This window comes from Ursus maritimus, unplaced genomic scaffold, assembly GCF_017311325.1.
Source record: "Ursus maritimus isolate PB19 unplaced genomic scaffold, ASM1731132v1 scaffold_5, whole genome shotgun sequence".
In the NCBI taxonomy this organism is placed as follows: domain Eukaryota; kingdom Metazoa; phylum Chordata; class Mammalia; order Carnivora; family Ursidae; genus Ursus; species Ursus maritimus.
The window spans coordinates 73,273,191-73,345,279 of NW_024426663.1; positions in this window are offsets into that span (position 1 = coordinate 73,273,191).

Genomic DNA, 72,089 nt, shown 5'->3' on the forward strand with positions numbered 1-72,089 from the left:
CATCAAAGCAATGCCTGGTTACCAGTGACCTACACATTCTCGCAGTGAGACCGCACACGCACGCACGCACACACACGCTGTCTGCATGCATGGAGGGCATGACGCTATTTTAAACAAAGGGTAACACACGACACACCCTTTTCTTCAACTTGCTTTCCGCCCCCCCCCACCAACCTCGATATTTTTAAGTACATATCCAGCTTCACTCTCCTAAGCTCTGCAAGATTTCCGTCCTAGGGCTACAGCTGGCTTTATTGCACCTGTGCCTGGCCAAAAAACACCGGGGTACTTCTCTCAAATAACTACTACAAATAACGCATCACTAAATAACTTACCGTAGACCTTGTGTGAGCATATAGGTATCTGGGACTTATTAGCCTGCTGAATTAGAAGTTAAAAAAAAATCAGTGTTCGTAAAGATGTAAATCCAAGGAACTCTGACCTTGAAATAGGTCATCCATTGACACTTCCTAGAATTGACAGGAAATACAGTGTTTAAAAAAAAAAAAAAAAAGGCGCCGTCATAGAAACAAGAGAGTAGAATAGTGTTGCCAGTAGAACGGGGTTGGGGGTAAATGTTAGAAGATGCTGGTCCAAGGGCACGAGCTTTTAGCTCTAAGAGGACAACACTTCAGGAAGCTCAACAGCATGGTGACTCTAGGAAACAGTCCTGTATTATCCACCTGAAATTCGCCAAGAAAGCAGAGCTTATGTGTTATCACCACATACACCAAACACTGGTAACCATGCGAGGTGGTGGGTGTGTTAACTAACGTGACCATGGTCATCCCTTCACCATGTTTACGTGCGTATTAGCCTGGCATACACTCAAAACATGTACACAATTCCGTCCACGTCACCCCAATAAAGCTGGGAAAGACACAAACAAGCAAATATTCAGGAAGAAAAGAGATTCAGGATCTGGAGAGTTGAATCCATCTAAAGGCAACTTCGGCGTTTCTAATTTCACCTCTTTCCATTTCCCTTTCGTGTTTGAAAAATAATGTTGCAAAAAAGTTTTTGATTGGTGGTTTCCTATGCATACACAGGAAATTAACCGTTTGTTAAATATGAAGAAATGAAAAAAGAAAGCAGTAATAATTACCACACACTTCAGTGTGACATAAAAAATTAGTTCAGGTATAGAGTCAGTAAAATCACTTTCAAAGGAGGGAAATCTTTATTGTCCTCAGAAACATCGCCTATGACTTTCACCACCGTTACGGTTCTTTTAATTCTAAGTAAAAGGGCAGGAAAATATGCAGAGATGAGATGTAAATTCATCTATAGATGTAAATAAAGTCACACATATTCAATCAAAGTAATATTCCTAATTTTCTGAACCTCGGGTTTCCGTATACTAATGTCGTTTTAAGGTAATTACATAGCAGCACAAGATGAACTTTGTCTTTTAAAGAACTATCTGGTACAGCTATACATGAACAGTAAAGCATAGTTCATTCATCCAGTTCCCTCTGAGGGACACTTTGTCACCCTTGTTGAGACCATGGACGATTCTTCAGGGACCACTGCTCACTGGGACATTTTTTACAAATATGTCCACAGGGTAAATTATTAACAGTTCTATCAATACATGCATTTTTATTTCTTATAAAAATAAACATGTATTTAACCAATGTGTATGCCTGACTTTGAGAGATCAATGTGCACATTTCTCCAAATACTCCCTAGTACTCGGTATCAAATTTTTTTTTTTTTTTAAGAAAAGGGCATTTTATTCTTGTTTCGATTTGCAATTCATTATGGATGAGTTTGAGGTTGGACCTTTTAGCTTTTTGTTTCCCAAGTTGCCAGTTGAAACGTCTCCCCATTTTCTCTTAGGTAGTTCCCGTTTTTCTTCATGAATTTGGCGTCCTGCCTACTAAGTACTTGGTCCTCCCAAGATGAGGATCTGTCCCTTCTTCCTTCTAGAAATGCCTTTCCATTGTTTTTCCCCATTAGCAATTTTCGATGCTTAGGAGGAAGGAAGGTTGCTCGCTTGAGCTCTAGCACTTACTGTTTTCCAACCAAAACCACTGAGCAATATCCTTTGGCCCCGTACACCTGAGTGGTCCCTGCATTGCAAGCCATAGTCCCACATGCATTTGCAAGTATGTGCGGCCGCTCTAGCGTACCCTTTCCTAGTATCTCCCGGGTGCACAGAAGCCTGGCTTCTCAGCCTCCTTGCAGTGAGGCAAGGCCATGCCTGACCTAAGTACTCCATTTCCAGGAAGGGGGTGGGGGAGTAACTATGACATCATTCCCCAGGCTCTTTCACCCTGCAGCTAGGACCTAGGGGAGCCAACCTAGGATTGGGTCCTTGACAGACCACCTAGCACCCCACTGACCGAAAATCAACACTGACCTTGAGCCACAAAGAAACGTCTTTGTGTTAATTCCCTCAGATTTCAGGGTTCCTTTATTATCACCGACCCTAACCCAGTTATTAACACTCTCTTTTTATTTTTTCATCTGTTTCTTCCATAGTGTCAAATGTAGCTGTCATCATTACTCTTTAGTCTATGTTTCAGGGTTTTTCTCCTCTATTTTTTTTCTCAGATTTTTCTCTAGTTGGTGGTGCCCATTTCACTTTTCAAGATGAATGTTAGCTTTTTTTCAGGTTCGGGGGGGGGGATGTACCTGTTTTTATAGGGACTGGATGAATGTAAAGATTCATTTAGACCAAACTGACACTCTTCGAGCTTTAAAGCAGATTTTTCATAGCTCATCACAACTTCTGTCAAGTTTACATTTAAGTATTTCACCTTTTTGTTTAGTTTTAGAAATAAGACCTTCCTTTCAGTTCCATTTTCTAACTAATCATTGTTTATATAGAGGGCATCTATTGATTTTTATATACTGACTTTTAGAACCTGCCAATTTACTAAATTCTCCTGATCTTTTAAATATTTCCTAGTCAATTATTTGAGGTGTTCTATGAATATTAACTCTGCAAATAGTCTTTTTTTGTTCCTCATTTCAACTCTTTTTATATTCACTTTCTTTCTCTTATCAAACAATAATGGCTCCTCTTTTCCATAACAGTGGGGGGGAAATGGTGGTAATGGAAACAAGCTCAAAGGGAAGACCTAGGAAATTGGCAAACAGGAAAAGAGGCAAATGAAATCCACATATGAAACAAAAAATGTTAGCACGGAAATCTGTAGAGAAGAGGAGGACTTGATTTAAAGGCTGAAGTAAACAGCCTTCAAGATCATGAATTCTTCAGTAATACACTTAATATTTAATTGACACATGGCAAAAGAGGTAAAGAGGTGGAAGAGGTCGAGGCCATGCAAAACAGAAAATCAGCGCCATTACTGTTGAAGCATCTCTAAGAAAACCCATTTAAAAAAAAAAATCTGTTCCACTCATGTGATCCCAATTATTTAATCATGGCTGTAACTTCTTTCCTTCCTATCTCCTGAATCTCCCGCTGTGTCTGTCTCCTGTCCTCTCTGTCCATCTCCTGCTCTCTCTGCTTTCTCTAGGAATTTTGGCGCCATTTTCTACTTGCCTGCAATTAGTTGCCTTTTCTTTAACCTTATGCCTTTGGGCAAGAAGTGTCCTTGCTTTTATTATTTCTAACACTTCCATTTTGAAACTTCCAGTAATGTGGGTTAAGGCAGACTCTACTCCCAGATACGCAGCTGCATCCTGATAGAGAGCATTTCAGCCCTAGCCGGTGGGGTGCCCATGGTAACTGGGAGTCATTGTATCCTCGGCAACTATGGCAACCAACAGAGACAAACTAAAAACAGGCCCATTGTCATCATCTACAACAAGTAAAACATGTGAGTATACTCTACAATGAATCCAACTGCCATTTGCCAAGGAGAAGATGCAATTCAAGTCGGCTTCAATAATTAGAACAAGGAAGCATTTGAAAGCATACATATAGGATCCATTTTACCACTATGCCTTTTTAACAATGAACTCTTACTAAGTTGATTCCTAAAATAACCAAGAAAATTAGCAGACATCATCAGCTGTGAGGAGAAACTCCTTACACAGTATTATTATGTATGTTGCACCCTGTAATGTTCTAGAAAGTTCTCCGTGTACACAGATAACTGGTTGTTACCACAGCACAAAGCAGCCCAGAGATCATTCTGATTTCTTCTGTAGCTCTATACGTCCGAAATGATGTGAATACATTTAGATTCTTAGCACTAGCTTTTGATCTCTCCGCACGCATCCAACATTTAGTGCCCAGTTTCATTTACCATCTTCCTCACAGTCTGCAGAGGAGTGTAGCTGTCTAATCAAACCAAGTTAATGACAGACCATATAGGTCATCGGTGGAGACATACCATCTATTATGCTGACAAATGAGTTTACAGCTTGAAAACAGAACTCCCATCGCATCGCACTTTGAGTTCATTCATTTTCCCTGTTACAGAAAGTTTGCCTCCCCAACTTTTCTCCTCAAGAAAACCCGGGTTGTACCTCTCATTTTTCCATACAAAGTGATTGCCGGCGGGATTGATGCTTAGAAGTCTCCTTATTTGTGTCTATGAGCAATTGTACGTGTGTGTTCATCTTCACCTACGCTGTTTGCTTTACAATATGTCACATGACTTTTATCAAGATCTCCCAACCCCCAGAAAGTGCAAGGCAGAGAACACAGTGGCTTACCAGTGGTACGGCTTTGCAATCCTGAGGTTAAACCCCACAAACAAAATGCAATACAAGGGATAAGAAAAAGTGATGCTTAGTCAAAGCCAATGACAGTAAACAGCTATTATGTGCAGAAGCTCATGCATTTGGTAAAATCTGGTCTATTCTTTGGTTTAAAGCAGAAAACCAGAAAAGTGAAACCTTTATTAAAGCATTTTAACTTAAATATAACGAAGTATTTCATAAATATTTTGATAGAGTACGCCAAGGCCTTTCCTTTGACAATGAACCCACTGATTAGAGTTCCCACTCTTCTTAGAATAATTACATTAACTATAACCTCAAGTTTTAGTTCCTTACGTTTAAAACTCTACGTTCTCATGAAAACAATGTAAGAATACAATCTTGACAGATTTTTACCTGTTACCATCTTCCACAGTTCTCTTACTGAGATCTATTTGATGGCATTATTCATTAGCAATTTACCTTTCCCAACATATATCTCACAGGAAATATTCTTTATTTCCAAACATATTTATCACTTTATAGGATATTCAATTAGATTACATAATTTTAATCAAATAACTGGAATTAAGAGGTTTTGGAGTAAGCACCACTGATTAATACTAAGTATAATCAGCAGGTGTGAGAAGAATTATGTAGGTCGGCTCGGGAGGAGCCTAACATCCATGAACATTTGGAGCAGTATGAGCAATTGCGTGTTTTACAGAGGAAATCAAAAGTCTGAGGTGGCTATTTTGACACTGCTTCAAAAAATTTTCTCCTGTATACACTGAGTGTTTAGGTGGAAGGGAGCAGGCTGTATATGGTGTACCTCAGGGGTACACAGGCTCCCCTGTGAAGTAGGCACCAGACTAGAAGTCGTGCCCATCAACCCGTCCTCTAGCGGTGTGCTCTGCAAGTTTAAGAGAACTTTACAGACAAGAATGGCGTTAGCCTCGCATGCTGTATGTTGACAGACGCCAAAACCTGCATTTTCCTCAAGTATAGATAAAGGACAAAACAGAGCATCAGGCCCCCTCAAATATAGTACAAGCCAAAAAAGAAGAAATAATGGCAAGATTGAGAGAAGAAAAGTGCTTTGACAAATAGTCTGCAGCGTAGAGATGAAAATTTCGACAAACTGACATGCTCCCAATAATTCTAAGAAAAACTTATAAAGCTGAGGAGAAAAAAATTAAGAAATGTAACAAATTAATGGGAAAACAACAACAAAGCTTTCCTAAGGAAATCATGTCTTAAAAGGAAAATATTAAGATTCACTTTGGAATCAACAAATGGAGAAATGTTATATGAAAAATCAAATCCAAAACATATAAGAGTCCAAGCTGATTTCCCAAAATGCTTAAGAATAATGACAGAAGTTCACAGATATAAAAGACAGAAAAATAAAACTGAACATATGGATAGTACATATGTTCCTGAAGAACATAATGGAACAGGTGCAACAAAAACAATATTCAGATACAGTAGAAGAAAATTTCCTAAGGTGACTGAAAGTCCTGTTAAGTAAAAAGCTCACCACACCTTTTGAAAACAAATATTTTAATATTGTTTTTACCTTCTCGAAATTATCCTAGCCCATTTATAAATCTAGGCTTTCTTTGCCCTCAAATCTTTTCCGTGGATTTTTTTTTTTTTTTTATTAATAGTCCATACCCTTACTGCAGCCAGACCTAATTAGTCTTTCAGCTACCAGAATTTGAAATCTTTTCCTTAGCTTTAGAGAATGGAGAAATTAATCATTAATTTTATAATTAATGGCTTTCGTCAGTGTATCTTACACTTGGTACCATTCAAACAGAGAATAAAGATTTTTTTTCCATTATTTTAAGAAATAAGAAAAATAAAACCTCACAAAATAAAACCTTAATAAATCCCTTGTAAAAACAGCATAGTCCATATCCCTTCATTAAAAAATGCAGTATAATTAGAAATAACCCCAAAATCATACTAAATGAATTGAAAATTAAAACACCAATCTCTCTCAAGAATTATTTTAAGTAATTATTAAGCCAAAAAGGAAATTCAAGCTCTGATTACAGACTGTTGAGAAACCTTAAAGTTAACCCCCAAAAATGAACTTGTAGGGTATGGGTGAGTGCACACGCAGAGAAAACGCAAATGGCCTTAAATTAGCATGAACCTTAACAGTTTTCTTTTTTTTTTTTTTTTTTTTAAAGATTTATTTTATTTATTCGACAGAGATAGAGACAGCCAGCGAGAGAGGGAACACAAGCAGGGGGAGTGGGAGAGGAAGAAGCAGGCTCATAGCGGAGGAGCCTGATGTGGGGCTCGATCCCATAACGCCGGGATCACGCCCTGAGCCGAAGGCAGACGCTTAACCGCTGTGCCACCCAGGCGCCCCATCCTTAAAAGTTTTCTTAAAAAGAGCTATAATATTAACCTAAAGAGGAACAGGGCAAATAATACGTTTAAAATAAGACCCAGTAATCATCACTCATCAAAGCCTCATGACAGTACTGTGGGCTCAATACTGTTACCTTCAGCTTATGTGTGAGAAGGTCTCAAGTGACAAGTAGAACACATTAAATAAAGCTCAGAGTTGTTGGTTTGAAAATATGTGTTTAAAAAAGACAAACTGTAGCAAGATTTACCGAGGTAAAATAAGAGAGATGAAATTTAACTAGAGAAGTACAGATTTCATACTCTCTAGAGAATATATAAAATGGAAAACTGTACATCAATGTATTTTAAAACCTTATTAACGGGGTATTCTAGGAATTACAAATTATCATACGTAGCCCACGAAGAATTACAACATCTGAGTATACCAATAACCTTTCAAGCATTTCAGAATGCTGATCAAGAGATATTCCTCAAATGGACTCCTGGTCTTCTTGGCTTGTGTTTTTTTTTTGGTTTTGTTTTGGTTTTTTTTTTTTTTTAAGATTTTATTTATTTATTCGACAGAGATAGAGACAGCCAGTGAGAGAGGGAACACAAGCAGGGGGAGTGGGAGAGGAAGAAGCAGGCTCATTGCGGAGGAGCCTGATGTGGGGCTCGATCCCACAACGCCGGGATCACGCCCTGAGCCGAAGGCAGACGCTTAACCGCTGTGCCACCCAGGCGCCCCTGTTTTGGTTTTTTTGACAGGTAATTCCTACATGAATTAAATGGTTCCCAAATGTAACCAAGAGTGTACATCATCTCTGTGTATTAAAAAAATACAGAAAAAAATCTGGTAGTAAACCTGTCAAATTAGCACCCAAAGATGCAACTATGAAATTCACTTATGAAACTAAACAGAACACAAAACTCAAAAGAATTACCAAATCCAGCCATTTTTTAAAAAATTAGTGATAATCGAATGGAGTCACTGTAGAAATTCTGCAATTTCTCCATCACAGAAAATCTAGTATAACATCATAAAAATAGTAACTCCCAGCAGAGAAAATATGATTATCTGATAGACACAGGATATACATTTAATTGAATTTAAGACCCATTCTTATTTTAAAAGTCACGATGAATAAACAAATTATTATTTTAATATCTACTTAGGGGCACCTGGGTGGCTCGGATGGTTAGGTGTCTGATTCTGAAGGTTAGTTCAGGTCATGATTCCGGGGTTGTGGGAATGAGCTCCACGTCAGGCTCTGGCCTCAGCAGGGAGTCTGCTTGAGATTCTCTCTCTCCCTCCCCTCCTCCCCCCCCCATTTTTTATTTTAAAAAATAAAAATAAAGTCTACCTAAAGTCTATAGCTCATATCGTGCTTGACGGTGAACATCTAAGGGTACTGACAATGAATAACAGCAGAGTGGGAATGCCATTACCACTACGATTTCATATAATGCTTCAAGTGTAACAAATGAAAATAGAGACAGAGATAGAGAAATGTAACATTTATAGTAAGGATATAAAATTAGTATTTTCAGAGATGACTGCCTTTCAAAAACTCAGAAAAGCAACCATCATAAAATATTAGAACAAGAGATTGAAAGTATTACACTAAATTCAGACTGCTTTTTCAACTCCAAAGTCTGCCACATACTTGTAACAGGAGACAATTTTTTTGTGCCTCAGTTTCTTTATATGTAAAATAGACCCAAATTCATACTGAATTCAGAGGAGTATTGCCAGAACCAAATGATAGCATGCAAAATTCTTTGCCATAGAACTTGGCGTGTGAGTAGAATTAAGTTAGCCCTTATTCATATTAGAAGTTTCTTACATACTAGCAATAGTCGGAAATTATGAGAGGACTCTCATTCAATAAGCAAAAACAATTATATAAAATATTAACTAAATTTTGCTGGAAGACCTACACATTGAATGAAAGCACCAAATTCCCGGAAAAAAAACTTCTTATAAATGTCATTTTATCAATCAACTGCTGTAAACTTTAATGCAATCACTATCAAAATTCCAATAGGAATGTCTGAAAAACTTTAAGGACAATGACGGGGGTAGGGGGTGGGAAAAAAAGCCAAAAGTAAACCTGATCTTTCTTTCTTTAAAGATGAGTAATGAGGGTAGAATTATCCCATTGGTTGAAGCATAGTATAAAGCTGCAATCATTAAAACTTAGTGGCACTGTGAAAAAACAGAAGACAGGTCAATCTATCAGAGCAGAAAATCCATAAATAGTAAGAAAAAAAATATTAAGTATATGATAAAGGTACTATTTCAAGTAAAAAGGAAAAGGATGGATTATTTAATAAGCTGTGTTTAAAACCTTCATTCAAGGGGCAAAGATGGTTATCTACTCTAAATCTTACCCTAGGGTAAATTCCACGTAGATTAAAGATCTAAATACAAAAAGCGATGAAATAAATTTAAAACATAGAGATGAATATTCATAGAGTATTTGGGGAGGACATTTTTTTCATTCCTAAAAATGTAACCCTAAGCAGAACCCATAAAAGGGAAAAAAAACGGATTCATTTGCCTATGCGCAAACTAAAAATATAGAGACTGTTCCCTCTCTACTTGGAATACAGAAATCTGTAAGTGAACAACCTAACAGTAAGAAAAAGACAGATAATCTACAAAATCCTAATTTTATTGCAGCTGAGCACGCTAGGCAACCGTGTGAACAAGATTCCCAAGACCGGCAAGGCCTTCCAAGAAGGGACCAGAAGTGTCAACTGTTCCGTTCGCACAGAGCTTGGCAGGAAGACGTTGCCACCCATGAAGCACTGAAGACGACATCAGCTGACATTTTCAGAAACTTACGAAGGCCAACTATGGGCTACAGTGTTAGTATGGAAGAGCCAGAAACTCCACGCTCATGGGAAGGACACAGTCCCTGGCAAGACCCTTTCCCACAAGCAAGCCTGGAGGAAGCGGGGGAGACCAAAGCACCCCCACCACCACCGTGGGGAGGCTGGCCTGCAGAAGGCCATCAGCAGCTGCTGGTGAAGACACACAGCACAGCCCACTTGCCCAGACCCCTCTCGCACGGCAAGCAAACGGCAGCGGAGGGTACAAATCCACCTGCCCTACCTGGGGACCAGGTATTCATCTCTGGCTGCCTGGGAGGAGGAGAAGCAAAGCATGGCTACAGTGGGGAAGGGGAGGAACCCCTCCCGGCCACAGCATACAGGCAAGGATCCACGCTACTGGACAAGGGACAGAAACAAAAATACTCTGCCCTGAGGAGAGGCCCAAGAAACTCAATTCTCTCCCTACCCTTCTCAAATATAGCCATCCTTGCCCTCCTATGACAGCCAGCAAACTGACACTCACCTCAGCCTATTTGTATTGACCTTGTGTTCCTAGAACATATCATCAACCATTTTCATGTCCCCAAGTCAGTGACTGAGTACATTTGCAAAGTTCTGGGTCACCCTTATCCAGCCCCACAGTATTTCCATCTCCCCCAGATACAGCGCGGGACCCACAAAGCAGTCACTCCCACCCCTTGGCCCCTGACAACCACTCCTGTGCTTCCTGTCCCTATGGATTGATCTGCTCTCGGTATTTCCTATAGATGGATCATATGAGAGGTCACCTTTGCCGTCTCGCTGCTTTTACTTAGCCGGATATCTTCAAGATTCATCCATAGTATACAGCATGTATCAGCACCCCTTTCTCCCTTAAAGACTGAGTAGTACTTCACAGCATGGGGTACCCCCCACCTGTTTATCTATTCCCCCATTGGTAGACACTTGGGTTGTCTCCACCTTCTGGCTATTGTACTGAGTGCTACCCTGAACCTTGACCTTACCATGTTTTCACCAGGAGTGCACGCCAGGATGCCTAGAAGGCTGCCTCCCGGCCATTCAGGTCTTGACATAGATGTCTCTCTTTCACCTGGTATTTCCCGACCACCTTTCCAGTGCACCTTCCCAGACATTTCCTTCTCCAGTCTCAGCATAAAGTTTCTGTCTAGAATTACTTTGCCTGTCGGTCCGCTCCCTCTAACCTCGAACTCATCAGATAAGGACACTTCGGTCTTGTTTTCCTCTGTGCAACCCCCCCCCCATTTCCTTGAACAGTTCCTGGCACATAGTAGGTATAAGTAGCTCTTTAATGAATGAGCCCATTTAAATCAATAAAAAGACAAGACTCAACGTGTTTTGCTTATCACCTTAACAAAGATTTAGGGGGAAAAAAAGAAAAAAAATTCCATTAATCACAGTAACTCCCAACAGGATACAAAGTGAAGAACAGCTCCACATGGCACGGGATGGAAGATAAAATGACACCAACCTTCTTCAGGGCACTTTGGCAGTTAAGAATCTCAAAACTGAAAATGGCCTGTTCTTTGTCCAGGCATCTAGTTCTATATATTTATACCAAGGAACAACTCAAAGATGTAGGCCGAAGGATATTTTTGCAGCTTTGTAAAAATAGCAAAAAGCAAAAAGACGTGTCCCTACAGTGTGTAATCCCAGGAGACGCGTCCTACAATAGGAGATCAATGTGAAGAACTCTGTCCATTAGAAGGAAGGATACAGATCCCTATTTCTTGGTACGACAATATGTTCATAGACTTTTGTCAGTAAAAAAAAAAAAAAAAAAAAAAAAAAAGGTCGTTACAGAAAGGATGTTAAGAAAGATGCAATTTTGGTAAAAATGCTCTATAAGGTGATACAGAGGGAACACAAGAGCAAAATGATCCCAATTACCCTTGGGTGGGGTGATTATAGGTCATCTTTCTTCGCTTTCGGCTCACAGCTTTTGTTCCGGAGTTTTCTGAAAGATACGTTTTGACGGTAATTTTAAGAACAAATGTGGGTAGAAATAATCTCAGGGGCAGGATACAGTTCTTTTCGACACATGAAGCCGCAGTAAGGCACTCATCTGGGTCATGCACGTAATTTAAGCTAATACCAAGTCATATGGGCTTTTTCTGAATTTCAGAATATCATCTACCGAGTCAGTCTGCCCAATATTTGTGGGTTTTCTTTTCCTCTAAAAATTTCTAATGCTATGAATAGCATATTATAGCAGATTTTCCCAGATTATAGACAATTCCCGATTGTCAAAGACCTTGACCTCTCATAAAGCATACTCATGATTTCACAACTCAGGGATTCTTTTGGATTCAGTCACTGAATCATGGAAACACAGAACATTTTCAAGGTGTTCTGTCTCTGTGATCTCCAGGCCAAACTGATTCTGAAACTTTCTCTGAAGGACCACGGTCCACTAAATACTACCCAGGTGGAAAGCAGATGAACATGCCAGGAAAACAAAACTCTAGGAGCCTCAAAGTGAAGTAAGCTTGTAAAGACCCTAGTCTCCAGATCTCAACGTAGCCTCAGCAGCTGGAGTCATGGTGCCCAGCGGGCCAGGGTGAGATGGGTTTTGATATTGACAGGTTACGTGTGGAGGGTTGGTGGGGGAGGGAGGCGTACAACATCAAGGTAAGGTAGGTAAGGCGCACAGTGATTCTGGAACCAGGTGATTCATTAGGACACTAGAGGGACAACTGAAACAGAAGCCAAGGTACCAAGAGGAATCAACACCCCAAGACAGGCCAAGTCTGTGGCCTGGAGACAACAGCCTGGGTGAGACTCATCTCAGGCCCACCTCTGACTTAAAACCATAGCAGGAAACAACAAATGTTGGAGAAGACGTGGAGAAAGGGGTTCCCTCTTCCATTGTTGGTGGGAATGCAAGTTGGTACAGCCACTTTGGAAAACTGTGTGGAGGTCCCTTAACAAGTTAAAAATTGAGCTACCCTATGATCCAGTAATTGCACTACTGGGTATTTACCCCAAAGATATGTGGTCCATATATACGATGGAATATTACTCAGCTATCAGAAAGAACAAGTTCTCAACATTTGCTACAACATGGATGGCACTGGAGGAGATAATGCTAAGTGAAATAAGTCAAGCAGAGAAAGACAACTATCATATGATTTCTCTCATCTATGGAACATAAGAACTAGGAAGATCGGTAGGAAAAGAAAGGGATAAAGAAAGGGGGGGGTAATCAGAAGGGGGAATGAAGCATGAGAGACTATGGACTCTGAGAAACAAACTGAGGGCTACAGAGGGGAGGGGGGTGGGGGAATGGGATAGACTGGTGATGGGTAGTAAGGAGGGCACGTATTGCATGGTGCACTGGGTGTTATACACAACTAATGAATCATCGAACTTTACATCAGAAACCAGGGATGTACTGTATGGTCACTAACATAATATAAAAAAATATTTTAAAAAAATAAAGAAAGAAATAAAGAAAGTGCTGAGAATAAAAATATTAATGCATCTATAAAAATTGTTGAGAAAGAAGCTAAAAAAAACCAACAAAACGAAAAAACAAAAAAACCATTTACCTTGCAGCCCTGACTCAGGCCTGATCCAGATGAGCAAGGCAAGAGAAAGGGCTGTTTGGCCAGCAGGGGGTGAGAGGCTAAGTCACTTCTCCTAGAAGGGGCAAAGGCAGGTAACTGGGGACGCCTGGCCTGGGGGGCTCAGTTGGTGAAGCGTCTGCCTTCAGCTCAGGTCACGATCCCGGGGGCCTGGGATCAAGTCCCACATCGGGCTCCCTGCTCAGTGGGGAGTCTGCTTCACCCTCTGCCTGCTGCTCCCCCTGCTTGGGTGCTCTCTCTCTCTCTCTTTCTCTGACAAATAAATAAAATCATTAAAAAAAGACAAAAGGCAGCCAATCGATACTGTACTTGATGTAAGGGTAGGTAAGGCAGTTTCCCGGCAGCAAGGGGATCACCGCCTTGTTGGAAAACAGAGACAAACAGAGCAGAACGGAAGAGCCTCTCCTGTCGTTACAAATGGGCTGAGATGCATTTTGATTGATGGAGCAAGATTAGCTGGGCTGAGTCCTGGAGACCTGAATGCCGTGAGCGGACTTTATTCTGTAGACAAAGGGGAACCTGCTGCAATTTTGGAGCAAGGGAGTGACGTCGTAACCGTCATGTTTTACATCAACGAATTGGATTGTAGCAGATTTGGAAACAGACAGGTTCTCTTAGAGATTGGTTTTCAAGTCTAATTTCTCTTCACCCCTTTGGAGGGATTTCTATCTTTCCCTTGGTGTCCTTAGAGATTCTAGGCTCCCCCATCAGATGCATGTGCTCTGTAGCATTCCAGGGCCTTCATGTTCCAGAAAAGAACACAGTAACCCTGCGGACGATGGCAGCAGTTACGTTATTCTGTAGCCAAGTAGAGCTGTGGCGGAAAACAAACCTCAAATCACCTCAATCACCTTATTTAGGGATTTTGCTAGAAGCCGACAGCAATTCTGGAGGTACACGGTCATTCTTCACCCCTGATTTTCAAAGTTCAGGGATGCTACCTGCTAATGAGTAAATGCCCAAAAGTTACTTGAAAATCTTGGTGGTGGTGTTTGGTTTTTTGTTTGTTTCGCTTTTTGCTCCAAGGATTAGTAAAGAGAACCACAAGAAATACTCGGGCTAGCTTCACTGCATAGAATCTGGGTCACCACCTCTAACTCGGATAATTCTTTAGAGAACTCAGAGAAGACCAGACTTATGAAATAAAACATCATGGGCCCCACCGTTTCCCAGCTGACCCTGAGAATTCTTTGACCTTCGAGATCTCTGCCCTGCACATCGCATCTGATGATCACCCGTGAGAACACTACTATCCCGTCCCCAATGTCTTTCCCTCACTTTGGGATTATGTCCATCTTCCCCTTTATTGGCATTATCTTTTGGATTCCTAGTCTCTTTCTGTCCTAAGCCCAGGACACCTGAGAGTCTCGTGTTCTCAGAAGTATTAACAGTGTCATCAGGATGACAAGAGAAACAGTCATCAATTAGGACCACATTCTATCACATGTATTACTAACTGCCTCGCGCCCGCAAAGCTCTGGGGCTTGGAGGAGAACAGAGACGATGAGGTCATCCTCCGCATTAGTCAGTCTCCCTAATTGCTAGCATACAGTTCCAAGGTTTCCAATAGAAACCCTTATTTTCAGGATTTTATAACTTGGCACTTATGATCCACTGTCGACTTAAAGTTGACATGAAAGGCCCCAGGCAGAGAAACAGAATCAGCTCATTCTGTGTTATATAAAAAAACGGGGCAGCAAACATAAACTCCAATCATTCACAAACGGCTCTGTTTAAAAATGACATTTTACAAGCGGCCATTCCTCGGGTGACCATTCTGCCATCGGTGCCATTGGCCATCGTCATCCATCACCCACGGAGAATTCTAGAAGGCAGGAGCCACACATACCACCAAATAACCTCCTGGGCTCTTGGGGGAGAAGGCATGGTTTTAAGCCAGATCCCCACATCCATTGTTTCCAGCACGTGAAAATGCTCTGCATATTAAGGATTTTATCACCGTTTAATTTTTTTTCCATGTGTATTTATACCAAAAATGTGATTTTAAAAATGCATTTTGTTGTGGTTTTGGTCCTTTTCTTCCCTCATCAGCACTGGTCTCCTGGTGATGACTGGAGGCCACAATTAACCAAGCAGCTGCCCTTGGCTAGCCTCTGCTCGGGGTGTTCAAAGCCCATCAGACAATTCTCACCATGTCATTATTATTGCTAAGCAACAACTGGCTAGCACTGACCCTGACTGAGGGAAGCAAATGGTGTTTCAGAAACTCTCCAGTTTTAAAAGGCTCACCGTACAAAGACCTAGCTGGCCACCTGGGGAAAGCAAACAGGAATGATACAACAATGCTGATGACAAGTCTAAGAGCAGTGCTGTGTAGGGTATTCTTAGGAAGAAGAACGTCCCCAACTCCCTGCTCCCATGTGCCGGGCAGGCTGACACAGGCAGATTCTCTTCGCTGTACATATTGATTCATTATTTTACACACATTCGGGGCTGCCCAAAGTCAGGAATCAGTTTCCATCTAGAGAGGTCTGTATTCTGGGCCTGAAGATACTGAAATACATCGGGCCATCAAGGGTAAGATCGACACAATTATTATTTTTTTTTTAAGATTTTATTTATTTATTTGACAGAGAGAGAGAGAGCCAGCGAGAGAGGGAACACAAGCAGGGGGAGCGGGAGAGAAAGAAGCAGGCTCCCAACGGAGCAGGGAGTTCAATGTGGGGCCTGATCCCAGGACCCTGGGATCCTGACCTGAGCCAAAGGCAGACGCTTAACCTACAGAGCCACCCAGGCGCCCCAATGAACATAATTATTCAAGGAGAATTTTTTGAGAGGGGAACAAGAAGAAAACGAAGGAGTCTGGAATGGAGAGAAGGCCTTTAAAGCAACGGGACTGTGATCCACGGAGATGAGAGACGACAAGTTTCAAAGGACAGCCTCTGTGTTAGCAAAGGTACGCGCAGACTGAATACGTGTGGGGTGGATGTGACTCTTCAAGTCTCCGAAGCGCCTGAGAGAAGCGTCAGTAAGTCACTGTCACCCAGGGAAGGGGCTGCTGAATTCTGCCCTCCGACAGCTGGCTAGAAATGCAGACTCCCAGGCCCTGCCCCAGACCTCCCCGCTTGGAAGCTGCATTTCCACCCAATCCCTAGATGTTTACACGGCTGGAAGTGTGGGAGGCACTACTGTCGACAACGGAGTAAACGGGCGGGGGGAGAATGGACTGTACTCTGGTTACCTACCAATCATTTAATTTGATCGTGCCTCAGTTTCCTCTTCTATAGAGGAGGAATCAAAACATTTCTCAAATTTCTGTACTAGTAGACGGCTTTACATCATTTAAAATCTCACATGAAACCTGAACGTGTAAGCCAGATTCAAGGGCCCAGTATCCCACCTAAGAAGCATCTTCAGGCCCCAGTAAGAGGCCCGTGCGTGATGCTGCTGAGTCCCATTCCTGTTGTCCTAAAGGCTCGTGCTAGCATTCTTCCATTCAATGAGAAGCAGAAAACTAACCCTGGGGGAGAAGTCACGCAGCAATCCCTCTGTTGTTGGGGTCCCTCCAGCCCCATTTTCCACACGGACTTTATTATCTATTTTAGATAAACAAATACGTGTTGTGTTTTCCTTTTGCCTAGAACATAACCCACACCCTAGGAAGGAGTTAATTTAATACATACTCAACACCAGGGTTTGAACTGCAAGGGTCCACGTATATGCAGATTTTCTTCAACGCAGTATGGTGAATGTAGTTTTTCTTTCGGATATTCTAAACATTGTTTTTCAGGCTTACTTTTTTTTTTAAGATTTTATTAATTTGTCAGAGAGCGCACAAGCAAGGGAAACAGCAGGCAGAGGGAGAAGCAGGCTCCCCAGGGAGCAAGGACCACCCCCTCCACCCCCCATGCAGGACTCGATCACAGGACTCTGGAATCATGACCCAAGCCAAAGGGTCAATTGAGCCATCCAGGCGTCCCTAGGCTTACTTTATTATAAGAATATAATAGATAATATTTTACAAAATATGTGTTAATCAACTATTACTAGTTATGCTACTGATAATAACCTACTGTGTACTGGAGGCCTTAAGTGGTGGGGGGTCCACAATTCTACTCTCAAATTTCTGACTGCATGGGGGGGGGTCAGCATCATTAACCCCACTTTGTTCAAAAGTCAACTGTGTATACATACACACACACACACACACACACACACACACGTGTTTTAGAATGTGGCTGGCCTCAACAGAACGAGGGGAGAAGGAGATTAGGAAACCCACACTGACTGAGCACAGACCAAGGGCCAGGTTTGGTCCTTCCGCTTCCAGTAAATTATCTCACTGTAAAGTAGGACACCAAAGCACAGAAGTGAAACCCTCTCTCCAAAGTCACACAGATAACGAAGCGATGGGCCCAGCTTTGGATCAGATCCCCAGCTGCTTTTTCTCCAGAAGCCTTCTGCCTTGCTCCAAACGCATGCTGATGTCCACAGACCAAAGCATCCAAAGCAAGAGCGTTCCACATATCCCCACTGACAGGGCATCACGAGCGCCTCCAAGAACTCTATCTACACCAATGATGCCCAACCCGGTTGTACATGAGAACCACTAGGGGAGCCTTTAAAAATCCAGATGGCGAGGCTACACCCCAGGCCAGTTAAATGGGACTCTCTCCTGCCTCTGCTGTTCGAACAGATTCCAGGTTGAGCCGTCCAAGTTCCAGTGGAAATACCACAGAGGCTGAGAATCTCGAAGGTTCGTTGACTTTCTGACTAGGCCAACTTGTCCAGGCAGAGCTCTACCGGAATCAACGGCTACAGAGACCCAGATACAGGCCACAGGGACCAGGCCTGCTAGGGAGCCCTCCCTTTTCAATCGAGGTCTTCAGATCCACACATGACTTTCTCAAGATTTTCTAAAACTTCCTAATGCAAGCACCAAGTTCTTGTAGTTTTAACCCAGCAAGGAACACCACACGCAATAGGTCCGCGAGCCGTGTGGCTAAGCCTCATTGAAACACCGTCTCCTCCAGCTGTTGCCACATCTGCTCCGTGCTGTTTATTTCCCTGCCAGCTGCCACCCATACACACGCTCGGGGTCTGGGATCGAGAGGGCACCCGCTGGATTCTAGAAAGCCAAGAGGAGGAATGAGAGAAGGAGGGAGAGCAGAGATTACATACGCTCAAACCTCAGCACCTAGAAAGGATGAGCTCTTTTGATCCATTCAAGACAAGTGAGGCTTCAATTGCGACAAAGCAAATCTCAGACTGGGAATGTGGGCAATCCTGCAAAATAGGCATTTACACGGATTCCGCTGATCACCACCATCAGGCATGGGGGTGCCCACTGGCCTGTTCCGATCACCATTCAATAGGCAGCCTATTTTTTTTTTTCCTTTTACCAGTTTTTTTTACTCTGAGTTATATATCAACTTTTTTTTTTTTTTTTTTTTTTTTTTTTTACCACTTGGATCTACTTTTTCAAGAGAAATGCCAAGATTTCTCATTGAATTCCGTGATTATATTTGCAGGAGTTGAATTCTCTCAGTTTTACACTGGTTTCAGTCAACGCTGCTGGACTTTTAAAATGGGAGGTTGTGTTGCTGTTTGTCTTTTCATCAGCCAGAACCACCTTCATGTCCTAGCGCTGGGAAGGACACATGGTAATATGTCCTTTCATCTTTCCCTTACTCTGGGTCTTGACAAAGGCACACCATCCACCCCGATTTTAAGCAGCCTAGTCTGTATTCATCCAGCCCCCTTAGATCTATTCAAGCACCAGACAGTGACTGGAAGACGAGTTCTCACCTGCCACTGAGAGCTTCCAAAGACGAAGATAAAAATGCATCTAAGGTCAACCAGCAGGTGGCAGGGCCAAATTCAGAGAGAAGGAAATTTCCATGCCTCCAACAGGAAAATGGGCAAGCAGATCTCACTCTGATGGGCCCTTTGCCCCAGGAGTCAAAGGTTCCTCCCTTCAGAACTCCATCGGTTCAAGCCCCGGCTCCAACCCTTACCCATTATGCAGTACTTGCAAGTTTCCCGACCGTTTCTGAATCCATTGTCTCATTTTAAGATGTGGTCATAATAGTTTCTACATCATACAGTGGCTATGAGATCATGCTTCCAACAGGGCCTGGCTTATAGTATATCCCCCTATAAAGGGTAGCTTTTATCATTTCTATAAGAATGCTCCAAACAATTCTTCTCTCTGGGGGGTCGTCGGTGTAAATAGCAGAAATTCAAGTACTGGAGGCCTACTTATTCCCAGTTGTTCCTGGAAACCAATAAGGCGGTGATTTCCTTAAGCAGCAAGCACGCCCTTGAATGTCCCTCCTGTCACAGATGCACGCTCTGCCTTCACCTTCCACGCTCCTCACACAAGCTGCACCTTCCAGCCAAATCCATGGCAATCTTCCAACAAGCCCCTTGAGGTTAAAAACATGGCACGGACATGCTCTCACCAGCAGCATTTGCACATTTGAGCCTCAAAGCTTAGTCCAGTATTTCCTTTTTAGCAAGGGTTTGATCAAACAATGGACAACGTGTGCTGGGTCAAATAGTAGGGTACTGGCCCCCACTGATAAGCAAAATACAATCAGGACTTTGTTGTATCAGAGTACCCATAACACCACCACCACCACCACCACCACCACCACCACCACCACCACAAAAATCAACTTAGACGTGCATTCAAGTAGGAGATTGTAATGGTGTAAAAAACAGCCGAACAATAGGCTGATGCATGTTTTGACCAGATAATATTGATACTGTTTGTCCAGTGTATACGCAGGTAACACACAGAGGCAGCAAAAGCGGGTCACCCCTTTGTCATTCAAAAGTAACCTTTGATGAAACACTTTCGAATAGAAGTCCGAGCATGTCAACGAAAGGCACTAGCACACCGGTTAGAAGTGGTCACCTCGCTATCCCAGCCCTGCCGTTTAGTCCTACGCGACTTTAGGCAACGTTATGAATCCTCTACAGCTTCTCTCAAAAATGGGAATAATACTGGTATTACCGCATGAACTGTTTCAAGACATTAATGTATTGAATGCACTTAAACTGGCACTTTGCACATAATTAATGCTATTTTTTTTTTAAGATCTATTTATTTGAGACAGAGCGAGCACGAGTGGGGTGGAGAGGCAGAGGGAGAGGGAAAGGCTGACCCCCCGCTGAGCAAGGAGCCTGACAAAGGGCTCGATCCCAGGACCCTGAGATCACGACCTGAGCCGAAGGCAGATGCTTAACCAACTGAGCCGCCCAGGTGTCCTAATTAATGCTACTTACGGACTCACTTTCATGGTGACTAAGGTTTCATTAAATACCTGACAGCATCTTTTATGAAGGGAAGTATTGCTGTGGCATCAGGTTGGGGGGGGGTGGTAGTTCTTCCACAAGATGTGAACACACACATAACCATGTAAAGAATTCCCTCTTGGGTTGGGATTCGTGGTCCTATTTTCTCGTGTCCACCCCGTAGAACGTCTGTTTTTCTATCTATCATTTGCTGCTTCTGTATGTCTTTACGTCAACATTTAGTTATCAGGGACACTCCAAACCTTAAAGGTTTTTGGTATTCTAAGCACCCTAACCTCTAGCACCTAGTAAGTGCTCAGTAAGTCTTCAGAGAGCTAATGAATGAGCTGTATTAACTGCTAATTAACGTATTTATAGTCAAGGTGAATGAGTCCACAGGTTTACTAATATCCAATTAGTTGATGATCTAAGACTGTTAGCTTCTTCAGGGCAATGAGGACAGATCCAAGGACGTAGGTCCTTGACAGGTACATAGGAATCTCCACCCCTCATCCACTTCCTATCCTTCTTTACTGCTCTCATCGTGCTAAAACGGAACTGCTTCTATTTTCCTACACACACCAGGCACTTTTCTCTCATTGCTTCCTTTGACTTTGCTTTCTGGAAAACTCAGTCATTCTGTTACTCAAAGTAAGTGACCGCCTTATAAATAAGAAGTACTATGAAGTAACTTTGTTGTAACTAAGAAACCTTCTCTAAAACTCAAATAGGTGGTCCAGGTACCAATTTCAGCCTCACAAACTGCCTGGAAAAACTCAGTGGTTTAAAACACCTCTGAGTCGTTTTTCATCTGTTACAATGATGACACGTGCTCCTTTAGCAATTCACATATACCCATTTTTAAAATTATGCTCTAGTTACAATACTTAGACTTTCACTATAAGCTGTATATATTATACTGTAAGTGGCTAGCCCTGAGCTGGATACAAATTAGATACCAAGTATATGTCAGATGGAACTAAAAAACCTGGGACCCACAATTATTTTAGTAGAGATATAGGATTCAAAAATCTTCAGAAATTAGTATGGACCAAAACCCATTCTAAGGTCTCATTCTATAAAATTGTCTGCAGTTCTCATAACAATAGTTTAAGTTCTGAAGACCTGTAGGCAAATTTAGCCATTATAAATAAAATACTTCGATTTATTTTCATCTCTCATGGCAAATACATTGAACTCTATATCCCCCCTCCGATAGTACATTTATTGTATTCAATGTTTTCCCCCAAATTCCCCCAAATACACTATTTGCACGTATGTCCAACCAGACTTCCAACAGTCAAACCCTGCATCACTTCAGAAGATGGAAATGGGAGGGCAACCCGAAGAAGTCCTTACCCACTGACTGACAGCTGTGGGCATACAGATAGCCCAGCTCCTTGGCTCCTTGGCAGGAGAATTCGAAGGCCTCTGTTTTGAACGGTATTTCTGGGAGCAGTTAACCTACTTCTCCATGGAGGGTTAATAGTGCACACTTACGTTCCATCTGTCCTGTATCAGAGCTCCCTTTCCTTTGCTGGGGTTCCTCGACCCCTCAGTAACTTCTGGGCCTCCCAACATCAACTCAGGTCAGTTTCTTGGAGAACCCAAACGAAGATAACCAATTACACTCTTGAGCAAGGAACATGGATAGTCTGTGACTACAACTTAAGATATAAGCCCAACCGGATCCAAGTCTGTCCCTGTGACAGACTTAGAAACCAAATGAATGTTCCATGAATAGGTCACTATTTATTTGTTACCTATTAGGGTCAGTATTTGCAATTAACAAGCAGGCTTTTTATCTAGTTGCTGAATGCTTGCAGGTCTGTAGGCTGGAGTAATTCCCTGAAAAATCAACATCAATGCAACTAGAATGTAGGTTTGTTTAATAATTTAAAATGAAATAATAGAAAATGGTCCCCTAGGAGCTCCAAGCTTTCTTATTACCATCTGCACGGGGACCTGCATAGGACCGTGTGTTTACGTGGGATGGTCAGGAGGTCTCCAAAGACAGTCAGACTGTGATGAATTGTCTTTAACACAGTTGGCCTACGTGCACCTAGCACTCAGGGCTTCCGGTCTGTAAGGGATATCGGGAATGAACAGAATGGAGCAGCTGGTATGTCAGAAGTCATCTCGGTCTTTCATCAGCTCAAGGGGACAGCCATGTCAATATACGTATTTTTCTTCACAGGCTCTCTGGAAAAAAAGCCTGCTGTGCTCAAGTTGGTAGTTTTGGAGAGGAATGAACAAGAGGGTCGAGATGGTGACTTTTACACCAACTGGCGTCCCCCTCTACATTAAATGCCTCTGCAGCCAAAGCCCCTTGGCCTCTCCAAGAAACTGTCCTTCACCTGCTGCTTCACCTCCTGTACTCAGGATGCTCCCTGGAGAGGATGAGGAACAAGGCCAACAGCGCAAGAGACCCATCCTACCTGGGTTTGCTCAGCCAGAGGCACCAAGTGATCTGGGGCAAAGCTCCCCCCACCATCAATCCCCACCTCCTCCAGCTCTCACCCACACTAGGCTATCAGCAGCCTAAGAACCACCCCTGAGATCCCAAGAGACATCACTGCCATTGACAAGCTCTTGTTCTCTAAGGACCCCGTGTGCTAGCAGAGAGAGCTGATCGAGAGGAAGGTTAGCTCAAGGGCCAAAGAAGCCAGCGTGCCATCTCCTTGCCTCCTTGCTCTTGGCCATCACCTTGGTCATGTCGCTCAATTAATTTGAGCCTCAAGTTCTTATCAGCTTTATAAGTAATTGAGTTCATACTTAGCCTAATGCCAGGCATCGAAGAAGCGCTAGATTAATGGTCAATATTACCTTCTTCTAAAATCCTTAATAGGCTTTCTCAAGACTGGGCAAGGCCTGATCATGTATTTCTTAGCTCGTCGCGTCCTCAATCTTCAATTCCTGCCTGGGCCCCAGGCAATTTTAGTAGAAGGGGCCCTTCCTCTTCTTCACTAATACTTTCTAGAAAATACTGATGCCCAGACCCCATGCCTTATTAACTAAAAGGTAGTATCTGCAAATTGAGTGAAATTCTTCACAGTCTCCCAGGTGCTGCAGAGGTTAATGACCTCTTACTTCAAGGTGATTCTACCGAGCTGAAGGTAAGCCTCTACTAGAGACAGACAGAAGAGACAGACAGAGAAAGGAGTTTTAATTTGGCCTAGAGAAGCTTAGCCTGGTGAAACCCGGAAAACATCCGTCCTATGAGAAATGGTTGGAGGAACCAAATGGCTTGAACCCTGGAGGGGAGGCTGAGGGCAAGAATTCTTTGAGGATGAAACTTTATTCATCTATTTCAAGAGGCCTAAAATAACTTCTGTTTTGTATGAAATGATGACTCCTCTCTTTGTATCGCTCTGACTTGTAGAAACAACAGGCCTGCAGATTTAATCTCAAGAAAAAACTTCCAGTAATTTCCCCAAAGAGACAGACTCTCTAAAACATAATGACTTTCTAATCACTGGAAATGTGCGAGGGAGGCCACATGATTATCTTCAGGAAGAGATTGAACTGCTGATCTCAAAGGTTGCTACCAGCCTAAGTTTTCATGAATGAGGATCAAATACTTTCAATGTATTCCCTTTTGGAATAAGACTATTCCCTCCCATGGACCCTGGTCAAAGGAACTTTCAAATGAAGTAAAGCACTTTCAAAAGCCATTTGAAGTAACCTAGAAATAGAACCGAAGTAAGAACTATTTTTTTCATTTAACTTGACTTTTGTACTCCTAGATTTCCAAGAGATTGGACAAAAGAACAAGCCTTTTTCTTTTTTAAGAAAAAAAGTCAACTTTATCACCATGCCTGGGCATTGTAATTGTTATTTTTACGGAAACACACGGCTGTACAGACCTAGTGCAACCTTGTCTTTGTGAGCTCCTTCCCTTATCGCACACTTACCTGATAGCATCTTTCTCTTGAGAAACTCACACAAAAGCCGACAAGTGCAGAGGCGAAACACTGAATTCACAGGGAGTTGTTTAGAGGGAAGGGACTAGGGAGTTTGTCAGACGTCATTCACCTCTGACACAAAAGCACCAAGTAACAACAACAGCAACAACCTTCAGTTCTAGATCATCTTTGAATGGAAATACATCACATGTTTTTTTTGATCATTTACTATGGGGCTGAACGAACATTCACTATCCAATACGGGTGCTCCCAAACTAGCCCCCCGGCACGCTCTGCTCGGACGCCGCAGGGGAGAGCCTTCTGTGAAGTTCCCTTTGGAGGTCCCCTTTCATGTACGAGCACTCTGGTGCGGTTCTCTTTAGGAAGGAGCAGCGGTTATCATCTGGCTACTGGGATTTATTCCTCTTGGACAAGAGGATAAAATACAGAACATCTCCAACATAACTAACAATCAGCTCCCAGCTTGGTGGCAAGAGGCAAAGCCTTTCTGTGCAGTTTTAAGGAGAGACTTTATCTCATCAAAAATCAAATGCACGGAGTTTCTTCCCACGCCTTTGACTTCAAACTCGGAGGAAAAAAGATCAGCACTAAATGTGTCTTCTCTCTTCTTTACGCCTCGCTTTACCGATTCCTGTGGCTTCGTTTTGATGAATGGACGAAATTTCTGAGTTATAATTTGTCTCTTTGTCTGTGCTTAGACCTTACTTCGGTCAAAGAGTTTAGAGACAGATTCTGATAGTCCTCAGCACTGCCACAAATGACATTAGATACTCATGAATAGTCAGGGCGACACACACAAACCCGCCTTTGCCCTTTGTTCCTACGCCGAGCTCTTGTCCATCCTGGTGTGGGTGTGCTAGCGCTTGCCCTCCTTACGGCTCTTTCCTAAGAAGCCTTACATACAGGGATAACCCTCTGCGGAGACTTCTTTTTATAAGAAAAAAAAACCACACACACACAACCTCAGACTTCTATTATTAGATTGAACAGCCTTAAATACCATCGCAAGGAAGACAATGGCAGAAACACCCCATTTGATTGAGGTAATTGTAGGACTGAACCTAAAATAAACCCGTATGCTTGTAAAAATAAATCTCTCTCCCAAAGTGGAGTCCAGTGTCTTGTTATAGATGGCTGGTGTTCATGCCTCCAGGAGAGCTGATCACAGGCCTGTCGGAGGATAAGTGGTGAATAAGCCATTGAATGCACTCTCCAGGGAAGAAACAGGCGCTCTCCCAATGATGCCCATATAGAAACCTTTTCGTTCCCAGGCTTCCTTTGCAATTCTGAAGGTCCCTCTAATTGGCACAGAAAATAAACGAGACTTTTCAAGCACCTGTTTAAGTATATTACCTATTTTAATACATAGAATCTGTGCTAATTGCCTAGTCAGCTCAAAATGTGTTAATGATGGCCTTTCCAATTTTTGGATATACCTATAAAAATCATTTTAGAGGTCAAACTCTTAACACTGGGGGGGAAATTAAGAAATTAGAAGAGCAAACCACAAAATGTATGGACTGCATCTGTTTAAATTACTCACAACAGACACAGGCTTTGGGAGCAGAGAGCCAACTGAGTCACGGGGTTGAAAGAAACCAGGGAGACTCTTGATTGGGTTACTTTTTGCCTGTCCCCTCAGCTCAGTAACCTGGCTCTGTAGCAGTCAGAAGGTGAGCACCAAGGGGGCTGGAGGAATATAGTCAAACAGGAAGCAAAAGGAGGAAGGGGTCATGTTCCCTTTTATCTGGGTACGTTTAATTCATTTATGTTCATCAGAAAATTGACAAGGGAGGTTTTCTCAAAGCCTCAAAGCAGTACACTCTTGAGAGTTTGTTTTCATATACTCTACTAGACTGTCCAAGAAATGGGATTAACACAGGAAAGAAAGCTGTTTACTGTGTTCACTGGTGAACACTGGGTCTGCAGAGATCGTCTCTCAAGCCAGGATTAGTAAGAAAACAGCAAAACCACGAAGCAAGATAGTTAGAAAAATGCACAGCAGGGGGGCCTGGGTGGCACAGCGGTTAAGCGTCTGCCTTCGGCTCAGGGTGTGATCCCAGCATTATGGGATCGAGCCCCACATCAGGCTCCTCCGCTGGGAGCCTGCTTCTTCCTCTCCCACTCCCCCTGCTTGTGTTCTCTCTCTCACTGGCTGTCTCTATCTCTGTCAAATAAATAAATAGTAAATCTTAAAAAAAAAAAAGAAAGAAAGAAAAAAAGAAAGAAAGAAAAGAAAATGTTCAAATTAAAAAAAAGAAAAGAAAAGAAAAGAAAAATGCACAGCAGAACAATGAGAGAACTATCATCCTGAGAACTCCAAAGAATATTATAATGGGTATTGGTTGGCTTTGACTACCAAAGATTTATTCCCCTTCTTAGCAGCTTCCTGCTATGTTTCAGGAATTAATACCTCCCTGGGAGAGACTATATTCCGGGGCCTTGCAGATTCCTCGTCAAGAGACAGTTATCCGCCTCTACAGAGATCAATTAGATACTGCTGCCCGGCATTTGCTTCTTCTAAGGGGAGGTGGCGTTTCCATCCCTGCCATCTGCAGTGCCTGCCATCAGCCCCTTATTCTAACTTCGGGTCCAACTGCTTCTGTGAGCCTCCTGTAGCACTCAAAGTGTTTTCTCTTCCATAATTTATCAAGAATCTATTTCTTGGGGCGTCTGGGTGGCTCAGTCAGTGAAGCATGTGCCTTCGGCTCAGGTCACGATCTCAAGGTCCTAGGATCGAGTCCCATGTCAGGCTCCCTGCTCAGCAGGGAGTTTCCTTCTCCCTCTGCCGCTGCCCCTACCCCTGCTTGGGCTCTCTCTCTCTCAAATAAATATATTTTTTAAAAAGAGAATCTATTTCTTCTATGTATACCAAAAGAACCCCAACTGATACACAGAACATTTTGATAATTATTTCAGAAGGTAACCAGAATCAAACGTCCTTAGTCTTTGCATCTACAAGCATGTGGAGTCCCTCTCATACATTGCTGGTGGGGATTTTCAACGGCTACGACAACTTGCAAACCGTCTTTGGCAATTTCTTATCAAGGTAGCAGTTTTCTGGGACTCGTAATTCCACTCCTAGGTATGGTCCCACGAGTAATGAAAACTCATGTCCACCAAAAGGCCGCTATTTGGAATTTTACAGCAGGCTTTTCCGGGGGTGGGGGGTGATGGCAGAAACCTGGAAGTAACCCAAATGTCTGTCAATAAAAGGCTGTATCAGGGGCGCCTGGGTAGCGCGGTCGTTAAGCGTCTGCCTTTGGCTCAAGATGTGATCCTGGCGTTCCAGGATCGAGTCCCACATCGGGCTCCTCTGCTGGGAGCCTGCTTCTTCCTCTCCCACCCCCGTGCTGTGTTCCCTCTCTCGCTGGCTGTCTGTCACATAAATAAATAAAATCTTTTAATAAATAAATAAATAAATAAATAAATAAATAAATAAATAAATAAATAAATAGGCTGTATCAATGCTTGGGGTACATTCCTGTGAAGGAGCACTACCCTGCAATGAAAATAAACTACGTATATACACCACAATATGGATCATGCTTTTAAACATTATGCTGATCAAAAGCAGCATACGGAATATTTTTTGTGTGATTCTACTTATATGAACTTAAAAGAAAGAAAACTAATTTGAAGAAGTGGTTGACTATGAAGCTGAGGAGGAACTGGCAGGTCACAAGGAAAGAAATCTGGCAAATGATTAAAATGCTCCACATCCTGGGGCTCCTGGGTGCCTCATTCTGTTGAGCATCCAACCCTCAATTTTGGCGCAGGTCATGATCTCAGGGTCATGGGATGGGGCCCTGTGCTCAGTAGGGAATCTGCTTGACAATCTCTCTCTCTCCCTCTTCTCCTCCCCCTCTTCTAAAATAAAATCACCTTTAGGGGGCGCCTGGGTGGCTCAGTCGTTAAACATCTGCCTTCGGCTCAGGGCGTGATCCCAGCGTTCCGGGATCGAGCCCCACATCAGGCTCCTCCACTGGGAGCCTGCTTCTTCCTCCCCCACTCCCCCTGCTTGTGTTTTCTCTCTCTTGATCTCTCTCTCTCCCTTCCTCCCTCCCTTTCTCCCTGGCTGTCTGTCTCTGTCAAATAAATAAAATCTTAAAAAAAAAAAAAAAAAAAGAAAAGAAAAGAAAATGGACCCAAAATGTGAAGGGACACTTCACTGAAGCAGCAAACCTGAATGGTAAATAAGCCACGACAAGACAGTCAACCTCATTAGTCATTAGGGCTATGCAAATTAAAAGCTGAAGTACCACCTCACACCTCTTAGACAGGCTCCAGGAAGGAATACTGGTAATACCAGGGGCTCTCAAGGCTGTGGATCAAGCAGACCCCATTGCTGGAGGGAATTTAAAATGGTCCACTTACACTGGAAAACAGTTGAGCAATCTCATAAAAGGAAACATGCACTTTCCATATAATATGGCCAATGCTTTCCTGGTATTTATTCTACAGAAGTGGAAACTTAGGTTCACACAAAGCTGTCTATGAGTATTTACAGCAGTTTTAGTTGTAAATAGGCAGAAACGGGGAGGGGGAAATGTCCTTCAAGGGTAAATGGATAAACGAACTGTAGTATATTTATACAATGGGATAATATTCAGCACCAGCAAAGAAAAGAACTCCTGATATACTCAACAAGATGTGTGAACCCCAGAGCGTTATGCTCAGTGCAAAAAGCCATTTTTGGGGAACTTTGGTGGCTCCATCAGTTAAGCGTCTGCCTTCAGCTCAGGTCATGATACCAGGTTCCCGGGATCGAGCCCCACATTGGGCTTCTTGCTCAGTGGGGGAGTCTGTTGCTCCCCCTGCTTGTGTGCTCACTCGCGCTCGCTCTTGTGCTCTCTCTCTCTGTGTCAAATAAAATCTTTGGGGGGAAAAACCCTTTTCTCAAGCCTTACTCTAAAGACCTACTTACTCTAAGGCATTCTTAAGACATATTCCCAGAGTGAATTTAAGTAACATTCTCAAAATGACAGACTTCTAGTGATGGAAACCCAGCCATGGTTGCCAAGGGTCAGGAATGGGGTTAGTCTATTTACTGAAAAATAACATGAGGAAATGTATTTGTCAAAGTGGAAGAGAGCCCCATTGTGATTGTGATGACTGTTACACAAATGCATACCTGGTAAAAATGTCACAGATGTAACGAATCGATCAGAAGATGGTGACATATGCAGACACAAAAGTACCTCTTCCCACACACACCCCAAATCGACAGCTACATACGTAACAATTCTCCTGAGAGAAATCCCTTAACTGGCTGTGCAACTCCCAGGTATTAGGTGAACAGGGAAAAGCCCACATCAAAAGGGATAGGAAAGGCTAAAATACCGTCTTGCCGTAAACCCCAACCGCAGCCTAGGGACCCACAACTGGGAGCAAACTTAAACTCTGAGTTTCTCCCTGTGACACAAAGAATTTGAATCTGACACCCTAACTTTTAAGACTCACGCCTAATGGAGGAGCTGCCCAATCATCTAGCTTTGAAAGCCAAGAGAGCTCGCGTTCGCGAGACCCATCATACCTGCAGTGCACTGAGAAATAGGGCCTGCCTCGACTTTCCCCCCCCACCAGGGTCCAGCACAGAGGTATGCAGTTTTTCTGTGGAAAAGGCCTATTTGCTTGCCTTACAACTTCAGCCTGAGCATCGGGCAGCTAACTGCACACACATGCAGGGGCCTACTGAAATCCTCGCCAAAACCAGCGAGGCTCCCACTTCCTCTGCCCTACGGGAGTCTACTGGTATCTTCAGGACAGGAGCCGGTGTAGATGTGTGACACCCCAGCTTTTGTGGCTGCCACCCACAGCTTACACCCCTTGACAGCCCAGCTCTGGTGGCCAGTCGGTTCGTGTTCACAAGTTTGGGGGGATGGCAGGAAACCAACAGACCTTAATTAGCCAGGGATCATCCCAGGGATCAGTGCAGAGGTAGGAAACACAAACACCCACCTCCCAGTCTTCCCCTGCAAGAGATGTATTTGCATATTTGAGAAGCTAGTGCTTGAGTGTTGGGCACCCCATCAACCTGATTCTAGATGCTGACTGAGATCCTTCCCCGTGGAAAACTGACACGTCTTGGCACATCCCTAACAACTGGGAGCCACAGAGCACCAAGTAGGCTACTTGGGCAATCACCAAGTTTTGGGGCATAACCAGAGCTGGGCAAGATTAAGTTTCAATTTCTCATTTGTTGAATCATCAAGTCAACAATATGTTAAAGGATTACACACAAATCAAGGGGAATTTATTCCAGGGATGCAAGGATGGTTTAACATCTGCAAATGAGTATGACACACCACATAACAAATAAAGGATAAAAACCATTGGCTCATTTCTTAGATGCAGAAGATTTCAATAGAATTCAACACTCATTCATGACAAAAAATTTCAACAAGGTGGGTACACAGAGGGTGTCTCTCAACATAATCAAGGCCATGTATGGTAGTCACTACCATCCTCACCAACGAAAAGCTGAAAGCTTTTCCAATAGTATCAGCAAGAAGGAAAGGGTGCCCATTCGTGTCACTCTTTTTCAACAAAGCATTGGAAGCTCTAGCCAGAGCACCTAGGCAATAAAAATAAATAAAAACACCCAAATTGGAAAGGAAAAAGTAAAGCTCCATTTGCAGATGACATAATATTATATATAGATAACCCTAAACACTCCATAAACAAAGCTGTTAGAACGAATGAATTCAGTAAAGTCGGAGGATAAAACAAAAAAACAAAAAACCCTGTAAAAAATTAGTTCCATTTCTCTACACTAACAGCAAACTATCCAAAACATTATGGAAACAATCCCCTTTGTAACAACATTAAAAAAAAGTACTTAGAAATAAACTTGGCCGAAAAGGTGAGAAATCACTGCAGTCAAATCTTTAAGTCACTGATGAAAGAAACTAAAACCACACAAATAAATGGGAAGATTTCCAATGTTCATGGATTTTAATACTGTTAAAATTTAACAATGCTGTCCTTATTACCCAAAGTCATCTACAGATTCAATGCAATCTCTATCAAGATCCCAATGCACCTTTCACAGAAGTAGGGAAAAAATTCTAACATACATACAGAAGCACAAAAGACTGCATATAACCCAAGGAATTTTGAGCAAAAAGGACTAAGTTGGAGTCATCACACTACCTGATTTGAAAATATACTATAAAGCTATAATAATCACAACAGCCAGGTACTAGTGTAAAAACAGACATATAAACCAATGGAACTACATCAAGAGCCCAGAAATAAGCAGACACATTTAAGGTAAATTAGTTTATAACAACAACAAAAAAAAAATCCAGAAATACACAATGGGGAAAGGACAAGCTCTTCAATAAATGGTACCAGGAAAACTAGACAACCACATTAAAAAAAAGAGAGAGAGAAAGAGAGAAAGAAATAAACACATATCATACACAAAAATCAATCTAAAATGGATTAAAGACTCAAACGTAAGACTTGAACCCATTAATATTCCTAGAAGAAAACACAGGGAGTAAGCTCCCTGGTACCAAGTCTTGGCCATCATTTTCTGGAATTGCCAGGAAAAGCAAAACTCAGCAGGTGCAACTACATCAAACCAACCACCTTCTGCAGAGCAAAGGAAACCATCAACAAAAGGAAAAGACAACCTGTCATATGAGAGATGAGATTTTCCAATCACATATATGATCAAAAATTTTTACCTACAACACAGAAAGAACTCCTACTACTTAAGGGTCCAAAAAAAAAAAAAGCCACCTCAACAAAAAATAGATGATTTGAATCAATCTTCTTCCAAGGCATAGATAGCCAAGAGGTAGGCAAAAAAAAGCACTAAACATCATGGAAATGCAAATCAAAACCACAATGAGGGATCATCCCACACCTGCCAGAATGGCTACTATCAGAGAGACAAGAAATAACAAATGTTGGTGAGGCTGTAGAGAGAAAGGAATCCTATGCACCACTGGGGGCGGGGGTCATGGTGGTAAACCGGTACAGCCACTCTGGAGAACAGTACAGGGGTTTCTCGAAAGAATTAAAAGTAGAACTACTATATGATGCAGCAGTTCCACATCGGGGTATTTATTCCCAAAAACCCAAAACACAAAAACACTAATTTGAAAAAATATCTGCTCCCCTCATGTTTACTATAACATTATTTATAATAGTGGACACATGGAAACAATCCAAGTATCCATCACTGGATAAAGAAGTTGTGGTACGTGTGTATTTATTTATATATAATATTTATATATTTTTATATTTTATATAAATATATGCATATATGGAGTATTATCCAGCCATGATAAAGAAGAAAATTCTGCCATTTTCATCACTATTGATAGATCTTGGGGGCATAATGCTAAGTGAACTAAGTCCAACAGAGAAAAATAAATACCACATATTCTCCCTTCTGTATGTTATCTAAAAACAAACAACTTGAAGAATCAGTAAAAAATTGGCTGCCAGGGGCTAAGAGATAGAGGGAATGCAGAGATGTTGGTCAAAAGGTACGACCATTCACAGTTACAATGTAACTAAGGTCCAGGGATCTAATATATCACATGGTGACTACAGTGAACTGTATTATATATTTTAAATACTGTACTATGTATTTTAAATATGTAATGCTGTATTATTAGAAGTAAATTTTTTTAGGTTTTATCACAAGCCAAAAAAAAAAAAAATTCTGTGTACGGTCACAGATCTTAACTAGACATTGTGGGGATCATTTCACAATAGGTACATACATGGAATCCTTACGTTTCAGATGTACAACCTAACATTCTATGTCAATTTTATATCAATTTTTAAGAAGGTCAGAAAGGAGCTGAGAAATGGAAAATTTAGGACATCCATTGCCTCTGAGAAGGAAGAGAGAACAGGTTATAATGAGGAGGGGCACTCAGGAAACATTAAAAATAATGTTTTCTTCAACAGAATAGGAGATATCGTTATTCTTTATATTTTCATGTAATACTTTTTAAAATCATTCACTGCTTTATAACGATCTTTTAAAAAGCAGGAGAGGTGTTATTTTTACTTCAAGAAACATAAAAATACCTAAAGGTGTTCCACACCCAAGCTTTGCTACGAGTCCCAAATTCAATATTCTTTCTCAGAGACCTTAAGGTCTACTCACACTTTGAATACACGTTATTACCCTCCCTTTATTATTTTGGTCGAGAAAATATGCTTCCCTCTCTGTGTATATACTTTAAATTTCATCAGTGAAAGTAAACTGATTTTTATTTTGTTAAGTAAATAACATCTGTTGAAAAATTAAATTCAAAGTTGCATATTTGGCATGTTTGCTCATTTTTAAACTCTAATTCTGAGTTCACTCTTAGTAGTAAGTAAATCACATAATATATGATTTTTTTAAAAATTTTTAAGCCATTCAGAAGCTGATTTACTCAAAACAAAACTGTTCCCAAAATGATGACCTCAATAGATGCAGGAAATGCACTTGACAAATAATAATATCCATTGATGATAAAAACTCTCAACAAAGTAGGGCCAGAGGGAACACGCTTCAAAATAATGAAGGCCGTGTACAAAAAACCCACAGCTAACCTCACACTCAAGGAAAAAGTGAGGGCTTTTCCTCTAATGTCAGGAACAAGACAAGAACACGTCCACTCTCAGCGCTTCTAGTCAGCATAGTAGCCACAGCAATCAAACCAGAAATAAAAGGCATCCAAATGGTAACAAAATAAAATTTTCACCATTTCTAAATGTCATAATAATATATATAGAAAACTAAAGACCCCACCAAAAAACTACAAAAACTGATATATGAATTCAGTAAAGTCATGGAATACAAAATATACAGAAATCTGTTCCATTTCCATATACTAATTACAAAGTAGCCAAAAAATTAAGTGAACAATCCCATTTACAATGCCAACAAGAATAGAGAAATACCTAGGAGGAAACTTAACCAAGGAGTTTAAAGACCTCTACTCTGAAAACTATAAAACATCGATAAAGTTGTTCCCATAAAGCAACCAGGTAAGTCACCACTGTTTTCAGTTTTGACACACACAAAATATATTAACAGAAATTTTAAATGGACAGTGTTAGCTTAGTTGGTTAAGCATCTGCCTTCAGCTCAGGTCATGATCTCAGGGTCCTGTGATCAAGTCCCGCATCAGGCTCCCTGCTCAGTGGGGAGTCTGCTTTTCCCTCTGCCTGCTGATCCCCCTGCTTGTGCTCTCTCAATCTCTCCCTCTAATCAATAAAAATCTTTTTTAAAAATGAAATAAAATAATTGACTAAACCAATCATCAACTAACTCTTTCCGTAAAGAACCAGGCAGTAAATATTTTGGGTGTGGCAGGTGTCAAGGAATCCACAGCAGGTATTTAACTCTGCTGTTGGTAGTTCCAAGTCACCATACCTGCCAGTACACAGAAGGACATGTGGTTATGTTTCAATAAAACTTTATTTACAAAAACAGATTGTCAACCAGACCCAGACCAAAGCTCAGCATCTGCCAACCTCTGCTCTAAAATATTCTATTTTCAGCAGCTGGTTTGTGCGTGCGTGAGCACAGATATGCACATGACGACCTATACGCATCTATCTCTATGCTCTTCCCAGACTGAGACTCAATATGAACTTAATTTCCTCTGGGGATTTTCTATGTACATGTTATCACAAATGCGTATCTACTTTTATGGACATTTACTATATCATGTAACGGTGACATACCCCTAAATATAAATGGATAGTAATGATCTTGACCAAGAGCATGGGAGTTTGGCTTCAAAAAATTTACGTGGACAAGGACTATATCAATTTTCCAAAATGCGAAGTCTTTCCCTCACCCCTCTTTCCTAACCCCCGCCCCATCCTGCAGAGCTAGATCTCAAAATCTGGTTCATTCTACCTCCATTTTCCTATTATGCTTTCCAAACTGTGAACATTTGTATACAGACCAAGGAAGCCTAGTTAAGCAGATTATAATTTAGTTATTATTGTACTTAATAAAGTATTGAAGTACTAAAGATTGTTTTTAAGATGAATGATTTTGGAAAGGATTTCTTTTAATTACATATTTACATTATAAAAAAAAGAACTTGTGGTTTCTCAGTTTCATACCTCCTGCAAATCCTTTGTTAGCTTTTTTTTTCTCAGTTGAAGCATAATGACAAAGTCTCTCTCTTAAAATTAAGCCTGAAAAGTGCTACCACTTATTTTTTATGGGATGGGACTTTCCCTGTGCATTTTCAATCAAGTGAACACATGATTCCAATCCAGGACTAGGAGGAGACAAGGCCAGCTTTGGGGCCATCTCACCAATGCCCCAGATTTGGTTTAATGCTCTGCACTCACCCCCAGCCTGAAATTCTCAGTGATTTTCAACACGGGGCTCCCAGTATTCATTTTACTGGGCTTTCAAATGATGTAGCCAGTCAAGAGGAGAACACAACAGGAGACAGATTTCCCCCAATAATGCAGATTGAGAACATTCTGATTGTGTAAGCCCAAGACTCCTTTGCTTGACTTCCCATGAAGTCCCCTACTATTATCAACTCTCCAGGAGGGGGAGAGGGGAAGGAAGTGCCCAAATAAATGGAAAATTCTAATTTCATTTCTGAAAAATAGACGACCGAGTCATTTGGTTTCAGCAACACGTGTCAGAAACAGCCCATTTTTTTAAATGGACTTTTCTTCCTTCCTGTAAGTGCGTTTCCTAGTAAGGTGGACAGAGAACAGGTGGACAACATTAGTAATGCAAAGCCTGAGAGGATAAAGTTGTCCTTTCCCTTGACAGGGCTTCAGAGCAGGTATGGTGACGCAGGTAGGTAACACACGGACACGCCAATTTGTCATCCTCATAAGTAGTACTTTTCTATGTTCTCAGTAGCTACAAGCCTGAGCTTGTAGCAAATATTATATCCATTCTAACTGACTGAGGTAGGAATCCTAACACCAGGAGCATGGGGACATCCTCGAACATTTGGGATTATAGAGGAGCAGATCAGAGGGCACCTCACAGTGCATCCTACCCAAGACCAGCAGAGCAGGAACAGGGGAAGAAAATGGTACGAACCCCATCCTACTGAAAACTGAAACCCCGTCCCCCAATGCCTCCTGCTCTTTAGCGCTGTTCGTTTCCATGTACTTTAGAGCATGAAGGGCCACAAAGGAGCACAGGACTCACGGATGTATCCTGGGCTCCTAGAACAGTCCCTGTCCCATAGTCACTGCTCAATAAAATGTTGAATGAACGACCGCACCACTGGGAGGGATTTATTGTATTTGGCCTGACCTCCCACAAACTTCTTCCTGCCGAGACAAAGCAGCTATAAATCAAAAGCTTAGAGAGGAAAACGGGCTGTGGCAAAAAGAATGGTGACTGATAATCATACCATTAAAAAAAAAAAAAAAAAATGGAAGCATTTGAGCTAGGTTTGAAAACGGGGAGGTGGCTGGTAATGGCAGGGGCCCTCCCTCATATTCATTTGTGCTCCCTGAGTGCTTTTAAAATGCAGGCACCTGAAATGTGTCGCCACAAAGCCTGCTGTCTACGGGCAGTGAACTGGTGTAGATCCACACAGGAGTTAAATTAAAACGGTCTCCTAAAAGCCCAGTACTTCTAAGCTAGCAGGTTAGCTAATGGTGCTTAATCCTTGCTGGATACCCGAGGCTTATGTCGGCCTTTCGTGGTGTATTTGTGACCGCTCCTCACATCAGGGGCCCAATTACCTCTTCAGGACTCCTTGTCATCCTCTCCCGGGCGGGGGGCTCTTAATAGCCCTCTGCCAGAGCCGCTCTCGGTCTTTCTCCACCACCCCCACCCCCCACTTCTCCCTGCCTGGCCTGAATTTAGTCACAAAGCACACTTTACCCATTATCCCTTCCTCTCAGAACCTTCTATGCTTCAGCTCTCATAAACTGGCCCCTGCTGGGTTGTTTAGTTTTGCTTTGGGTGTTTGTTTTCACACAATAGAAGAGCACTGAGCACTGGGGAACCTGGAGTTTCCATCACGATCTCTTCAGTTCAGTCTCCCCGTAGGTCACGCATGTACGGGTCACAGCTTCCGTCCCCCCCGCCCCCCTGGGTCACGAAGGTCATTATTTCACTCAAAGTTGGCGTGAGATAATGGGGTGGATGAGCCTTGTGGCTCCCAAGAGCTAGACAGCGGGGAGCCGGTGTGGGCCTCACGGCTTCTAGGCCTGACCGGAGAGCTTGTGGGTTGGGTCTGCTACCACACAGGACTCTTTCCTGCCAAGCATCATCAACCAGCTCAAGCTTACGTCAGCAGAAAACAGAGAACTTGCCACATTCACGACGGGCAACAGAGCCACACGGCAGGCTGCCTTGGGGCTGACCACGAAGGACACAGCCTTGGGGACATGATTTCTTTCTGGTGTCTATGAGAGCACTTTATTTTTTGTCTCTCTCTCTGCAGACACACTTCCTTGGTGCCTCACGCGTTCCCCCATGACACGGGGCCATATGCACTTTGGATCCTCCATCTGGCCTCTCTGTCCCCTGCTCTGGGTTCCAGCACCACCTTCTCAAGGCTGAGGGCTCAGTGGAAGTCAGTGGTCCACCTCAGAACTTACCCATTAACACAGGGGAAATAAGCATGGCTTCTAGGGTCCTACCCCCAGCACAGACGCCCAGAGCCCATCACCAGTTTTAAGCAAGTCTCTGAGGAGAACAATCAACCTGATGAGAAAATCTGAGGCACATAATGTGGTTCAAGATTCAAGAGTTAGCATCTGCCTGTGACAGGCTCCATCAGCCCTCACAGAATGTCCTGAACCCAATTCTCAGGAATGGACAGGAGAATCTTAGAGCCAAGAGGATGAAATCAAGAAAACCTGCAAAGTGCCTCCGTGTTCTTCAACTAGGGCCGCCATACCCCTAAGTTACCACCAACTGAGTAGATCCGAGTAACAGAAATTGATTCAGCTCTGGAGGCCAGAAGCCTGAAACCAGGTGCCCGTAGGGTCACAGTCCCTCCAAAAGCTCTCAAGGAGAATATTTCCCTGCCTCCTCCCAATGTTGACGACCCCCTGCCCCATGTTCCCTGGTTCCTGGATGAAAAATTCCAAACTCTGCCTCTAACTCACAGGGCCTTTCTCTTTTTTGTGTCTTTTCTTCTGTTTTAAGGTCAGTTGTCACTGGATTTAGGGCCCACTTGGTTATCAGAACGGTCTCCTCTCAAGACCCTTAACTTTTCCAAAATAAGGCCACAGTAGCAGGTCCTAGGATCACGATGAGGACGTATGATTTGGAAAGGTCACCATTTAACTCACTCGAGTATCCGTTTCACTGCAGAGCAGTATCCCAAAGCTCAGAACCTATACGTTCTTGTGAGTGAAAAGAGCACTCTGCCTGGGGTTGGTGACTGGAACCCCGGGGAAAATGTGGACACACCCAGTACCAGGAGGATACAAAGGTACTGGGCCCCAGAGAACCTCACTGGCTCTAGGAACATCATTTACAGCCTGGGACACATGGACAGCAAAGCTCCCCTGAGGAACCCCAACATCATTGAGGACAGAGTGGACCAGGCCAAGTGCCTCCCTCCTCGTTTTATTTTGAATACATATGGATGGAATGCCTATGTATGAAAGTCAAGGTCTGTTGCATTCGTTTCTAAATAGCTTCCCGTGACTAGCAAAAATCACTGTTTTACAAAGGACAGGGAAGTTTTCTCCTGGAGGAGGCAACATATTAGTCCCCAATACCTCAGTGCATACTAGTTTCATTACATGAATTTTTCCCCCAAATAGCAGTATAAACAAAATCAATAGGCCAGGGATAAGTGGGCTTCGACGGGACCATGCTTCATTGCTAGCATCCTGCTCTTTAAAATCCCCGTGCGAACAAATGCAGAGTACGAAAAAACCAAATCCGTTAACTTTGACGTACGGCATCCCCGAGTATCTCCATCAGAGGAAACATGAGCCTGAAAATGCGGATAAAAACAGAGGAACTGGATGCCTGCAGGATTCACAATATTGCTCAGCATCAAGTTTTCCTTGGTTAAACTGATATAAAATATAAAACAGAACCAACATTAATTCTTAGTAGGATGAATATTACAAAATCTAGAAAAATTAGGGTCTCAGTCGGTTAGGCGTCAAGACTCTTGATTTCAGTTCGGGCCTCATCTCAGGATCCTTAGACCAAGCCCTATGTCGAGCTCCGCACTGGGGGTGGAGCTTGCTGGAGATTCTCTCTCCCTCTGCCCCTCCCCCACCCCCACTGGTACTCTCTCTAAAAAAAAAAAAAAAAAACCCTAGAATAATTATATTGCCCTCTTCATGAAGGAAAAACTAAGTAGAAATATTATTAATATTAAGTGAAAACGTAACTTTTCAATTATTTTCTTTTGCATTATATTCACACAAACAATTGCGGATTTCTCATTTCTTTAATCTAAGTCTAATTTTATGCCAATACCTGGCTATAAACCTCAGCTTGCAAACATATTCAAAGCTGTCTTGACCTTTTCATCTTTGTCGGGCGGGGGATGAGAATATACTCAAAGTGGCTTTGGGTCTTGCTGAATGACCACGTGCCCTTATGTTAGCCACAACTCTATCTCCAATAAGCGTACTACTAAAGGGGCACCTGGGTGGCTCAGTCGGTTAAGCAACTGCCTTCAGCTCAGGTCATGATCTCCTGGGTCCTAGGATCGGGCTCCCTCTCCCTCTGCCCCTCCCCACCATTCGTACTTTCTCATCCTCATTCTCTCTCAAATAAATAAAATCTAAAAAAAAAAAAAAAAGCATAATATTAAAAACCACACATATCTCTCATGTCTTATCACTTTTAAAGCATGTTCTCTCACTTGTCAAAATCTCATTGACATGAGAAGGCTTTTTCCAACATTCCTTCTCAGTGGAATGCCTGGGCTTCTAACTTCCTGAAGACACGGTTCATTGTCTGGGACCGCCATCTGTAACCCACAGCTGCCCCGTCTCATCACACGGATGGGCAGGAACGGGTCGGTGTAGCAGAGCCGGGGAGCGGCTGGAATGTGGGGTGGAGGTGGGGGGAGTATCAGGGGAGCACTGTAGGGCATGGCGGGGAGCCCAGGTGGGCAGGCAGGGACACAGACAGCATGATCCCGATGGCCATGGAGACGCCATCAGGCAGGGGTCCCCTAGGAGCAAGCAATAATGCAGGACGCACTTAGCACCACATTTGACAAATGTCATCGGCTCATAGGCCCCCTCACAAGTGGGTCATGATCATATACCCACTCTTCCATTTTAGGTGCTTAACATTTCTTGAAATCGTTTTTTTTTTTTTTTAATACAAATTAAAGATAAATCTATCATTGTGTATATAAGTGGAAAAACAGGATCACCTGCCATGGCTAGAAAGTAACCAAAACAATGGAAACGATGCTGTTAAAAGGTAACCAATCCTGTTTTTCCACAGAAGGCCTTTAGCATAAGGGGTACACTTTTTGTTAAAAATAGCCATCACGAGCCGCCCGGGTGGCTCAGTCGGTGCAGGGTCCCAGTCTTGGTTTTGCCTCAGGTCATGAGTCTGGGGTCCCGGGATGGAGCCCTGTTCCACAGGGAGTCTGCTTCTCTCCCTTTCCCTCTGCCCGTCCCCCCACTTGTGCACTCTAAAATAAATAAATAAAACTTAAAAAAAAAAAAAAAAAGCCATCAGTAAGTGTTAGAGAATGTTCAAGACCTAAGCGCTTGGCAGAAACTTTCTCGCGGATTTATGCGGACATATTACAAGATAGTTGAAAGGGACTACGCCCACTCACCATCAGGAGTCGTATCCCGTTTAGCGTTAGGCAGCGTGTCAGGAAGTAGCAAGTTTCATGCACCCCAAGTCAGTTACAAGACTCTGGGTGTTAAGGGAAAGACGGCTCAAGGACAAGGGAGGGGACTGGTTCTCAGAGGGAACAAAGAAGGACTATGTACCAGATGGCACGTAGGACTGTTATTATGTCTCATACTATCCGTTACTGAGCTACAGTACCGAGAGTGTAAGGTCCTAATTAAGAGCCTGGACACCAGAGCCTGATGCTAGCATTGAATCCCATGGCCTCCACTTCCTAGCTGCATGAACTTGGATGGATCAAGCTCTTGGAACCGTCATTTCCTCATCTAATAATTCATTTGGAAATAGGTTTAGTAGTAGGATCTAGTTCACGGGACTGACGCGAAGATGAGATAAGGAAGCGTATGTAAGTGGCATTCAACAGAACCCGCTAGATGGTAAGTACTATGGAAGGGCTCGCTGCGTATGGTCGACAAAATTACGGTCCCCCTCCCCCAAAGGTAGCACACCCTAATCCCTGGCGTCTGCTCAGTACGTCACATTCCATGGAAAAAGTGACTTTGATCACGTGAAGGACCTTGATAGAAGAAGATGATCCCCCATTACCTCATTTCATAGGTCCTTAAAAGGACCTTTCCTAGCTGAAGTTCAGGTGGGAGTGGCCTCTAGAAGGTAGAAAAAGCAAAGCAGCTTGGTCTGCTCTAGAACCCCAGCGAAGGCTGCCCTGCCGACCTCACAGCGTTCCAGTGTGATTTGTGTTAGACGTGTCACCAACGGAATTGCAAAGGAACACATGTGTGTTGCTTAAAGCCACTCAGCTTGTGGTCATTTGGCACAGCAGCGGTAGAAAAATAACGCGTTATAATTATTACAGGGCGAGGACATAGGCTCGGCTACAAGGCAGGAGTGTAGCAGTCGAACTCCAACAGGTCAGAGGTGAACTTGAGGCTAAATACCTTGAGTTCCAACTACAACTTCTCCATTCCCCACCAGCTTGGAAGGAAGTCAGTCCCAAATCCCGAGTCAAGGTAAGCTTGCACCTAGAGGTCGAGGAGCTTTGGTAGTGGGGTAGAGGTCATACTAGGTGTTTCCTCATTTTCTTTTCCTCCTGGGGGGGGGGGAAGGAGGCAGGGGACGAAACAAAAACTGCTTTCTATCTGCATTACATCTAAGTAGACCATATTGGTCAATGAAATATGGACAGACGTGAAGTTGCCACTTCCAGACCTGGCCCCTAAAACATCCCAATGGATTTTCCTTCCTCTTTTGATCCAAGATACTGTAACCACACAAAGGCAGCAGCACCAAGATCCCCGAGGAAGCCATCAGAAAGCGCGAGCCTCGGAGGACCACCTTAAGTACTTACAACTATGACTCGAGGGGGAAAAAAAAATCATTCTTAATTGCGTGGGTGGGTATGGTTCCCCTTCGTAGTAGTTAGCATTACTCACTCTCATTCAAGTATAGAACCAGGGAGGGGGCACCAGCACTATGCTCCTTGCCTTGGAGAAGCCAAGGACAAGGTAACAATCATAGTGACACCAGCTGGTTTGTGAGCGGTCTACCTTGCCCTAGACTTCTTGGCAATCAGCAGCTCCCCCATCTCAGCCTCCCACTCTGTTATGAATGTCCCTGCGAGGGACACGGCAGCTCTTCGGTCTGCTCAGAAGATCCCAGACCCCTGACATAGATACGGCACAGAAACCAGGAGAAGGATCAATCTTAGCAAATCTATTTCGTTTCCTCCTACGACGCCCTGACAGCCTCCATAAACCATGCATGAAGTCTTATTTTACATTTCGTAGGACCCTTTCAATCACAAAGTAGTAAGGGTGGTCCAACTATAGTGTTGATGTGTGACTAACTGACCTGAGGTCCGCACTCCAACAGTTCATATCCAGGCAAGATCTGCCTGGGGCTGTCCCGTGTGCAGGAAGCACATCGGAATTCTTCCACCTAGAGCACATCTGACTATTTGACTTCAAGTCTATTACGTAAACAACAGTAAGGAAATATGTGTATATAGCATCACGTTTTGAAGAGATTGCATATGGATGACTGAAATAGAGACAACAGTATTTTCCACATCATCCCAAGAGGAAGTGAGATTTTACAAATAAAATGCAGGTAACATTTGATCAACTGCTATCATTAGAATTCAGAAACAACAGAATGTATCCTCCTACCAATGGATGAATTTCATTAAGGACAGGTGCAAAGTGACACTAAGGGACAAATGCCCACAATGCATAGAGAAGACCAGGCAATCAAGACCATGCAGACGTGTTAGTGGAAAAGTCCCCGTGGCCTTCAGTAACAGAAGGATGAGGAAGAATGGATATTCCCAGTTCCCTGTCTGTGGATCGTTAAGCAGCTCCTTCCCGAGCCCCTCCCGCCAGCCCTAGAAGAGGCCATGTTGATACCAGAGAGGATTCAAGGTTGGGCACAGGGATTCTAGGTCAACCAAAGTCAAGGAAGAAAAAGGAGAACTGGAAATCCGAGTGGCTCTGGGCACAATTTCCTACCTTTTTCTACAAGGGCGGATGGGCGGAGGGGGAAAATGGCAGCCAGTGACATGCGGTTGAGGGTACCACTCAGGACATAGGTAGAGGCAGCATGGAGATGGTGGCAAGCCAGTCCCAGAGAAGTCCCAGCAGTTGGCACCATGCCCCCATGAGTGCGAGACCACTAACTACCTAAGGGCCAAAATAAGGCAGCTGAGTACCTCCCAGGAGTACTAAGGCTCTCCTCCTCAAACTAATGCTGGCAAGTGAGCCCAGGCCAAAGTCAAAAAGTTACCCCAGTATTAAGGAGCTTGTGATGAGCACTGCGTGTTGTGTGGAAGTGCTGAATCACTAAATTGTACACCTCAAACATCTACCACACTCTAGGTTAACCAACTGGAATTTTCAGAAAAACTTACCACTTACCCCAGGGAAAGGGGCTGATTGACATAGTAATAGTCATCGTCAAGAGGGGGTTAAATGGGGACACAGCACTTTCCGTGGTGATATAGAAAGCAGCAGCTATAAGATGTCACAGCCCCTGATCGTGAGGAGCCCCGTGGTCCCATTTAGATAGAAGTTACCACTGAGATATAGTCACTGTTCTAAGACATAGATATTTAATAGAAATAAGGAAGAAGTGGCCCTTCCTTTATAATGTTCTAACGCTGTTTTCCCCGTGTAATTTGTATACCCCATTATGAAGTATTAATGGGATTTTTCAGTCAATTACATACTGTATGCAATGTCATCAAAATGTAATTAGTGGTGAATTAAAAGTGGCCATGAAATGGACATTGGTGTGGGAATAAGCTCTCCCCTGACGATTATGTAATAGATACCATTTGTGGCGGGCTTACTCAGTACCAGGCAGTGTGCCAAGGACTGAGACTTACTCCCTTATTTAGCCCTCACAACCACCACAGAAGGTAGATACTAGGCTCTCCTGATTTGTCAATAAAGGCACTGAGGCACAGAAAAATCTAAGCGAACTGTCCCCCCCATCAGTCCGCCAGTGAACAGCAGGGTCGGTCCCACCCAAGTTCCTCTGGCTCCCAAACCCGGCGCTTTATCACCACACTGGCTGCTTCCCACGGTCCCATCACTATGGTGTCAGAGGGGCCCCTTCCTTTCTCCCATCTTCTTGGATGAGCTCTAGCGTATTCCTAGAAAAAGAACATGCTGACAGAAAAAAAAGGTCCCACTTTCCACCAATGAATGTTCTATGAACTTCGACAGCAACAGAACACAGCATTCCAAGTCTGGGTCAGGAAGCTCTATCCCATGAGCAAAGGAAATTTCTGGTCCCCTGCCTTCCATCGGGAGGCATGACAAAAATACATAATTCATAGGGTATTGAGAGGATTCAAAGAGTCAGTGCTCAGAAGGGGGAATGAAGCATGAGAGACTATGGACTCTGAGAAACAAACTGAGGGCTTCAGAGGGGAGGAGGCTGGGGGAATGGGATAGACCGGTGATGGGTAGTAAGGAGGGCACGTATTGCATGGTGCACTGGGTGTTATACGCAACTAATGAATCATCGAACTTTACATCAGAAACCAGGGATGTACTGTATGGTGACTAACATAATATAATAAAAAAAATTAAAAAAAAAAAAAAAAAAGAAAAGAAAACCTAAGACCGTATCTGCCACACGAGCAACACCAGGTCTAGTCATTATTTCACAATCCTCAAAGCCATGCTCAGAGCTGCTCAGGCATACAGATTGTGAGCTGTCTTGGAATTCCTGGGGCCCCAACCTGAAGATTCTTTCAAGAGGTACCCCTTCCTCCATCCTCATATCTTCTCTCTCAGGGGAAGGAGAACTACGAAGTCCTGGGCCTCTGAGTCTCCCAAGAGCCATTTTCTAATACATCCTTACTCATCTCTACCGTTTCCTAGGGCTTCTCCCAACACCCGAACTCACATCAGGCTGTGTGTGTCACCTCCAAATCGTAGAAATCGAAACCACTGTACCTCCATTTTAATACCAAGTTACCTTCTATGATACTGAGCCTACCTCCAGCCCTGCACCCCGGTTCACCCGCCCACTGCATTTCTTCCCTTGATCGATCAATCCCATCCACTCAGCTGAGGCCTATGTGGGTGTTACTGATTGTTCTTTCCCCTGTCCTGTCTCCTCACCTCAAGGGAGAGTCTATAGGCAGTATTTACGAGCTTTTTAAAAAGGCAGCAAGTGGCACTGTATCAGAGGTCCCCAAAACCACCCCAGGTTCCCTGATTTGCCAAATGCAACCACAAGACTCAGCCCAGAAAAGCTCCTGACATTAGGCTCGGCAGTGGTTTCCTAGCTAGGACACCAAAAGCCCCAACAATGACAGGAAACATTAAGTAGGACGACATCCAACTAAAATGCTTCCGTGCAGAAGTTACCAGAACGAAATGCACAGCCTGAATGAACAAACTGACAAACCAACGTAGGTTGTGGATGAAGACGGGGAATCCTCCTTTCTGAAAAAGTGACCTTTATTGAGTTTTCAAGCGACACCAATACTTTAAACACAGTAACCGTGAACTGCTGCCGGAACATGCTAGCAGAGAAAACTTCTGGAACCTTCTCTCCTCGTCACTAGACTCCCTGCTTGCATCCTCAACTGTTCCTTTCACTTAATTAACTGCTTCCAGTTGGTTCTTTGTAACTCTGGTTCTGAATTCAGGCAAGAGGGTAAGTGGGTGAGGGTGTGTAGGGAAGCATGAATGAATGTGTGTAGGCGTGAATGTCTGCACATGTGTTTTGAAGTCTCGTTTTATTTCTGGATTACTGGTGCTGGTCATGCTAATCAGAAAAACACACTGTTGTTTCTTAAGCTCAGGTCCCCAGAGAAAGCACCTCGGAGAGCTAAGAATGCATTCCAACCGGCCTCCAAAGGTCTGCTCTAAATAACCATTCATCTGTCTGCTGATGGCTTTAAATCATGAGACAGAACTTGTACCTTCTGCCCCTTGTCTGATGGCAAGTCAGATTTCATATTATTTCTCTGAGCTTCAATTACAAATGAATCTTTTTTAATTTCAAGTCCTGAATAAGTAAGCAAAGCAGCTGCGCTTGCAATAAATCACAGATAAATGTGCAGAAATGGTTTGGACCAGGCGAGCAGACAAGCACCAGCTGCCATCATCATTGGGACATTCCATTCTCTGCCAATAAGGCGGGCGGGAGACACCACCTCGCCGCGAACAGCGCTTCTCAGTTCCATGGATCCTGGAAGACCTACTTCCGCAGGCAAAAAAGGATCCCAAATCAGAAGGAAAGTTCTCTTCTGGAAATAAAGTCAACAAATGTTTGGGAGATTCTCTGGCTTAGTCAGCTCACACTTCAATCTTTAGTTCATACACAACACAAGAGCACACCATCGCCTCTGGTCTTCAACCCTCATCGGCACTGTGGAGGCAACATATGCCTGGAAGATGTCATCATCTAAAATGGATTCGCTGTGGATTATTGTTATCACAACCACCCAAGAGGATGTTCTCAGATAGAGACCAAGACCTTACAGACCTGAGCTTCTTCCACACTAACCCCACAGAGAATCAGGGCAATCAGTTTTATGGTCAACGGCTCCATGTCCTATAAGCACTTCCACTGGACCATGAGAGATCAAGTCCACACTGGCCAAGAGAAGACGGAGGGGACTGGCTGCTAGTTCACATCCCCCCTTCTCTTTCAACCTCAAGATCATTATGTAATTGGCATTTCCTAGTTTGTATTTCCAGTGTGTTTAAGGGAGCGCTCTTTCTCTCCACCCACAGGGGCTATGAGCAATGACCATAAGTGTGTAAGATAAAAGAAAGAGGGGTTTCACTGCCAAGGCAAGTCACTTATTCCACAGTGTCTCTAGTCTGACAGGTGTCTCTGATCATAAAAATAAGGCAGTTTGCAGATAAAATTAGCCAGGTTGCTGAAATCTTGACATGCTTAGCACACAGAAAATATACTAAAACACCGAATGTGAAATATATGTTTACATTTGAATTACACATATAAATTCCCCTAACACAGAAAACCTCTTAACATATGAAACTTCAATATAATACGGTTAGAGCAAACTAGGTCTAAGTTGTCAAGCAGAAACTAAGACATTACTTACTGCATTTGATTAATTAATATAGTCATTTGGGATAATTAGAACACATGAGCACACACACGCCTTCTTTGCACAACAGCCTTAACTTTCAGGTTCAGAAACCACCCATGCCGGCCAGACGAGAGCTATCGGCCAAATTGTGGCCCTGAGCGCTGGGAGATCAACGCTCCAGGGAGGATTTCAGGCACCGAAGAAAAATGACTCTGTAAGTAGCTTTTATAAATTACTGGTCTGCTGCCTTTGAAATAATCCCCCCCCTTTTTTTTCCCTCCCACATTCACATTCCCTCTGCATTTTCCTTCCTGCATATAGTTAGTGGTTCAAAGCTCTGAGACCCCAAAAGATCCTGAAGACCTCAGAGAAGTGTCAGCCACAGCTGGGAATGCCCTTTCCTGGGCTGACAACAACTGTGGGAAGGAGAAAAGAGGGGTGGATAAGGCATTATAAACAAAGAGGTGTTCTTTTTTGAGACTGTGTTTAGCCAGAAGTAAGTCAATCACACAGTCTTTGAAGGACAGTATACCCCCCAAGGGGGGGGGGTCCCTTCATTAGAATTCTAAATTGATTCTTTCAAAATGTATTTTGCTATTAATGCTTCCAGCCCCCAAACCAAGCTGTCCAACAGTGTTCATCTCATTTCCTGCCCAGCAAACCCCGTTGGTAGTGATGTCATCTACAGCCATTGCTCTCATGACCCTCCATCTCTTGGGTTGGTCTGATTTATTGGTTCCTACTGTGCTATCCACACCCCAAAACTACTTTCATTCAACCCTGCTACTCACAAGAGCCACAGAAACACTCTCACATGACTTCTATTTTTCTTTGTGCTTGGTTAAATTCCTTTTAACACCAGGATGTCTCAACAGCCGTGTTCAACTTCTTACACGTACACTAACAAGGGAGTTTGACACAGACTCAGACATCATCTCAACATATTCTGAGGAGATTAAGACCTCAAACCATATCTTCACCATTTGACCTAGATCCAATTGATGAAAAGGAGATATTTAACTGAAAAACCACCTGTATTTGTGTTCTCCTTCTAAGATATATATGAAGATCGGATCCCATCTAAATTCTGGCAGAGAGATCATGGGGATCAACATGTGTGAGCTCTAGTTCTATCCTGAAAAAAGTCCACCTGGGAGCCTCGGTGTACCCCACCCTATATAGTGTGATGACAAGTTCGGGTAAAAAATATTCCAAGTCTTTCTGTGTGTCGCTTATACATCAAGCTTAATAAGGGCTACTCAGGATTTCCATCACGCAATCTCAAAATCTGGCCATTGGAAAATTACAAAATCAAGACCTGTGCCTCACTATCCTTTGTGCCAAGGTATCTGGACTTGTATGAACGAAGGTTTTGAAGCCTTCAAAGTAATAAGCTAAAGAGTTCAGAACACCTGGGTGTTATATTCCACTGAATGATAGTCCTTCCAAGCATCATGCAGGACATTGGACCTGCTGATGAAAAAATGCTTGCTTTTTAAATACTCTCAAAATCTACAAGTTCACAGGAAATCCTGAGTATACAATCTCGGTTATGATGCCCTTCCATTCCGTGAAAGCTCAAGTTTAGAAACTGGCATTGAAAGGCTTACCACACTTTTGAAATAAACATGAAACAGAAAGGGGGGAAAAATATATGTGTCACTATATGGCCGGATCCTGTGGTGGTTCTCTTTCTAGTTTTTGAAGATTAGTTTAATGTTGACCCACTCGGGTTTTTTTGCTCATGCTTTTGGTGTTCTTTAAAAAAAAAAAAAAAAAAATCACACCAGGATGTATCTCAAGAAGCTTACCTCCAAATTTTCTTCTAGGGGTTGTACGGTTTCAGGTCTTACATTCAAGTTTTTCATCCATTTTGAGTTGATTTTTGGCTATGCAGTAAGACAAGGGTCCAGATTTTCCAACACCGTTTATTCAAGAGACGATCGTTCACCATCGTATATTCCTGCTTCCTTTGTCATAAATGGACCACAAAAGAATGTTCTTTTTTTTTTCCCCTAGGCTCTCCATTATTTGTCAGTGATTGGCATTTCTAGTTCTATGCAAATACTGTCATGTTTTTATTATTTTAGCTTTGTCATAGAGTTTGAGATCAGGGCATGTGGTGCCTCCAACTTTGTCCCCCCCCCCAGTTTTTTTTGTTTTTGTTTTTTTTTGGACTGTTCATGGTCTTTTGTGGTTCCACACACATTTTAGGATTGCTCTATTTTAGAGAAAAGAAGCTTAAGGAGTTGTGACAGGGCTGGCCTTGAAGCTGTCATTGGCTATGGGTGGTAACGCTAGTTTACCACTATCAACTCTTCTAATCCAAGACAACAGCGCATCTTTTTATTATCAGCCTAACTTTTGTTTTTTTTTTTTCATCTGTGGCTTATAATTCAGAGTACAGTTCTTTCACCTCCTTCAGTTCTTCTCCAGGGATTTTATTCTTTCTGATGCAATTTTAAAATGGGATTGTTTCCTTGATTTCTCTTTCTGGTAATTGGTGTACAGAAACCAACACTAAAGGTTTTATATATTGATTCTATACCCTGCTTTTTTTTTTTTTTTTTGAGAGACTAATAACGAAATGGACTGACTTGAAACATTCAAATATTCTAAGTTGAGCAGAATAGACAATGGTGACCTTTCATAAAAGGTGTTTTAAAGAGAAATTCTATAGAGCTCACATCTGTGCCATGCACTATTCTTTGTGTTTCAGTCATATAAATTTAATCTTGATGTTGTGATTTGTTCCTATACAAATCAAAAAAAAAAGCCAAAAACATTGTTTGATGTATTTTCTGGACTGTTTAATGAATTTTTACAGTTCTTTCAACAGCCACAGGAGCTGGCACCTTGCCAAGTGGACCGAAATGTATATGTGGCATCTGTAACTACTGCTCACCTCCTGGGGGTTGGTGGGGGGAGTTTGTGGGCTACTGGGCAAGGTTAGTTTGAAGGCATAATGATATAGCTACGGGTCCATTTTGAAGTTGGCAGCATTTTGAGCTCATGGGACTAATGGTGTTGAAGCTCTCAGTGCATAAAAAAAATTATCCTGGTTGATTCCTACACACTCATGTACACCAAGGTGACCAAAATATATAAAAGGAAATAGTTTGCCCATGAGAAGTGACTGACCTCAGCTTTATGAATTATTTCTTCAACTTGAAGTTAATGATGCCTTTGTTCTTGGTCTGTTTTCATTCTACTTTTAAGTGAGACTTTTATTCCTGGAGGGGCTGTGCTCACCCACCCTCAGAAAAGGTCTACCCAAGTTAATTTGTCAAGGCAGCTGGAGAGTGGGAGAGCCCTGTGCTCCACAATGCTAGAAGCTTAGTAAGAAAAATGATGGCGTAGAATCCTTGTTAGAGCCTCCGTAACCCACAATAAATCTCATCATCAGAACTCAACTTACCAGTTCAACTCTTCAATCCACAGACCACTAGTAACTGGTTCAGGTTGTTAAGTCACCTTTTCTGTCACAAGTACAGAAGGTACAAAGCTATCATTTTTTATGTGTAATGTTTAATATATTGGCCTGACTCCATGGCAATGAGTAGGACTGTAGTTTGCACCCACATTACCCTACCACACCAGTTGCAATATTGCTGAGGGTGGAGGGAAGCAGCAAGAGAGCTTTGTGATCAATGAGAGAGTAAGGGGAGGTTGAAGGCAATGCACCAACTAAGATAATCCCTATCATTGCAACTTGATGTTTCTGGTAAACTTCCAAAGTGAACCCATGTACTCTAGAAGGGTCTAATATTTAATTAACAACAAGTGAATGCTTGCCCTCTGCCCCAGATTTTTATACTAGATGCAAATGCCCTTCACAATACTTAGGAAGCCCCAGAAAACATCTCCATGAGTCAGTGAGAAGGCTTCAGGGGGAAATCACATCCCGGAGGATGGTCAGTCTAAGAGGAAGCATCAACTCAGGGCCAGCAGCATAACCTACCTGGGAGACAGAGGACCTTGTGTCAGACTAAAACATAGACTCAGACCTGGGGGAGGCATAGTTGGCAGGGACAATTTCTGAGGGATGAGCCTTTGTTAGCAGTTCACCATTTCACATCTTTGAAATTCTAACTAATTTTCTAAATTTTGTTCATGTATTTTGGCTAACAGTCCCAGCATGTGTTACCACAAATACTTTAGAAGATGTATTCCGAATGAAAATGGTGAAAAGAGAGATTGCTTTACTATTTACTTTTTTTTTTTTTAAGTTTCTCTGATGTTTGCCTTAGAAAGTATTTTCTTTTGTATTCTCTTTGCTTCTATGTTCAATTTATTTTGGCGAATTGTTTTGGTGGAAGTAGATCAAGATAATACAGGCTTATAAAAGAAATTTCAGTTGGAAGTGAAATGTGTGAATAGCCTTTAAGTAAGTGTGTTTATTTTTCAATAACCCAGTAAAGCCATACAGTGGTAATTTGCTCATGATACTTTCTACGGTTCCAAATTTCCCAATTAGAGTTTAATTTCTCGTGCTCTTTTGACACAAAAATTCTTTGGCCTATCTTATACTTTGAAACGAACACTACAGATGCCAGACAGATTCTCTATGTCACACACCAGCTGTTTGGAAAATCTTAGATCCTTGAGTCCCGAAGCAAATCTAAGTATTGACCTATTATATTATACATTATCAATACAGTTACATTTGCTAGTAGTACCACCAACCACCTAGAACAGAGTATTTGGAAACAAGCTCATAGTCAAAGATTCCAGTTCTCAAAAAATCCAATTTTCTTCTGAAAGCCTATGTTTTATCATTGGCAACAAATACTGTCAGATGTTTTTCTTGAAGTGATAGGCGTATTTCATTCAATGTTGATGTAACTCCTGCCAAAAACCCAAGTCTCAATTGCCATGGTTAGTCATAGTCAATAAAAATGGCGTTTCATGAAAAAAGCATCTAGTTCAGCTCACACCTTAAAAAAAAAAAAAATCCCACCACAAGAACAAAACACACCCACATTCTCCTTGAGAACACCCATCATACTTCATGTACGGTCTAAATGTTCACGTGCACTTTCCACTTCATCACACAGAATATTACATATGCTTACTCGTTTGTCTAGAGTTTTACAAAAACTCATCGCTTAGAGGTTTTTTTCAGAACATCGTAAGTGTAACTCACCTTTCCTTATATTTTCAGTACATGGTAGTGTATTGTTGCTAGTGTGTCACCATTTTTATACACCATCATTTTATACCATTAGTGCAAATGGCACACAAGACCTTAGTATTACCCTGGAAAGCGTCCTGAGCTACACACACACACACACACACACACACACACACACACAGAATTTCTAGCTTGCATAAAGGCTTTAGGATGGTAAGACGTGAATGAAATGGGACAAAGGCCATGTTACAGCATCCAACAAACCTTCATTTGATCCTTTTCTTCAGGTAAATAATGGACATGCAATCATTTTTCCTTCCTACACATGTTCTCTCTTTTGTCATTACAGCATGTGTTAGCAAGCACCCCCTAAACATTTTAAGTCATGGCACTGGTAACATACTTTCTTGTCAAGCTACTGACAATTAGAAATTTTATCAGTAAGCTCTATGCTACATATTAGTCCGAGATGCTTTTTTTTTTATGTGATGAATTCTTCAGTTAACATTTCAATTAAAAACACTTTGAGAACGGATATTCAATTACGTTAAATGCATTTTTGACATCTGAAGAACTGGTCTATTTGTTCTCGTCTGAACTTTATAATAAAATCCTAATAATCGTTTTTGTAATATTGAATCAGACTTCTCCTAGAATGAACTTCAGGTAATAAATGCCTCACAGTGATTCACCCGCATCCCTTTCTTTTGGGGGCTACCTGTCCCCCATTCCATGCTATGTTAGCGACACACTCAGTTGCTGGCAATACTCAAGGGCACAGAGACCAACCCTAGAAAGCAATTCCATGGGTCCCAACAGACAAAGGTGAATGTTCAACATGAAGACCCATGTGCTTTCCTAGAATTACAGGCCAAGGGCCCAAAGAGAGTTCTCTTGTACCTGGCATTGCTTAGCTTAGAGCATACGAACCTCAAGATGCTTTCAGCCATCTTTCCTCCTCCATAGAGGAAGGAAGACATCATCAACTGTTAAAGATCAATCCACTGCTAATTACTATCTTCGACTTTATCAGTTCATTGAGGGAAGGGGGGAGGAGGGAGAGGCGTCAGGAGCCCTCCAGGGACAGGAGTAGGGAGACATTTTCAGGAGGTAGAGGCAGAAGCAAAGCACCTAAATCTCTGACCGCCTACAGGTTTAACAGTTGCCTTATTTGGAAAAGTCCAGTGGGCGATCTGTGATGGGTTGTTCCTAAGGTGACTTTTGTCCCTCTGCTGTGCACAGACTCTGCTTTAGGTAGGGCCTTGCTTCCATTAGGGTACCCACTCATTCAAGCCTCCCAGCCTAACGGCCTCCTTGTTCAGTTACTTTCACCAAACCAAGAGAAGTAAAACTGATCGACAGCACAGAATGACTTAGTTTGAGCCTATGGGTATTATGTTACCCAAACACTTCCATTGGAACCAGCAAGCCTACCTACGAGTCCCTTTTAAAATAAGGTCAGGAGGCCATAGGGAGGAGCAATTCGTACATGTCCCCACCAGGACCAACTCTCCAACTTTATGAACTCACCCCACCAGCTGGGGCAGCCTGGACTTGAGCCCCGACCGGACTCCCTCCTCACCATGGCAACTAGATTATCTACCTTCTTCACATTCCAAGAAGCCCATCCAGTTTAACAAGTTTCAATCCTCACATGCCTGTGACTCAACTAATCCCAGTTAACCAGGTTTCCATCCCTGTTTTGTACAGAGGACCTAAAAAAGATCTGAACTCATGACCTTTCACCTTTTTAACTCTGACCCCTCTTTGTCTTCCTGGGAATGTTATTGAGATTCCTACCTGAACCTATTTTCTCTGGAATTTCCATCCTAATTGCCCAAATAAAGGCTTGTTTGCTTCCAATTTCAGTGTATTTTCTTGGTCGGCAAGGCCTCAAGCCATATTCAAGCCTGTGTCTGCTGAGTCCATAAACCAACGTGGACTCAAAGGTTCTCTGTGGAGTTTTTATACGTATAACCACCAAAGCTGTAATACACTGTACTTGGTTAGACAGCGCTTTCCCCCCCAATTCTAGTTGAAAATTTTCTAGACTTGCTTTATGGATTATTCAACCTGAATATTGATTGTGTGTGAGAACGGGTAGATTGGTAGATTGTTCATTTTATCGAGGTAAAGGCTGACTTGGTGAACTAAAGTGGGGAGGAGAGGGGAAGAAACCAGACAAAATAAAACCCCAACAGTAGAATTAAGATTTGTTGTTTAAGGTTTACCAGAATTGCTCTGTGAAATCATGTGTGTCCAAGTTCTTCAGGGTTTTTAATATGTTCATTTTTCACTATCCTTGGTCTCATCAGGTTGAACTGTTCGATTCTGTTACTTCCTATGTTCCTAGAAAAGGAGTTTTCCATCCAAGTTCATATAAATTAGCCTATTTTTGCTTCCATTTTTTTTTACATCTGCTCCAATGGTGGGTATTTCATATTTCTCATCCCTAACTCTGTACTTGGGGGGTTTCTCATTCTTGGTTAAAGGAGCTAGTGCCTTCGCTGGAAACTGTTCTTGTCGTTGTTTTCTAGTAGTATTGAACATATTTAGTAATTCTCTTTTCTAATTCATTCATTCTTGCATTGATAGTTTATTCTATTCAGTCCTGTTTCCTGCTTTCTGATTGTTTTTTTCCTCATTTCTTTCAACTTTATAACTTTTTTTTTTTTTAAAGATTTTATTTATTTATTTGACAGAGATACAGACAGCCAGCGAGAGAGGGAACACAAGCAGGGGGAGTGGGAGAGGAAGAAGCAGGCTCATAGCGGAGGAGCCTGATGTGGGGCTCGATCCCAGAACGCTGGGATCACGCCCTGAGCCGAAGGCAGACGCTTAACCGCTGTGCCACCCAGGCGCCCCTCAACTTTATAACTTTTATCTACATATCATTTCCTGTTCTGGGATTCATTTCATTTTGACTCCTTCACCCCCACCTCCCACCCTCCACCATGAGGTCATTCTACCTGTATTCCACTAACTGTTGCCTAACTTTTCTTTTAAGAAAAGGAGACTCTTTCAGCTGGAAGAGGTAATACTTTTGTCACAATTTGTGTCTGTGTGTGTGGTCAGAAAGGTCTTAATGCTTTTCAGAAAGCCCTTCAGCCAGGCACAGACCTCCACAGAAACAAAGACGGATCAAATAGGCCACCTTGGATACCAAGAGATCTACAAATCATTTTGTCTAAGGAGAAGCCAGTTTGGGGCTTGGGAGAAAAGAAGGAAAGCTAAGACCCTTGCTGAAATATCCCACAGCACCTCACATTGGATATTGGGTTTAATCCTATGTGTTTTATTGAATTAAACTTCCATTAATCTCGCTTCAATGCTGAAAGAGCCAAAACACTTGAACCTGTTATTGGAAAACATTACACAAACCACCACAGAAAACCAAGGACCTGTCCAAGGGCAAATTGTTTTTGTTAGAGTTTAATGTAAAGCAGTTTGGTCATTTCTGTGAGGCGCTAGAGAAGCCAAGGGGGAAAAAAAAAAAGTCTTCTGGTTTTAGCTATTAAACCAGAATCTTTATAATAGCTAGAATTTTCCCAGTGAAATCTTTCAGGAGACAGGTCTCTAACACAAGCTTAGGGCTATCTGCAAGGTCGGTGGGGGGGGGGCGTGTAGGAAGAAGTGTTTCAAGGCATCATACTATTTTCTGTTCCCTCATAGAATTTTTTAATGGTTTTATTTTGGAGAGAGACAGATAGAAAGCATGAGAAGGGGCAGAGGCAGAGAGTATATCAAGCAGACTCCCTGCTGAGCACAGACCACCCTCTCCACTCACAGGACTCAATCCCACGACCATGAGATCATGACCTTAGCCAAAATCAAGAGCCAGAGTAGTTTAACTGACTGAGCCACCCAGGCACCCCTAGACCCTGAAACAATTTTTGTCTAAATCAGAACCAGTTTTTAGTCAGGTGAGTTGGGATTGCTACAGCATGGGGCTTTTGTAATAATATATTCAGATGATTTCTTAAGAACCATTTCCAGGACACTGTGTTATTAATACAAGGATTCAAGTGTCCCCAAAAGGCCTCTGACAAGATAGAGCCTAACTGCTCCAAAAGGGCCATTATATTCTCATCTGCTGATGATTCAGAGACTGAATGCCAGGACCCCGAGGACGAGCAGCCAGGAGACAGAGACCATGACCAAATTGGATTTCTTTTGTCATGGCACGGGTAGGAGTTGTTAATCTGTTTTTGCTTTCTGTTTTAAATCAAGAAAAGGAAATTATTCTCCTCTGGAAAAATTTCTACCCACCCCTAAACCCCCCAGTGATTACAGTTGAACAAAAATTTGTCCTCCCTTTCACAAACCAAGACTGCTGTCTCCCATTCTGGAGTCTGGAACAGCTGCTGTCTGCTATGCCAAGGGAGGGGGCTGTAAGTCAGGGATTAATTGAAGCAATTTCCCTAGAAACAGAACTTGTGTGGGTAAGTCACTTTGCAAAGACCAGATGAACTCGAACATCAAACCCAGCCCTCATCGACTCACAGCAGAATCTCAAAAAGCTTCCGACTGAGGGTGGCTCTTGGTAATGTTTTCATGGTGCATTTCCATGGTACGTTTGATTCTTACTAAGTCACTATTCCCAGGTCACATGTAAGAAATCAGAACCGCCAAGTTAAATGCATTGCTCGAAGTCACCATGTTTTGTTAGTGGCGTGGCCAATAGTAAGCCTCCAAGTATCAAAGCCCATCTTCCCTTGCAAAGGCATCGAAATGGCAGAGCCACCTAGATGAGAAGCCAGAGAGAAAGTGTACCACCTGGGACAGTCTTCTCTCAATCAGCTCAGACAAGATAGGTCTTTACCTTCATCTCCTTCTTGGGCTATCCTTCCAATTCATTTCATCTTTTGCCCAGCTTCTTCTATCCAAGAGAGCACCACGCAAAACAAGACTCTTGTCTCTTGGTTCAACAGATGTCTATTTGAAGAACAGTGAAAGCTAGCATCTGAGTATTTTACTAGGCATTTTAAGCACTTTCTATGTATGAGGTATTTTAACTTCCCCAACAGCGCAGTATGATGGGAGACTATTATTCACCTTTTAAATGTTAAGAAACTAGGCATAGAGATTCAACAACTTGCAAAGTTCACAAACACACCAAGTCATGACGCTCCTATGTACACTTGTGTTAGATATGGACTCTGGACTTTTTCTGTTCAGTGATTCAATTTATTGAATTTTTAGCACTCAAGTTTATGGGTTCCATTTAGGAATCAGAGGGAGAGTGGGAGGGAGAGATCAGGGGATTAGACAAGTGAAGGTTACGTAGTAATCAGACCAATAGCACTCATCCTTTCTTTTTTGAGTAATTATTGGGCAGTATGGAAAGTAATTTTTGTCCAGTTTTTTCTTCTTACTTGAACACATTTAGTTTATTCTTACAGTCATTGTTCTAGTCTTCCAATATGGAAGCCAGCATTCAGACGTTATCAAAAAAAAATAAAACCCTTTAGCCATTATCTAAAAGGTTGAAGAGATTTGTGAAATCTTTGTTTTTACAGAGAACAGGTTTTTTGGGTTTTTTTTTTTTGTTTGTTTGTTTGTTTTTAGTGTGGAGTTAATTTGTGTAAGTGATGACACAAGAAATTAAGTAGCACCATCTACAAAAACAGCAAGAACCCAGGAGTGCAGGAGGAAAAATACAGCTTGTGTTTCGAAAGCTTGGCAGCTGTAAATCTAAAGATACATTCTTTCCTGCTTCTGAGAAGGCCACATCCTCATCCATCTGTCTTTGGTTAGAAGCGTGAAATGTACATCCCCTCACGTGGCCTGCTTCTGAGGGAAATGACAACAACAGATCAAGGTTGTAGCACAATGGTGTGGTCTGGCAGCACCCAGGGATGCGAGTCTGAGCATGGAGACTCAACATTAGGTGTCAAGAGGTCCTTGGCCAGAGCCGTTTATATGATGGACCCGTCAGGCAGCTACTTGGTCCCAAGAGTGTCAACTACCTACCAGCTCAATCCTGTGCTGGGAGGGGCTGTGCATTTCTAGGGATTGCCCTTCCTCTGTTTCTCCTGGCTTCCCATTTCTGGTGCTACATTCACCTACACCACTTTCCTCTCCAAACTTGTGGCTACTTCTCACTCTCTACTATCAGGTGCTCACTACCGTCTTAATTGTGCACACACACCCCAGACCGGACAAGCATTTCTGTGTAGGACACGTTTCTGGGAGCTTGGGAAAACAGATGCATTTACTCCCTTGTGATTCAAGTAAGGTCAAATCTAAAAAGTTCTCCAGACACCATACCATGTTCTTCTGTCACTACTCTCCACTTACCCCCAGTCTCTCACTGAAATGTTCCCAATCCTTCCAAATTCCTGTTCAACTTTCATCAAAAGCAGATCAGCCCATTTGATTGTTTCTAATTTATACATTAAGGGATCCAGCCTGGAAATCATTTTACAATCTTAGGTATTTTACAAACAGAGAGCTCTCCCCCAAATGTGGCGGCGATCCTTATCCTCATCTTTATTGATTGATCTCTGAAGTCAAGTAGGCTTCTGGTTTCTGTCCCATTTATTCAGTCCTCTTCCTTCTGAACTCTGAGTGTCAGAAGGCCACCCAGGTCCACAATTCTGACTTCACTGACCATTATACGGGGTCCAATGTCCTCTTATGAAGTCCTAGGACCTTCAATGACAAATATACTATTGTGCTTCCCTTTTTTAAATTTATTTTTTTTACCTCTACTGTTGAGCTCTCCCAAATCACAGCCTTCTATACCCAATTAGGGTCTCTGCATCTCCTGTGGCTATCAAATGGACATCTAAAATGTTACAAATCCAAAAATAAATAAATAAAAGGGGGTGGGGGCCCCTGGCTGGCTCAGTTGGTAAAGTATGATCTCAGGATCTTGAGTTCAAGCCCCACATCGGATGTAGTGATTACATACATAAATTAAAAAATGAAAATGAAACTCAACAAATCCACAAGAGGTGATCCTAAGCCCCAAACCTGTTTTTCCTCCAGTGCTATCCCTCCTGGTAAAATAGGACCAACATGCATTCACTCGTTAAAACCCAAGTATTAAAGGTATCATTCAGTTGTTCAAGCTTAAGTATACAAGCTTTATCTAACTCTTTTTCTCTCAGACTTTATCTAATCCGCCAGAAAATCCGGTGGATTCTGCCATCAAAATTCATTGTCAAGCTGACCACTTATCTCTGCCTCTCTCCACCACTGAATGCACTGCATCTTCTCTCTCCTGGATGTTGTAATGTCCTCTTAATAGTTACTGTTCCTGGGTTGCCCGGATGGCTCAGTTGGTTAAAGGGTCTGACTTTTGGTTTCGGCTCAGGTCATGATCTCTAGGTCATGGCATCGAGCCCCATGTTCAGTAGGGAGTCTGCTAGTCCCTCTCCCTCCCCACTCGCACTTTCTTTCTCAAGTAACTATTTCTTTAAAAGATTTTATGTATTTATTCATTCATTCATTTATTGTTCTTTGTTCCCTCAGTCTTATCTCCACACAGAAACTGATTCTTCCAAAACATACCTATGTGCCACTCCTCCCCTCGAGCGTACAATCACACACAACATCCGAAGTTCTTGCCACCCCTTTTAAGGCCACACAGGCCAGAGTTTCTGTGTACCCTACTGGCTTTAGAGGAAGCAAATCTCCATGGGTTTCTCTTATTTCTCGCTTTCTCACATAGGAGGCACTAACTGCACTTTGGTCTGGACTCTCTACTTTAAAAATGTTTGTGATACAAGAGAAAAGTGGCATCTCCCTCTGGAGCAAAGGGCAGGCACGCTTACAACCTCTCATGCGAGCAGGTGTCCCTTGTTCATGATACCCTGCAGGAACTGCAGTGTAGGGAACTTGGACCAAAAAATGTTGATATTCCGGTTAATGCTACTGCTGTGTGTAATACATCACCCCTCATCTCTGACACAGGAGCCGCAGGTCTTCGACTTAGCACCCATGAAGCTGGGAGAGTAACTTGTTAGCTTGCAAGTAAAGGAAAATCTCTGCCCCTCTGTCATTTCCAGTCAGTAACTTAGCCAACCACCTCAGGAACCTAGAATAAATCCCAAGAATGAAAAAGATTACAGCACATTTAAGTAAAATGGAGAATCAAATTGAACCCCCCCAAAAAAAAATCACAAGTTGTCTATGAAGATTTTTTCCAATGGACAAAATTACTTACACACACACACACACACACACACACACACACACAAGAATGGGGAAAAAAAGTCTCAAATTCTTAAAATTTAGGATTTAAGTAAGGCCATTACTATGGACCTTCCAGAAATCAACACCAACTAACGTTGGCTCAGGTAGAAATAGAAAATCTGAATACAACCTATAGCCAGCGAATAGATTTTGATCAGATATCAAAAACAAAGAAAAACCAGAACCAGATGGCTTTGCTATTAAGTTCTACAACACGTCTAAAGAAAAATAAAAGTACTTCTAACTTTTCAAAATTAAAAAAAAAAAAAACAACACACTTTATAACTCAAGGTAAGTGGCCAGTGATGCCCTGATAACAGAACCAGATAACCTAACTTCTGTTATGATGTCTTATCACTTATAAACGCTAATGTAAAATATCAAAATGTTAATGAAACAAATCCAGCTCAAATGAAGTGATTATACATTATAATCTAATAGAGTTTAGCCCAGAAACGCAAGGTAGGGTCAAAGACTAAACAAAAAGACATACTATAATAAACCATACTAATAAAGAAAAAATAACACATGATAATCTTAATGGATGCAAAAAATAATTTTACTAAAATCAAATACCATTTCATGATACAAACACCAAACCTGGCATGAAAAGCAACTTCCTCAACCCAATAAAGCACAAAGAAAAGTACACAGCTAACATCCAATTTGTGGTGAAAATTTGAAATTTTCACCCTAAGATGAGGAAGAAAGGAAGTTAGCACTTTCCAATTCTATTCAATATTTAAATGGAATTAGGGCAATAAAGAATAAAATAAAAAAGCATCCACATCAGAAAGAAACTAACTGCATTTGCCAAGGTCACTATGTTCTATTTGGAAAATCCTAAAGAAAACACACACACCCCCAAGAGCCAATCAAGAAGTTCAGCACGCTGGCAGAACAGAATGCAACACACAAAGATTAATTTCTTGTACGTGAGCAGTAAAAACATCTAACACTGGTATTAAGCAAATAACTTTACTTAAATTAGCATGAAAAAATGAAATACTCAGAAATAAATTTAACAAATGAAGCCTAAAACTTGTACACCAAAAACTGAAATTACTGAAAGAAATTGAAGAAAAAACCCGAAAACACAAAAAAAGACCACCACAAATTGAAAGACCTCCTGTGTTCTGATAAAGAAAATTCGAACTTCAAACATGGTGGGCTCTGTCCCTGGGTGCTCAGGGAAACTATACTTTTTCAGTTTTTACCAAGGTCAGAATGACTTGGCCAAACTTCAAAGCATGGGCTCCATTTCTGCCCTGAGCACGCATTGTACGTCTGCTTCATTAGCAAATAACCTAAAAGAAACCTTTCAAACATATAGAGTAATAATCTCCCTAAGTTCCCACACCATCAAAGCCCACAACCTTGCACATATTGAAAGCACAAGATAAAGTCTGTAACTTTCTAGAATGTCTTCCGTCAGGATAATTTTTTTTTTTTTTAAGATTTTATTTATTTTTTTGACAGAGAGACAGCCAGCGAGAGAGGGAACACAAGCAGGGGGAGTGTAAAAGGAAGAAGCAGGGCTCCCAGAGGAGGAGCCCGATGTGGGGCTAGATCCCGGAAGGGCTGGGATCATGCCCTGAGCCGAAGGCAGACGCTTAAGGACTGACCCACCCAGGTGCCCCCATCAGGATCATTTTTAACTCTTGATGGAAAAACCATCCGTAACCCTGTACTAAATGTTCCTTTTCCAGGAGCACTCTTCTTTGTGAAGACTGTGTATCCTGAGAGCCGTCCTAACTTGGCTCAAGTAAAACTTTCCTATAGAAAATACTACAAGGTTTGTTCATTTTTCATTGACTGTTCGGAGACTGAAGGACTCCCCAGATCCATGGAGACTGAATACAAACATTCTCAACACCCTACTGCCTTCTTGGCCCAAATGGACCAGTTCATTAAAAAAATCATATAGAAATTCAAGGGATTCTGAGAATAGTCTTTTCAGCAAATGGTGCTGGGACAATTTGAAAGCCACATGCAGAAGAATCAAGTTGGACCCCTAACTTATACCATATGCAAAAATTACTCCTCTAGAGAAAATACTTTAACAGACAAAACCAGACAGTCTTAAAAGGAAATGTCAGTCAATCTTCAAATGAGGCAATGGTTTTTGAAAACAGGATCTCAAAAGCCAAAGCAATAGCTGATTAAAATATATAAATGGAACATGAAAATTTTACCTTTTGTACCAAAGACATTATCAAGAAAGAGAAAAGAAAACCTATACCATGGTACAAAGTATTTAAGTCTAAGATTCAAGATGTTTTTTAAAAACCTCTTACAACAAATAGGCAAAAATCCCTCTAAAAATGGGGAAAGGATTTGAATAGACATTTCTCCAAGGATGATCTATAAACGACCAATGGGCACGTTAAAAAACAACAACAAAAAAAACCCAAACACTTATCATTAAGCATTAGCAAGTTACTCAAAACCACAACAGAATACCACATCACACCCACAAGGATGGCTGTTATTTTCTAAGTTGGAAAGGGACGCCTGATTGGCTCAGTCAGTTAAGTGTCCAACTCTCGATTTCGACTCAGGGTCATGATCTCAGGGACATGGGATCGAGCCTCATGTCTGGCTCCACCCTGGGTGTGAAGCCTGCTTAAGATTCTCTGTCTCCCTCTGCCTCTCCCCCTCTCCCTCTCTCTTTCTCTCTAAAAAGTATAAAAGTTGGAAAATAAAACACGTTGGCAAGGATATACTAAAACTGTAACTTTAACGTGTTTCAAGTGGAAATGTACACAAACTCCGGACAATGTAGAAAATAAGTTTTTTGGAGAAATGTGAACATAAAATTACCGTACCCTAACACCCAGCCATTCTACTCCTGTGTATACACCTGTAAGTATTTATTTTCATACAAAAAAAGTCAACATGAATGTCAATAGCATTATTTACAATGGCCGAATATTGGAAACGGTGCATATCTCCATAATTCACGAATGGTTAAGTAACAGAGAAATATTACACAAGCATTAAAAGGAATTAAATACTAATGCAGGCTACAACATGGATCAACTCAGAAACCATTATGCTCAGTGAAAGACAAACAGAAAATGTATTATGTATTGTGGGATTCCATTATAGGAAACACTGAGTAAAATAGAGAAATCCGTATAGACAGAATTAGCGGTTCCTAAGGGCTAGGGGGAAAGCAGAGATCTTTTGGGGGGAGGATACACATGTTCTGGAGTGAAAAAACAGTCATTTGTACAACATTTTGAATTTAATTTTAAGAACACCGCATTGTACAGATACAGTGGCAATGTCCAGTTTTGTTGATTTCCTGTCCATTTTTCAAGGGGTAAGAATGGCATTCTTGGATTTTACCCCTGGAACCTAGCACATGTGTATGTCCACATTTGGATTAACTGGCGAATGAACCAAAGCTATCAAGTCTCAACATACAAAGTAAATGACATTGATTTGCAGAGATACTCAAGTGATTTAATGTCCCATTAAGTCTGGGGAGATCGGATCAGTCGGGTACGATCAGGGGTGTACTAGTAAGTATCTAACAACTAGTCCTTTTTTGGGGGAAGAGTCATCATTTGTCAATACCCCTTCATTGGCCGGTTTCAAGGGATCAGATATCAAGGAGCACCAAGTTGAGAAAAGATGTTCTCAATGGTGGTTCCTGTGAGTCAGGACAACCCAGCTCTAACAGGCCACAAGAAAAATTCAGTCTGAGAGCTGAGACAGAAGCACCAGGGAGCAGTACCTGGTGAGCTGATTTCCTAGAGCAGAGGCATTTGGCTGTCCGCACAGGTGTGAATTTTCATGAGAAAAACCATCAGACTGCTTCAGGCACATGCTGCCTGATGAAGATGCTAGGATTTCTTCACGGAGGGAGGGGGACGGGGCGAGAAGAATAGCCACCGCCTTTGGTCACTGCTGTCTTGATCCCCCTGGGCACCTGCTGGCCGTCCACCCACAGATACATCACAGAAAGTCAATACAAATTAGAGCTCTGTTCTCAGAAGTACAACTCCCCTGTAGCAACACTGTGGAAGCAGGTCAGGTCCTGCTTCCAGGGAAACACTGAATTTCTCGGTCGTATTTCCCCACATTCATTTTACACTGTCTGTCCCGAGCCAGAGGACCCCGGGCTGCCCACTCTCCCCCCACGGCCACCCCCCGGCTTGTTCACGGCTCCAGGGGCTTAGGCTTCCAGACTGCCACCTGAAGGAGCCTGGAGAAAGCAGTTTAAACGCCCACATAACATTTTCAGAATGTATTCAATTACCAGAGCAAGTATTAATTTCACATCTCATAAATGTCTCCAGAATCCATCAGATCGGAATGGCAAACTGTTGGCTCAGAGCCGAAGGGTAACGAGTTTATCCCAGAGCCACCGAATGAATCAGTGGCTTGAGAGTGATCCGTCTGAGCAGTCCAATTGCAGTTCTAAACATAGTAAGTGATTTGTGTCTAGGGGGAAAAAAAGTAAGCTATCAATACTAGAGGTCCCCATAGCCATCAAAACAAACGAAAAATCCCACACAGTCCAAGAAGCTTGCCCAAGCCTATTTATCATGAATTCATCTTACTGGTGAATTTGAACAGAAAGCTCCCAGACAGTCAGAAACACTGCACGGGAGAGAAAGCTTCCACTCCACCGAAGCGTGTTTCCACCAGCTCTACCCCCAACACAAGGGAAGGGGAAATCAAAAACTGACCCCAGTGCATACAAAGAGATAATCATCTTTTTCCCCCCAATATTATATTAAACGAGACCACAGATCCAGCAGTTTCTACATGCAGTGAGCTCCTACTAACCAACTAAAAACTTGACAATGGGATGAAATGGGAAGAGGGACTGAGGTAAACCAGAAGACATGTTAATTAATGGCCGGTCTTCTTCAGGACGTAATGCTGTTGCGCATGAGCATCTGAAATAATTGAGCAACCTCGGCAGGCAGCCTTTGGAGGCTGTTTGTAACAACAGTGTTTAGAACAATTAGAACGAACAGTTCTAATCACGGGAGTGATGTGAATATAGACTTTGAAGCTACAAATTAATTGTGTTTCCACTAGGTGAGCAGAGTTGCAACTGTAAAGATACCATTTCCTGACCCAAATGCAAGACAAATCATGATTCCTGAGAATTACTTAGTACAAGGGTGTAGGGGGTGGGGTTGGGGGCTGGAATTCAAGGGAATGATTCAGGCCAACGCTGCCTAGTCCGTGTTCTGCACAAAATCACTCTTCTTCAGAAACTACTTTAAGTAGGTTTGGGAACTACTCCATGTTCTATCTATTTTTTTAGAGATGGACAGTATTAAGTCTCTGAACAATTCCATTGAATTCAGGTAACTTACCTTGGTTTGTCCCGTTATTTACCAGGGTCCTTACTTTCTAAAAAAACATAGTGATATCTCAAGGACCCTCTATTCTTTTTTCAGTTTACCATTTGGAACACTCTGGTGTAAGACTTCTTGATTTCAAGGCATTTACGATGCTACGGTTTTCTGACCTACTGCGAATGCACTTTAAATGTGACTCCCCCAGACTCACACCCAAGGGAATACAGGACAACTCTCAGCCAACGAAGGATCCTAATCTTCTGGAAAAGCTTGCAGGAAATGTAATGCCCGCAGGGACCAATGTATGCTCTTGCTGGGTTTTTTTTCCATGTGGGCTATATCCACAGAAAGGTCCCATCTTATAGTTTAGGAGCAGTGCAGGCAAACCCTGCTGTCAAGGACCACGTAGTATTTATTTCCAGCTTTGCGGACCGTGCGGTCTTCATTTTAACTACTCTGCCTCTGTAGCATGAAAGCAATTCTAGAGGTGACATCCACAAATGAGTGTGGGCTGTGTTTCAATAAAACCTTGTTTACAAAAACAGGCAGTGGGCCTGGCTTGGCCCCTATGTAGGTCATAGTTTTCCCATGTCTCCAGTACGGCACAGGATTAGCTGCTGCCAGGGACTCAGTTGTACTCCATTCTCTCTCTCAAATACTTATATAGGCAATTTTCACCTTTCAATGTTTGTGGGCCCTGCTCCTGGGCTCCCAGAGAAGCTGAACTTCACCAATGGCCAAGGCCAAAATGACTCAGTCAAACCTCAAAGCTTGGGCTCTATTTCTGCCCTGAGCACACGCTGTCCATCTGCTTCGAATGAATGAATGAATGAATGAATAAATAAACAAACCAACAAACCAACCAACCAACCAAAAAGGAGCATTCTGAACACAAGATAAGAAAAAAGAAACTTCCCTGGTTCCTGTATGATTAAAGTTCTATGGCATTTCCCGTACTCAACACATAAGATAAAGTCTAACTTTCTGGAATGTCCTTCATCATGATGACATAACTCTTCATGTAAAAAAAAAAAAAAAAAAAAAAAAAAAAAATCCTCAAGAACACTTCACCTGCCCTTGGTGCTCTCTTGTCAAGATTGTGTATCCTGGGCAGCTGTCCTAACCTGGGCTCTTGTAAAAAATTAAAAACAAAAAACAAAACAAAAAAAAAACAAAAAGGAAAAACAAAAACCAAAAACCAAAAATTCTTACCCTTTCTCTTTAAAATTAAAAAAAAAAAAAAAGGTTTATTTTGCTTCAACACGCCCAATGTGATGGTATTAGGAGATACCCCCAGGAGGTAAGTAAGTCATGAGTAGTCCTAAGAGCTACGTCCCTCTCTGCCATGTTAGAGCACCGCCAAGAAGCAGCTCATCACCAGCAGCTGAATGTGCCACGATCCCGCTCCTTGGCTTCCCAGCCTCCTCCACGGCGAGGAATCAGTACCTGTGGCTGAAGCCACCCGGCCTACAGTACTTGTCACTGAGCGGACCAGGGCCGTTGAGGACCCATCGGTCCTGCTTACTGTGGTCAAAAACCCCATCTTCTTGCTCACTCTTCAACTACGTAAAATGGCAGTGAGCCAATGGATAGATCCTTACGTTTAGAGAGCTGGCAGGTGTCCAAGTGTGAGCCTTGTTACCATGTCGTCCTTACATAGAGCTAATGGTTGGGAGCAACAGGGAAANAGAATTGGATCATTCAAAAGGTGACAATTCCCTCCGGAATCGAACTTGCTTACCCTGTCCTCTTATTTTCTCTTCCATGTAATGTATACACACAAGACTTTTTAGTTGATAGGTAACAATTAAGTTTCTTAAGAACTGGGCCACCTACAACGATACCACTCTGTTTAAATAATAAAAAATCAGTAATTGACACCCAAGGGGTGCTTAATGGTGTTATACATGACCAAGTCTAATAGAGGTCCTAATTAAAAAGAGAACAGCCAACCTACACGTTATGGCTCCGCAGAATACCCATTGTTTTTACCCTGTGTACCACAGAGAACCTAGAAGGAAAAAGAGCTCTTAAGCAGGACAGGACATTCAGTTAAGATGGAAAGTTTCCAGGCCAGGTAAGCAGCAAAAGCTATTTCTAGGATGAATTAAGTAAGCAACCAGCATTTTATCAAGTCAGGTCTTCACAAAGACTGCACTCAAACTTGGTCTATTTTCAAATATAAAAACTACAGCAATTCATTTTTCTCCAAGTGTGGTCCATGGACCAAATACGTTCCGGTAACCTAGGCAGGTATGTTTACAACACATTCACTTGAGCCTCTTCCCTGACCCACTGAATCTCCATCTCTCAGGATGGGGGCCAGGAAGCCAAAGTTTTTTTTTTTTTTTCTTTCTTCAATCAACACGTCAAGATCATTCTAATAAACACTACCATAAATACTAAAGCAATAGGGAAGCAGTATTAAAAATCCTACATTATCTTCTGGAATAGCATGGACCAACAGTGGCCTAAACCACAGGAGGGGAACCCCACATTTGAGACAGAAAGAAGGTTGAGGTTATAGGAAAGCAGCACCTCTGTCCTTTGCCACCTTAGCTAGAAGTTTCTGAAGACCACAGGAGGATCAGAAGGTAACCAGTATCCACCACTCAATAGTTGTTTTCATCTATGTCTATGTGAATTATAAATTAAATGTATACTATGCTGATGTTGACGCCCTGTAAAATGCACGACGAGTTTGGACCCTCGTAATTCCTCGGTCATCTTCAGTAAGTCCTCAACCAAAGCACACAAAACACCCCCACTGCTGTTACAGGCAGATGCCAGGACCCAGGACCTGACCCGAATCCAGACTCCACTGCCTAGAATGTGCATGTCGTGCGCAGGGCTTGGCAGACTACTCCCTGTGTCACATGGTACAGGCCGGAACTCCGAGCCGAAGGGTGGGCCAGGGCGCGTGTCTACCCACCTGTTGTTCTCCCTTTCTAGAAGACAGGTGGGAGAACACACTTGCAGGTGGAGACAAGCAGCCTGGGCCAGGCACCTGTGAGCAGAGAGCAGCTCGGGAATGCCAGCTGCTGGTGAACACTTGCTGGGAAGCCAGGTTTGGCTGTAGCCCCTCCCATGAAGGCAAGTAAAGCTATTTATCCCGCAGAAAGCCGAGTCGAGGCGTAGCCCCTCCCTGAGGACTGGGGTCAGCCTCTGTTCCCAGCTATCTCATCACTGGACACATGGAAAAAAGTAACTCTTCCTTCCTAATTTGGGTCATTCGTTGGTCAATCACCCTCTCTGCAGGGTGAAGTCCAATAAACTAATTTTTAAAAAAAAAATTTCTATCTCAAGGTCAGATATGTATCCAGAAGCATACACAGGTGCTTACACACACACACTGAGGTGTTTATAAGAGAGCCAGATTTCCTAAATTTCTACTTCGTTGTTGTTGGGTTTTGAATCCATGAGGTTGAGGGGAGATCTAGCCTTCGTTGTCCAAACTTAAAATGTGGGGCCAGTTGTTCCAGCAACAGAAAGAGGCATGACCCCAAGGTCAAGCAACCGCCCTGAGCGCTCAGCTCCACGCTTCACTGCACCCAGCCTCAAAGCTGCAGGCTCGTGCCCCAGCGGGCTCCCCCTGCTCGGTTTCCTCCTCTGGAAGTGGGGATGATGGGACGGGTGATAACCACTAATTAACGTTTGTGAAGCATTTTGAGATCCACTGATGAAAGGGACAAAGTATTTTTCTCAGCACGGACAAACACACACTTGGTACCAATCCAGCGAGCGCACGCTGAGTTAATTACCTGCAAGGCTTGAAACTGTTGTCTCCACTCTGTTCCCCGCTTTCCCGCCCTAGGCGGGTTAGCACCTGTTGTCTTTTACTGTGAATCACCAGGAGAAGACGGCAGGCCTCTTGGGTCAAAAGACAGGATGGCGTTTCATACAGACTTGCGTTTTTCTGAGAGAACTCTTCAGAGAACCACGAAATACCCATTTCTAGTGTGTGATTAATGTGGGGTTTATAGGCAACCTGCTGTCACCACACATATTATTTCAAATAACGAGAAAAAAAAAAAAAAAACCAAGATGTCCAACCACCGAAAAACAGTTAGATACAACTTCTTTTACTTAACCCAAAGATTATTAGGTGACTTGCTTTAAAACAGGTCTTAAAAGTCCGGACCAGCTATGCATTTGATACAAGCAACACAACTTTCCTTCCTAAGAGAACACAGTTTCTAAGGCACAAACCCTTTCAGTGAGACTGTTGAAATATCCTATGTGAGCCCCCAGGACAAGAAACACCAGAAATGGCACAGTGGGATAAGAAAAACAAAGCAAAATTTAAAAAAAACAATTTTTTTAAGAAGTCTGGGATAATGGAATGGAGGCATAGCCGTTATCCTTCAGACCCGCAGTAAGTCAAACCACCGGAACTTCTCCAACTCCTTCTGCTCAGAAGAGCACAACTCTAAGCTAAAACATTTTACCAAAAACACTTACCAGCTCAAGCAGCACCTCGGCTTTGCCTGGCAGAAGGGGGGACGGATATCTTCAAATCCTTCGGGGAGCGGTGGGTGGGGGCGGTCAGAGAAGGCTGGTTTTGACCCAAGACGACGGCGAGAACCGCCCAAGCGGAGAAAAAGCTCACGCCGCCTCGAGCCGTGGTTTTAAAGCGTGAGGATCCCGCCCACAGAATCAATATCACCTGAAGCTTTTTGGGAATGCAAATGATCAGGTCCCACTCCAGACCTGCAAAGTCAGAAACTCTGAGGAGCGAGGCCTCCCCACTTGTAGTAAATAAGCCCTCCAGGTGATTCTCATCTGAAGTTAATTTTTTTTATTTTCACATGCTGAAGTTTGAGAATCCCTGATTAATACTTGCAAAGTGGTCTCGCCCCGAATGCGAATGAAAAATATCATTTGGCTGTTATAAGTGACAGGAAGGCTACTAAGGGGAGAAATGTAAGTCAAGCCAACTGATTCCGAGTTGTGGGCTTGATGTTTCAGGAGTATAATTATTGAGTGCACAGAATCCAAAGTAAAAAGGCGGGGGGGGGGGGTCCTTTTCTGCTGCTAGAACCATTCTCCCATCAGCATATTAAAAAAATAAAAATAAAAAGCTGTTATCAGGTAAGACAAAGACCTCTAGCTGTCCACCAAAAACCACCACAAACAAACAAACAAAAAAAACCATTCTCCATTCTCTGCTCCTTTGGGCACAGAACTACAACTCCCAGCCTCCCTTGCAATTAGGCGTAGCGCCAGACTGAGCTCTCTTCCTGGGCGCAGTAGCAGGAAGTGATGTGCGCCGCTTCCAGCTGTGACCCATAACCAATACGCAAGGGCGCTTTCTCCATGCTCTTTCCCCATTCAGCTTGGCTGTGCTGGCAGTGCTCAGGGTAGGCCACACATTTGAGATGCCAAAGCAGCCCTCAGCCTTGCTTGGTGGATCACAG